This window comes from Malania oleifera, chromosome 3, assembly GCF_029873635.1.
Source record: "Malania oleifera isolate guangnan ecotype guangnan chromosome 3, ASM2987363v1, whole genome shotgun sequence".
NCBI lineage: Eukaryota > Viridiplantae > Streptophyta > Magnoliopsida > Santalales > Ximeniaceae > Malania > Malania oleifera.
The window spans coordinates 88,818,552-88,890,640 of record NC_080419.1 but is presented as its reverse complement, the minus strand read 5'-3'; the positions used below and the strand labels follow the sequence as shown (position 1 = coordinate 88,890,640).

Genomic DNA, 72,089 nt, shown 5'->3' with positions numbered 1-72,089 from the left:
CGGTCACACCCCACCGGTCTCTCAAGGTCTCCTGAAAATTTTATTAAATTTGAGGGTGAGACACTTCTCAGTAAGAGAAAATAAACTAAATACAGCTGTATAGCAACATGAATATTTATTGCAGTTGTACATACTACGTACATTTCATATATCTAAAAACATACATCATAACATGGTGGAATAATCATATACTTTCATATTTTCTAATAATTCATACTGATCATGAAATGTCTGTTATAGCTAATAATACTAAAAACACACTCAGGATGAATAGCTAGCTGATGTCATGTATTACCCCCCATGACGGGTTGTGCAGCCTGAAGGCGGGACTCGACAATGGTTGGCCAACCATTGCCGAGTCAAAAATGTCTATAAGTACGATGGGTCCGCCACACCCTAGTCCAGACTGCCAGGTGGACGTCCACACTATACTGAAAGCCACATCGACTATCCATCTCCCACCCCCTCGTGGGGTGGTTTGCACCAATCTGATCATATATATATGATCTATAAGCTATGGTACCGTGCTCCTGAACTAAACTAAACTAACATCTGGGTTCTAATAACATATAATACATGATATTATAGCATTTTTCATCATTTCATAAATACTGTCTCGCGCCAAAAATCATTTCATAAATACGGCCTCGCGCTAAAATCATTCCATATATATGGTCTCGCACCGAATATTTCATAAATACGGCCTCACACCGAAATCATTCCATATATACGGCCTCGTGCCGAACATTTCATAAATACGGCCTCACACCGAAATCATTTCATATATATCATTCTGAAAATAAATCAATTATCATATATTTTCAACATCATTTGTACTGTAACATTTCATATTCCTAAAAATATGCTTCATTCGAAACAAAGTCACATAGTAATACATTTCACATAAAATAATATTCATGTCACACATTTGCTGTATAAAGTCATACATTGTGTTTTAAAAAAAATCATAATTTTTGGCATCTTGTACAAATATACACATTTTAACATAATAGCGGTATTTTTCCAAACGTGCATTTCCTTTGTAATATATAGATATAATACATGCTTTTCTAAAAATAAATGTACTCATACATAATAATAATTTGTATGGAAAATAAATGTTCTAATTTATTCCCTTACCTGACTACTGAGAAAAGCCCCTATAAATTCTAGTCTCACACCCGTAGGATTTTCTAATCAATACCCTGAAAATGAAAACTCTCAGAACTAAACTTCAGTATTTTCATGCGAATATCATTTCCTATAACTACAGTAGGACCAAATTCGGCATAAAAAGTCTTACCTCAACTCAGGGATGATTTTCAACAGAGTTCCATTGACAATCCGCTCTGATAGATATATAGAGAACTTCTCCAAACGCATCGTGGTGGCTCCAAATCATCGATCCAGCGAGCGATGGAGCTGGAATTGGAGAGAGAAGGGAGAGAAACCGAATGGAGAGAGAGAGAGAGAGAGAGAGAGAGAGAGAGAGAGAGAGAGTGTGTGAGATTTTTCTAAATTTTGAGGTTTAAATATGGGTTTTTGATATTTATAGGACTAGATTCGTCGACGAGACACGTCACCTTGTTGATGAGTCCTGTAGAAAGTTCATTGGCAAACTTGCACCTTCATCGACGAATTTCAGACTTCCCCAAAACCCTCTTTCGGTATATTCTTGTCGACGAATCTTGTCTTCGGCGACGAGATCCTCTTATACCCTCGTCGATGAATCCCCTGTGTTCATCGACGAGGCTCTGATAATTTCCCTCTTTTATTCCTTCTAAAGTGCAATGTCATCGACGAAGTAAACTTTCTCCTTCTGTTACTATTTCCATTTCCCTTCCTCTTTATTATTTAAATCCTCTTATTATTCGGGTTGTCACAGTAACTGCTTACTGCCATGTTGTTTTTTAAATTTTTTAAATAAACAGATCTCTAAAACCTGACATGACATCTGCCTCAATTAGACTATTTTATGACTGGTTCTGCTTATATTGCACCTTCTCAATGGGGACCTTCTTTAAAGGAAACATACTGTGCGATACCCCATGAAAGAAAGGCTTAAAAAGGATTAGATATTACTAACCATATCAACAAAGTGCAGCTTTATTTTCGAGAACCTTTCCATAAAAACTCCATGGTTAAGCGTGCTTAACTTGGAGTAATCTTGGGATGGGTGACCTTCTGGTCAGTTTTCTCAGGAAGTGTGTGAGTGAGGACAAAACACACTAAAAAGGACACGTGTTGGTCTGTGGGGCCTTTCATTTAGTCTGATAAGGCCTACCCCCTATTATCTAGTCCAAGTGGAGAAGGAGAGATGCGGTGCTCCTTGACAGACCTAGGTTGGGGCGTGACAAAGTGGTATCAGAGTAATTACCCAGTCAGAAGTGTGATGAGATTCATATCGCCTGAGTTTGAAAATGTGGGTTCGCAACGAGGACGTTGCATTCCATAAGTGGGGGAGAATGCGATACTCCATGGAAGAAAGGCTTAAAAAGGATTAAATATTACTAATCATATTAACAAGGTGCACCTTTCTTTTTGGGAACCTTCCCATAAGAACTCCATGGTTAAGCATGCTTGGCTTGGAATAATCTTGGGATGGGTGACCTTCTGGGAAGTTTTTCTCAAGAAGTGTGTGAGTGAGGACAAAACATACTGAAAAGAACATATGTTGGTCTATGGGGCCAGTCATTTAGTCTAATAAGGTCTGCCCCCTATTGTTTGATCCAGGTGGAGAAGGAGAGATGCAATGCTCCCTGGCAGACCCAGGTTGAGGTGTTACATACTGGTGACTCTGAATCCCTTTGACTATCCATCCTCCTTTAAAGCTTTGAAAGGCAAGGAGTTTTTTTAAAAAAAAATGATGAATGATTATGCAATTATGACATCAACTTGCTAAATCAAAAGGTCACCTGCACAAAATAAATGTTTTACCATGTTCTAGTGCTATTACAAGGAAAATTCATACTAGTATTCAAAAGTCATATGACGTTGATGTTACTATATCAAACTAAATGACTAATTCTTTCCTTTTACCAACTGCCCCAGTTTTATCAAGGTTCATATCTCCTCTTTTGTTTAATTTTGTTGTAAAACCACTGGAAATCTCTTTAGTTTAGTTAAGTTCAGTCCATGTTTTGATCTCAAAATGGTCTTTAAGACTCGGGACGAAACATAGTTTTAGGGATATAGGTTTTCAGAATAAAAGGTAAACTAAGGCTAAAAAATCTCATCCCATAAGGACGTTTTATGCCCCTAGTTGGAGTTGAGGCGCTTTGTAAGATATTGACCGAACTTGTCATTTAAACAAGCTGCCTACGTACCTTTTCAAGATCTGGTCATTACATAGTTCAGACTCAACATTGAAACATTGAGTCTAAAAATTCATTTAAAGACAACAATATATACCAATCTGGCCAGGACTTTCATTTGGACCGTAATGTAGGTTGGAAGGTATAGGTTAAAGAAGAAAAGGGTTAGATAAGGCTCAAAATTATCAATCTTGTCAAGAGTAAATTGGCCAAAGATCACATATGAAGTATGTCCCTTGTTTCTTTCTTTCTTCTTTTTTCCTTCTTTTTTTTTTTTATATATATATCTTATGCCTTTACTGCTTCCTTTGCTTTTCCTTTCATGAAGGAATCTTAACTCCATTTTCATTTGAACTTCATTTGGGACTAATCTTTCTAAAACTGTCCCAGTGTGGAGTATGATCCTTTGACGAGTTAATCAAGAATGGAATTTTTCAAGCTCAAAAGGGCTAGCAAGGGACTTATTTTTCTTTTGAACTTCTTATGGTAACGAAAAAATGGTGTGCCATCCCTTTGGTAATGATCATTGTCTCAAATGACTTGTCAAACGCTAGGAGACCCAAACCCAGCTTAAATTTTGATGAACTAACTTTTAAGAAAAGAAATGGTTTTAACATTCAAGCTTAACTTGATTAACAAATGGTAAATCATTTTTTGGTTCCTTTTATGGGAAAATTAATCGACCAAAGATGGTCATCTATCATTCGATCAAAACTTGAGGAATGAACTGACATGAAATTGTCGGAACAGCACAACCACTTCATTGAATTCCTTCAAGAGTAAAATATTTCTTCATGACAATTTGAATTCATAGGGCAATGACAATTATTTCATCTTCCTCCACTTCTGCCTCCTGACTTAAATTTTCAAGATTAACATCAGTTTTAGGCTTATGAGTACTGGTATTGTTGTTTTCCCTATTCTTACATAAAACACAAGCAAACAAATTTTGGCAATTGGCCTCATGATGCAAGTGAAATTCAGAAATGCATAATTCATTTATTGATGAAAGAAAAACTTTCGAGACAAAGGCGTCAACGGATTACAAAAGGAAAATAAAAACATCATATGAAGGGAATTGGATAATCAAAAGTTTGCTAATTCAGTATTTTAGCCTCTACGGTCGACAAGTAAAACCATTGATTCAGGAATCTTCCAAATATGTTAACCACTTCCAAAAACCATTGATTCAAGAATCTTCCAAATATGTTAACCACTTCCTTCCCCGTGATTGGTAGAGGATTCCCCTACACTCCCGGTTGCTTGTCCTCAAAGGCTAACCATCCAGAATCTCTCAATGATTGCACTTTATGCTTAAAGGCCCAGCATTAGTCAATGGTATGGTCGGGAGAGTTAGCATGGTACTCACAACGGGCCTCAGGATCATGCCATTGTAGAGTAGGGTACGTAATGGGCGTCCCGAGGATTACAAATACCATTCCTCTTTTTTGCAGCTGAGGAAACAATTCGGCATATGTCATGGGAATGGGATCCACCTTTCGAAAGTTTCTAGGTACGTTCTTGTCTCGTGCTTGCTGATTCGGAGGGGTCGGCATGGACCCAGGAGTCATAAACTGGGGCCTCATGCCAGTATGCACTGTTTGATTAACCATAGGTTCAAAAACAAAGTTTCTCTTTGGCCATTGGTTTTCACCTCTTGTGTACTGATTCCTCCAATTAAACTGCCCTTGGATCATCTATGCCTTTTCCTCTTTCATGCTGTTGGTCCACATTTTGCCCGGACCAGTTTTTGCGCCACTACTTTTGGTTTTCCTAGCTTTGATTGTCTTTTCAATTCTTTTTCCTGTGGAAACAAAGGCTTGCTTTCAGTGGCATATTTTGGCGATTGCGCCGTTTTGCCCAAATAGGTGGCTATCCCTATTAATTTGACCATTTGATCCTTAATCTCTTGAATTTCTTGATGGATCTTCTCCTGACTTTACTCAAAAGCCCTTACACAACTTTCCAACTATTCGGCCATAACTTTGGCCTTTTTTCTCGTATTGTACTGATGTGTAGTGGTCTCAATGTTGCTTTTTTTGTTACTCAGACCGCTTCTTTCCTCAGGAGCTGTAGACCAAAACCTCCTTTTTTTAGAACCATGAATGCATGATTATGTAACTTATGAATGCATGAATGTTTAATATGATCATGGGATGTGATAGGTGTTTATGCATGGATGTAACTAGTGCAATCATACATACAAACAGAGATGTGAACTTGCATGCAACCTATCATGCACGACTATGAGTGAAATCTTGCATGAAGTATATGAATGTAATGGAACCTAAATAACCACTTTGTCATAATTCTGGAAAAAAAAAAAAAAAAACCTTTTCCACTAATGAAAGACTTAAAAATTAAGCCTACCATTGATAGACCATCATTTCAATTCAATTCATTTCCCTGGTAATGGTCCATGTACCCTAGATTCTGCGAAGAATCAAGTTATGATCTAGGTTTGGGGTTGACCCAGGCGAGCTAACCCATTGGATTTGTTCAACGTAGGCTTGTGGACTTCAATGTGCACTTGGACCTCGGGTGTTTCAAAATATGGGCTTCAAGCTATTTTCTAATGGGTTGAGACCTGAGTTTAAAGAGAGTTGGACTTGGATTGCTTAAAACATGTTGGCTTGGATTTTTAAGTAAGGGAGTCGGAGCCCACTTTTGAAAACTGGGTTTGGCCCTTTTTGAAAATCAGGCTTGAGCCGGATTGTTTGCTTAGAAAAAAATTGGGCCCAAGTTTGTTTTAAAAAGAGGAGGGCCTGAATTATTTGAAAAGGATTGGACCGACGCATCTTTTAAAATGCTTAGGCCAAGTGTTTTATTTTTTAGAAGAATGGATCGGGGTCTCACTGTCGAGTTTTTTCAAAATATTGGCTAAGTGGTATGCATGTTTAAAATGGATGCAAAATGCGTGACACATACAACACAAAAACACATATATACACAAGACTTGATTTCATAATGTGAAGAAGGACATAGCTTCTGTCCCAACCCCAGGTAGGTGACTTGCTAGGGTTTATCAAGGCTCTATCCTATGAAGGGAATCTTAGTGGTGATCACGTGTGGTTAGGCTTTATTCCCTATAGACAACAGGTCCCCAGTTTGAAATTTCATCCTCCCCTATAGGAGTTCGGACAAAACTCGCACTGAGCGGGGTGGTTTGCGGGTCCCATCAAGCTTAAGTTACGAAGGGACAAATGCTATTACACCCCTATCTAACCCTAACAGGTAAAGCCCGGGTACAGAGCACGTGGGAGTGTGTGATTTCACAAGCTTAACATAATCCCTCTACCCCACATTCATCCATATGTTTATTCAAAATATTTACAATTGATCACATGCTTATTCAATTAACAATGGAAACAACGTGTTTACAATTAACCACATGCTCATTCACATTATGGTAACAGGATATTTACAATTAACATGCTTACTTAAAAAATTTGGAAATAAAATATTTACAATTAATGTGCTTATCTAAAAAATTTGGAAATAAAATATTTGCAATTAATATGCTTATCTAAAAAATTTGGAAATAAAATATTTGCAATTACAATGCTTATTTAAAATTTTGGAAACAAAATATTTACAATTAATATGCTTATTTTAAACAAAATTGGAACCAAAATATCTACAATTAATGTCTATTCAAAAAATTTGGAAACAAAATATTCGCAATTAATATACCTATTCAAAAAATTTGGAAACAAAATATTTCGCAATTAATATGCTTATTTTAAAAACAAAATATTTGCAACTAACTATTCATAAAAAAAAAGTAATTAAAAGACTTGTTAAATTTGAATTCGAGATAATTCCTAATTAATTACTGGCTCGACTCTCAAAGGTCCCCAGCAGAGTCGCCAAACTATCATGACGTCCCGAACAAAATGAGGCGAATAAAAATTTATAACTTGAATTTTTAGGAAAAAATAAGAATGGAGTCGCCACTAACCTTTTAGTGTGGTTAGAAGACTAGATTACTACCCAATTAAGGGTAGAATCGTTCTGCATTACCAAAACCAGGATCGGGAGTTCGGTTACGTGAGGGGAAGGTATCAGCACCCCCTACACCCCTGTTCTTTACGAACGGTACCTAATTAATCAGAAAAATTATCCCAAATTTAATTCAAAAAGTTTTTTATTTCACTCTTCTATGAGTTTACAAAATGCGCATGCATGTGAATGCCTTACACAAATATTTACATAATAAATATATATACTCCCTCAAAAAAGGGGTACGTGAAGCTCAAAGAGCTCATACCATTTTGCTAAAATCATAGGGATATACACACACTAAAATAAATAATACAAAATACAAAATATAAATATACCAAAAACAATACCAAACATATTTAATATTAGTAATAATAAAACATAAATAATAGTAACAACAATAAAAACATATTAATACAATAACAACCTTGTACTAATAATATTATGTTAATAACACAACGCAATACTATAATAGTAGTATATAATATCATAATAACACCATACAAATATACATAGTACAATATCATAATAGTAAACTACTTACATAACAATACCATAATAATACATAATAAAATATCATGATAATAAACTACATAATAAACCATAATAGAAATAAACTAATACAATAATGAGTAATACTAAACTTACCATAACAAGAACACCATACTGTACCAATATACTAAAAATAATATAATATGTAATACTAAATATAAACATAATAACAATACTGAAATGCCATAATATCATATATACTACCATAATAAGGATTATACCATAATAATAATCTACTACAATACTTAATAAAATACCATAATAGTAAACTACCTTTCTTCATAATAATGATACCCTAATAATAAACTACCATAATAAATCATAATAATACATTAATAATAACCTACCATATTAATAATGAGAAACCTACGTAATGATAAGGTAAAATCCTGAATATTACACATACAACTTGAATATTGCGCACTTAAAAAAAATACGAAAACAAAAATTATTACATTTAAATATTAAACAATAGAAATCTTACCTCCGTAGTAAAAAGAAAAATCCTAGTGGCCGGACGTGGGCGACTGTGATGGTTGTGTGGTAGCCCGGAAAAGGTGACCGGAGAGGGACGGTTGGCTGCTGTGTTATCCGTTGCCCGTGGGTGACGCTGTTGTTGCTACTGCTGCTGTGGGAGTTGAAAGTGATGACCGGAGTTAACACGAGAGGGTGGTCATGGCTTAGACGACTTTGGTGAACGGAGATGGAGACAAAGACACCATCGATGTTGATGACGATAACGATGAACGTTGGTGGGCTGGGCTATTTATGGTTGTGATGAGGGGGTGCTCGGTTGTTGCCGGAGATGGTTGTAGGTGGAATGGTGTGTTGGCTTAATGCCCTGCCACAATATTGCAGGGATGTAGGGAGGTTGGCTGTGAATATGGTGCATATGGAGGGGAGATGGGAGAATGAGGGAGATGGCTGGGCGTGGAGAACCGTGAGCGGGAAAGAGAGCTGGAGAGTTAAGTTTTTTTCTTTTTTTTTTTCTTGTGTGTCTCTGCCCCCGGCTGTCCCCGTGTGCGTGCCCCCCTAAGAGCCTTTTCATAAGCTTTCAATAATAATAATAATAATAATAATAATAATAATAATAATAATAATAATGATGATGATGATGATGATGATGATGATCATAATAATAATAATAATAATAATAATAATAATAACCCCCTTGTTATATTTGGTTCGGGCAAAAATAGGGTGTCTACATAGGTGGAGTGAAAATCATGTACCTCTTTGTCTGTTAATACTACTTGCCCTTAATTTGTCACCACTTGATCATTTGAGCTTGGAGCTTCTAGAGTGGCCGTCTCTTTCTCCTGGGTCTCTCCATCTTTTCTATCTAGCTCATCCCAAATTTTCCTCGCACATTTACATGCCTTGATATTATGAAAAACATTAGAATTTAAAGTGCAATATAACATATCCATGGCATTAGAATTTGCATGCACTAAACAAATATCATTTTCATTCAAAGGCATACAAATTCCTTTAACAATAACTTGTCAGACCCTCCAATCCATAGATTTTATAAATATGCTCATCCTTAACTTCCAGGCGGTGTAATCGACACCATAAAATAATGGAGGCCTAGTAAGAGATTGTCCCTCACTGAATGGGGACACACCAATATGAGCCATTGCGATTTTAACACAAGTGGTTAATCTTTTTGCAACCTAACTCTGATACCAATTTGTGTGAATGGTGTAATCCCAAGATAGGGGGTCAATTCGATATTTTAAAAATTCTTCTTAGGTTAGGTGTGTTCAATTTCAAACAACAGTCAGTATTACACAACATAGGGTCTTTCTATGCAAACTCAAATCCCCAAATAATTAAAGCATGTACGTAAAATAGTTCATCACAATAAATAATCAAACATGCATGTGTGAGAATTAAATAACATAGGGAAAGAGAAAGACACAATATTTGTTATCGAGGTTTGCCTAATCCTACCTATGTCCCCGCCTCAAGCCGCAGCTCAAGGATTCCACTATTTGCTCACTTAACCAAGTGGAGCAACGCTGTTTACAATACTCCTTACGAGGCAGAGTCTCCTCAGCTCAATTATGGGGTTGAGCCACAACCAGTTCTCCTTACGAGGCAGAGTCACCTCAGCTCAATTCACTAGTTTGAGCCAAACTGATTTCTCCTTACGAGGCGGAGTCTCCTCAAGTCACCTAACTAGGTTAGAGCCAAACCGGTACACTTTACAAGACAGTGTATTCCTTTTTAGGCCACGCTTGGAATACAAAGATAATAATTTTTTGTAAAAATAAAAATGCCTCTGCAAAAGCAAATATGTACAATATGAAGCTCAATGCACTCTCGTGTGATATGAAATATGCTCAGTAGAGTAAGAGTATTTTTCTCAATAATATATTGCACTCTTTGAAAAAGATGTGTATGATAAAAGCTTCAAAGATTTAACCCCAATAAATATTTCTCCAAAAAAATTTTCAATAAAAGTGTAGAAGACCTAAGGTTTTGCTCTCAAACAATTTTTTCAAGATTAAGAGACCTTTCAAGCAAAAATAATATCGGTGAATATATGTTCAAGGTACTCTTGACTTCCCCAAAGATTTTCCCAAAGATGATATTCAAAAATATAGCTTAAGGAAAAGCTAGGGTTTTTCCTCAAAAATATTTTTGCAATAAAAACACAATAAGCTTCTGAATCTTGCAATAGAATGCTTAAAGATTCACAAGCTAGAAAAGATTTCTCCAAAAATATTATCAAGAAAAATATGTGGAGAACCTTTAAGTTTACTCTCAAATATGATTTTCAAAATATAAGATTAAGAGAGAGTAAATGCTTGGGATGATCAAAATAAATGCTCTCTTAAAGAAAATATTTCAAAGGAATAAGTATAAGAGAGAATGAGAGTTAAAGCACAAAAATATTTTGGGAGGATTTACAATCTAAGCATTAGTTAAGAAATGAGTTATAAAGGGGTATTTATAGACTTCTCTTGAAATATGATCTTGAAATATGACTGTTAGCGATACGGAGGGTATTTTTAAAATTGTTTAAACAAAAATTAATTATGTTTAAATGCTGAAAAATAGCCAAACTCGAGAGGGTTGATCGACTAACGACTTCGTCGATCAGCTGACTTTTGTTAAAAATTCAAATTTTTGAACAGGGTTGGTCGACCGTTGAAGGCACTAGTTGGTTGGCCAAAGGTGATTTTCCACCCTGCGTAGGTTTGGTCAGCTGTCCACAAGAGTCGATCGGCCGAGTGAACAGTGACGGTCAGTTAGGGCTTTCTATTTTAAAATGGTCGGTCGATCGAGGCTTTGAGAATAGACCACATACGAAGATTAGTTGGTCGGGCTATTAAAGTATAAGAAAGCTGGTCGGCCAAGCTATAAAATTGGCCGAGAGTTAGGGTCGATCGACTAGGCATTGTAGTTCATTTTTGGGCCGATCGACTGAGCTTGGATAAATTACAACTTTGGCCCTCAAGGCATGGTTGGTCGACTGAGCTTTTAAAATGTGAGGTGGTCAGCCGATGAGGCTCTGTGTAAAAATCATTTTTAGCCCTGATTTATTTTAAAAAACATTTAAAAACCTTTGTATAAGTTTAGTCTTTTATGTAAAAGGTTTTCCATGAGAGTGTTGGTCCTAAGGTCAGTCTATGGTCATTTTGAGCATTTTATCACATCATGCAGAGCATGCATTATTACAGACCAAAAACCTAAATGCATTTACAAATTAAAATATATGTTTTCTTCTTCTTCTTTTTCTTCTTCTTCTTCTTTTGCTTTTACTTTTCTGATTTTTTATGAAATACCCTAAGTGAATAAGCTTTAAGTTCCTCTTGGCTTCCATTTCCCTTACCTTATGTGTGTGTTGAAATATAAACCTACTCAAGCACTTAAAAACACACATAAGATACTTGTACTTTGCCAGCATCAAAACAGAAAACAAACTCAAAAAGTCAACATATGACAGGTATGCGACCAATGACATTTTCCTCTGCATCTATAACATTTAGTTTCATGCTATTTAGGTCGCTGATTTTGATCATTTACCCACTTCTGGGGGTCATACCTCTTCTGGGGGTTATCCCTCTTCTAGAGGATTGCAGCCTCACATTGATGCTAGCGATTATTTCGACCACGACCACGACTATGCTCATGACCATGCCTATGGCCTCATCCTCGACCACGAGATGTATTCATATTTACTTCAGGGAATGGGGTCGAACCAGTTGGACGAGTTTGGTGATTTTTCATCAAAAGCTCATTATTTTTCTTAGCGACAAGAAGAGATGATATAAGTTCAGAAAATTTAGTAAATTTCCTCTCCCTATATTGTTGCTATAGGAGCACATTAGTGGGATGGAAAGTAATAAAAGTTTTTCTAACGTGTCTTCATCAGTCTTATTTTCACTACATAATTTTAGCTTCAAGTTAATCTTATGCAGAGTTGAGTTATATTCACTGACTATTTTAAAGTCTTGCAACCTCAAGTACAACCATTCATATCGAGCGTTTCGTAAAATCACAGTTTCCTAGTGGTCAAATCTATCATTTAAATTTTTCCATAGGATAAGTGAGTCTTTAACAATGAGATATTTAGTCTTTAATTATTCATCTAAATGATGACGAAGGAAGATCATAGCTTTTGTGTGATTCTGCAGGGATATGATTTTTTCATCTAAAATAATGTTTCCCAAGTTTATTGCGATGCCCCAATTTTTCATACCATTTTTTTTTAAATTATCAAGAATGATTAGATCATACACATCGACCTTGTCAATAACTCTGATACCATTTCCATATAACCCGCCCAAAGAGGGTACCAGGTAAACAGTCATACATACAACCGTAATAGCGGAAGTTATAATGTTTACATATCACAGCAAATACACACACCAGAGTGCTATCCCAACCAGATCAATATACATATCTCAATACATCCCCAAAAATAAACAAAATACACTAGGGGAATTACACCTTCCTAGTTCATACACTCACCCCGTATATCAGGGTACCAGCTCCCCACTATCTCGGAGCTCTATCACCTGGTTTATCTCAATTTTCTGAAATATTTAGATATTTTGGTGAGACACATCTCAGGAAGATGAAATAAATTATTTACAGTGTGTGGCAGTATGAGTTTCATTATATCATAATATACTCTTTTAAATCATCATATCATCTGAGAAAATAAATTGATATATGCTCATAATCATGTAAATATAAAACACAAGTTTTCATAAGCTTTTAATTCCATTTTCAAAACCATTCACATGTAACCCATGTTTACCAGTGAAGTTACTGAGAATAGGGAAGATTACACCCCTATACATGCAGCTTTCCTCTGCTCTAACATCGTTTGTAACCTTACCCGATTAACTCGGGTTCGGCTACAATTGATACTTATCAGGGCACTCACCTTACTCGGTAAACCTTCAAGTGGAGAGTTTTACTTCGCCTCAATTATTTATGTTATTAACTCACACATATCCATTTTACTATCTAGCATATGAGTATTCTTAGTTCTCAGTACCAATATCGCGTCTATAACTCATGGCTGCCCTGAGGATCTCTTTTCAAGCCATGTTTCCCCCCATGGTTAGGGTTGTGCAGGCTGAAGGCTGGATCTAACCACGGTTGGCCGACCCATGTAGATCAAAATATCATATCACATATCCTGCGTCTATAGTATGACTAGACAGTCTATAGCCCTGATCCGGACTCAGGGAGCACAAAAACTCTACTAAATGGCTACGTTGACTGTCACGGTACCGTGCTCAATATCATAACCCATCATTAGGGTTTCCATAAACATCCGTTAAGTTTATCATTACTGTATACCTGCAATCATTATGCGGCATTGGCATTTCGTCATTTACATTTCAATGATCCCATTGCAGCTTTTGCACTTTTCAATATTCACATTTCCCAGAATTTACAATCAGTATTCTCAATTTAATATTCACATTTCAATTTCCACATTTCAATATTCATATTGTAGAATTTACTTTGCAATATTCCAATTTTTAATATTCACATTTCATCTTATACTAATGCATATATATCATTTCACACATTTCAGCATTTCTTAATAAAGCATTTCATTATTTTTCCAATATACATATCCATGTTTCTCTTTTCGTCATTTCTCAGAAAACTCTTCAATATACATATACATATATTATTTTCATTGTTTCTATATAAAAAAAATTCTCATTTCATTTCAGGTCAGTGTATACATAGCACTGGGTTTCTTTTAAATCATTTCTACACAAAACCTTTCAGTATATATATTATATTAAATTCTCATTTCCTTCATGCAAATCAAACATATTCTCTGTATAACTCATATGCCACACAATTTTTATCTGATAATCATATCATAATAATTTCAAGCAAAATATCATATTTCGTTTTCACATAATTTCTAGTCAATAATTCTCAACAAATACTGTTATAATTTATTCCCCTTACCTGGTTTCCTGAACTATGCTTGTAAGGATCCCGAAATCATACCCGTGATGCTCATCCAAACCCTCAATTCAATAATTCTCGTTCAACCAATTTAATCTCAAATAAAATACTATTTTAAAATTTCCTAGGTCCATAAACTCCAAATAAACAATTAAACTCCAAAAATAACCAATTTTCTTAATTCCCTAAATCTCACTCTCGCTTTGAAGTGGTGCTTAGGACCCCCAAATCAAAAATTTGCTCCGACCGAAATTTCGACGATCAAGACTAGGAACCGTGGTGGTGCCCGATCGTTGATTTAACTGAAGATTTAAAGAAAAATTGAGGAGAGAGGGAGAAGTTACCTTACCCCCAGAGTAGTGCCTACGTCACTCCTACGACAAATCCACTCCGGCTAAATTGATGGTGGCAGAGAATGAAACCCAAGAGTATCTTCTGTTTTCTGATCGGCCAAGTATTGGAGAAGAAATTAAGAAGAGAGGGAAGGAGGTATAAAGGAGTGAGAGCTGAGCTATCTATAATCCTTTTTTGAGATCCTTTAGGATATATATAATATATATTATTATAATATAAAATTATATTATATTACATTATATTATAATATTAAATTAATAATAATAAATATTTAATTTAATTAATTATAATTATTTATTATTATTATTATTATTATTATTATGATTATTTTACCTTCCTAAGTACATCATTTTCTAGAGTATTACATTCTCCCCTTCTTATAAAAATTTCGTCCTCGAAATTTGTTGAATACAACTCCAAGTAAATTCCATCGTTAACCTAACAAGTTTTGAGTTAATCTTTTAAATCACTTTATTAAAATTGGTAACTAACATAAATCGATGGATTATACATCATGTCCTCATACACCTTACTTCAGCACCATCACTCAACAACTTCAATTTTTATCTCGAGTCTTCCAAAGATCTAACACTAACATAACCTTAGAAAAATCAATGGATGACTATTCTTTGATTATGACATGACCCAAAAATTTCATACTAGTTTTCGAGAACCCACATTTCCTACTAGTCATATAATTGATGCTCTCATAATGTTTGTAAATTAAGCACTGATGTTGTTCATGCTCTTCTTGAGTTTTTAAATACCAAAAAGCATCCATAAAAATTATAATAAATTGATCCAAATATAGTTGAATAACTTGATTCATTATAACCATGAAAATGCAAGGTGCCTTCGTAACTTAATTGACAACACCATAAACTTATAGTGATCCCACTGTGTACTCAATTCTATCTTTGAGATGTGAAATTTTCAAATCTTAATTAGTGATAATTTAATTGCAAATCAATCTTCAAAAATTTTGGGATTTTACCAATTAATCAATTAATCCACCAATCCCTAGAAGTCGATACCAATTCTTAATGTAATGTCATTCAACTTCCAATGATTAATGTATAACCTCAAAGTCCCATTATGTTTCTTAGTGAATAATACAGGTGCAACCTATGATGATATACTAAGTCAAACAAATTCTTTGTTGAGAAAATCTTCTAGTTGCACCCTAGGTTGCCTTAGTCTAGTTAATGTCATTCTATATGAAGCAGTCGACATAAGCTCCGTTCCTATCTCCAAATCAATATTAAATTCAATCTCCTCTTGGAGGTAGCCCCGATAAATCATCCGGGAAGAATATCTAAAAATTCATCACCTATGAGTAAGGAAGTTTGGAATTCGTTAACTCGTATATTTCTTTCATTGCTGTTACAACCCCAAACATGTTCCCAAATTCTATCCTTTCACAAGCTCTCAAGATGTTAAGTATAAGAGCTTGTTAGTTGGAAGGAAATCATCACTCCATTTGGATCTCTAAGTACTACTTTCTTTTGAAAACAATCAACTAGGTGTATGATGACTAGATAACCACCAATGGTTAGTCTCACCTTTAAACAGAGAACTTGCAATGATGACTCATACTCATCAAAGATCTTACTTGCTAGGACATCTCAGGCCAAGATGTGTAATCATTTGCCTGTCAGATCAAATGTATAAGAGGCACTTCAAAACTCTCATCATAACTTTGTAATTCATTTGAGTAAAAGTTATACGAACTTCCAAACATTCCCTGGAATTGTAATCACCCAATTCCTTTTCAATACCAAACTAATACACAGACTTACATTTTTAAATTAGGGTAAAGTATCATTTTCCTACCAAATTGGTTTCTAGATTTTAAACAGTTTTTAAGACTTAACTTATAATCTATGTTAGCAAACGCTGAATATCAAAATACAGTTGGAAAATATTCTCAATGAAAAACAAGGATTGCAATTATGGCAAGTCTAAGTCTTAGTATACTGACTTCAAGTCAATCATGATCTTATTCTAGTGATTGAACAAATATGTAATAAACATGTGTCTTGGTTTTCGGTATTAAATACAATACATATGAAGTTGTTTAGTCAGCTATTATCAGTGATTGGACAATGTCTAGCAGCATAGATCTTGTGTGAGAAGGACCAGGAAGGAAAGGGTGATACCCATTCGTATTAGAGAGTCGCTAATGATAGAAGGATTAGATTTTGAAGATGGATTCAAAGGACACAATCAACTGTAGACAACCACAGAAGATTTCAATTTAGGTTGTATACAATCAAATCCTAATCGAGCCAATGCCTAAGCGATTAAATTGGAGTTCCATTGCCAAGTAGGATTTGCACAGGATAGAGTGAAAAGATGAAGCTCCAGGTCCTAGCATGTATGGTTTTCCTTCTAGTTAGTAGATGGTTAAAGGTCTGAGCATCATTATAATTTTCCTTCTGAGTAAGTTACTAATAATGATTTTGTGAGGTGTTATTTGATTCACAAGATCCTTCGGAATACTTGACAATATGATGTCTATGACATCTTATTCTCATGTTTGTTTTTAGGTTATGGTAATAACATCACTTCCTAGGGAATAAAGAATTTCCACCAACATAGAAGTCTAATTGTTACCCACTTAGTATCTTACATTTTTATGGGCATCTTAATTTTAGGATTAAATTGTCTCCACAATTTTGGCTAACTTATGGAAATATGAAAATATGTAGCCGATGCACATTCCCATCGACCCATCTTTCTTTTTCACAGTCAATATTGGCACTCCCCAGGGTGACACGTTGGGCCTGATAAACCCCTTGTCCAATAATTCTTGTAACTATTCCTTTAACTCTTATAGTTCTGTCGGTGTCATTCTATACGACGCTTTAGAATTCGACGATGTTTCCGGAATTAGATCAATAGCAAATTCTATCTTACATTCAGGAGGTAGTCCCAACATATCCTCGGGGAATACATCAGGAAAATTCCTCACTACTGGGATATCCTCGACCCTCAACTCCCCTTCTGATACTTCCTTCACATAAGCCACAAATCCCTAACAACCCTCTAGTAACAACCTCCTCGCCTAAATAACGGATAACAACTGTGGTGGGCCGTGACCCCACAAATCTATACTCCTGTCCTCTCAGAGGCCTGAACACTACCTCTTTCTGATAACAGTCTATACTGGGATTACTAATAGCTAGCCAGTCCATTACCAAGATCAGAATAAACCAATGCCTTTAAAGCATTATAAGACTAGCAGATAATATCCTTCCCTGAATATCCACTAGACAATCCTTAAACACCTTTCTACATTTTACCATTATTCCTATTAGTGTGGCTACAAATAATTTGGTGTTTAACAATTAAGTTTCCATCTTACACAATCTGATATATTCCCAAGAAATAAACGAACATATTGCTTTTAAATCACATAAAACAATAATTTCAACTGAAATTATAACTATTATACATGTCACCATGTCACCCACAGTCTCTGCCTCTTCTGGTGTAAGCGTATACACTCGCGCCTGAGCGGTGTTCCTCTGCTAGCAACCTCAGGGTGCTTGATGACCTCCTCGGTATGGTTTAAGAGCAGGCACAACAACTGGTAGTGCACAATAATCTCTCGTTATGTGGCCTAGCTGGTGGCATCGGTAGCATGTCACCTCCTTGACCCGACACTCTCTTGGGTGTCTCTTATAGCATCTGGAACTGAGAGGGGGCATCATCCTGCCTTGTACTACTCGATCTCCCATTCTCTACCTCTGACCTACACTGCCACCATGTCTTCTCCAAGTCCCCTGATTGGTAAAATTCAGGAGGCATAGATCTCTTCCTCTAGTTCAGGTTCATAAACTCCTTCACCTAGGCATCTCTAGTAAAAGAGTGAATGTATTGATTATAAAAAATTTCCTTAGAACGGTTCCATATCAGGGTTACTAGTTCGAGCCTTTAATCTTCAAGTAGCTTTATCGACATCCACCAACACTTAGCCTCCTTAATCATTTTCAAAAAAGCATATAGAACTTTTTGCTCGCCTACACAGCAGAAACTTGCTAATATATCTTCCATTTCTTGGATCCATTCCTTCGCAATGATTTGATCAGCTATCCCCGTAAAAGTCGAGGTATTCACGTGGATAAATTGCTCGATAGTGCAGCCCGAGTCAACTAGTGGGCAGTTCTGCCCCCCCATAGTTCCACACAATCCCTGCCATAACCTGCTGCCCTACACTACACAACATCTATTCAATGTCACTGCCACCTATGCTGGAAGCCCCCTCATTGCCACTTCTTTTGGTATTTACATTGTTATTCCCAAGGTCTATCCTGGAAAGGGAACAACCAATCTCAGAACTAAATTACTATCATGCAACCAATACACTTATCAAACTATAACTCATGAGATATTCTTCTATAATCATTTATCTTAACATCCTCAATCCTAATTTAAAATTCAGTCCTACCATTCAAAAACAAAATCGGCGATAGTATCCATGGTTTTCATAAAATCGTTACCCTAGGAAAAATACAGAAACAATCACGGAATTTCCTACCTTTAGGCTGCAAAATAGAACCCTAAATTTTAATCTCATCCTCTAACAACAACTTATTCATATCTCACACCACCCATCTTTTATTCTCCTCACAATCCATTCATACGCTATGATATTGTATTATGTTGTTTACTAAAGTCTGCAAAACCTAGCAACCTAGACTCTAATACCAAACTGTGACGCCCTGATTTTTCATACCATTTTTTTAAATCATCAATAATGATTAAATCATACACACCGGCCACGTCATTAAATCTGATACCATTTCCATATAACTCGACTTGAAGAGGGTATCAGGTAAACAATCATACATATAACCCTAACAGTGGAAGTCATAATGTTTGCATATTATAGAAAATACACATACTAGAGTGTTATCCCAACCAGATCAATATACATATCTTAATACATCCCCAAAGATAAACAAAATACACTAAGGGAATTTCACCTTCCTAGTTCATACACTCACCCTGTATATCAAGGTACCAGCTCCCACTATCTCGGAGCTCTATCACTTGGTCTATATCGATTTCCTAAAATATTTAGATATTTGGGTGAGACACGTCTCAATAAGACGGAATAAATTATTTACAAGGTGTGGCAGTATGAGTTTCATTATATCATAATATACTCTTTTAAATCATCATATCATCTGAGAAAATAAATTGATATATGCTTATAATTATGTAAATATAAAACACAAGTTTTCATGAACTTTTAATTCTATTTTCAAAACCATTCACATGCAACCTATGTTTACCAGCGAAGTTCCTGAGAATAGGGAAGATTACATGCCCATACATGCAGCTTCCCTCTGCTCTGACATCATTGTAATCTTACCCGATTAACTTGGGTTCAGCTACAACTGATACTTACCAGGGCACTCACTTTACTCGATAAGCCCTCAGGTGGAGAGTTTTACTTCACCTCAATTATTTATGTTATTAACTCACACATATCTATTTTACTATCCAGCACATGAGTATCCTTAGTTCCTAGTACTAATATCGCGTTTGTAACTCATGACTGTCCTAGGGATCTCTTTTCCACATCATGCTTCCCTCCATGGTCAAGGCTGTGCGGCTTGAAGGCTGGATCTAACCGCACCGACCCGATTAGATCAAAATATCATATCACATATCCTGCGTTTGTAGTACGACTGGCCGGTCTATAGCCCCAATTCGGACTCAGGGGGCACAACAATTCTACTAAATGGCTTAGTCGACTGTCATGCCATATGCTCCAAGAGTCTGTGTGGTTGCACTATCACCACTAGTAATGGTACCGTGCTCAATATCACAACCCATCATTAGGATTCCCATAAACATCCGTCATGGTTATCATTACCACATATCCGCAATCATTATGTGGTATTGGCATTTGTTAGAATTGGTGTATTCCTAAGAGGGGGGTAAATTGGAATTTTAAACTTTTCTCCGAGGTTAAATCAGAAATCAATATGATTTAGCTACCTAGGGTCTTTCGATACAATCCCAAATGAGCAAGTAGATATAATGTATGGAAATTTAAATCATGTGCATCATTCACACCATAACATACACGTATCGTAAATATAGAGTGTGGAAATATAAACAAACACACGATATGTTATCGGGGTTCGGCCAACTGTGTACGTCCCCATCTCTAGCTCACAAGCCCGAGGATTCCACTAAAGGCTCACTTAAAGGGTGAAGCGGCACCGATTACAAGCAAGTCAATTAGCACAGAACTGACCTCAACCTTTACCACCAGGTCAAATAAAGGGGCTAACCTCAACCAAGATGCCTTACCGGGATGGCACACTTAGCTTTCCTAACTAGGTCTAAGCCAATCCATGACTATTTCAAAGGGCTAGTCTCCCTCTTCAGGCCCGTTCTTGGAAATACAATAGATTTGAAATACAATACAATGGTACAGTGATTATGCTTTCATGTAAAGTAGATATGTACCCAGTTACGCGCAATCACATACACCACCAAATGATATAATATGTAAGCTCAATGTGGTTTAATATATCAACTCTCAAATATATTTACTATCAGTGTAATGCATGCGTGAGAGTGTAAACCAGTATAATCTTTGTGTCATAAGGTATTCAATTAATGTCCTTAAACAAAGATATCAACTAAACTATATATATCTATATATATATATATATGTATATTTCAATCAGCAAATTTTCTCAATCATATAATGCTCAAGTAGTGTATTTGTTTGGTTTGCAAAAAGAGATTTAATCTTTGTATATAGCAAAATAGATAACTTAATGAATATTGCCACAAAGATCAATATCACATAAACAAATGTCTCTTCAAATATTTTTTAAGATAAAGTGCAATATATATTTGAAAATGTTTTGAAAGAGTTTTTACAATCCAAAAACAAATACAAACTTCCCAAGATATTGCAATGAATGTGCAATACTTAAAAGTTTAATATAAATCTTATTAGGAGAGACTTATTAACCAAGTCCCCTAAGAACACTTAGGTTTTTCTCTCAAAAAAATCGTATCAACCAAGCAGAACAGGGAGAGCAAACCTTTCCAAACAAACCCTCAATCAACTTACAAAGAGTTTAGGCAATAGTAGAAGGTAAGTATGAGTGAATGGGGTGAGAAAATGAGTCGTATGGATTTTGGGATTTTCAAGGAATTTCTTCTAATTAAGATTGCTAATCTTTGCAAATGATGGGCTATTTATAAATGTTGGAAGAATTATAGTCGTTAGGACATATAGGGTATTATTAATTTTGTTTAAAATCATTTTAACCCTAATTTACCCTATTTAAAAATATTTAACCACGGTAAAAATGCAGGGCAACCCGAGAGCACCGGTCGACCAAAATACTTTTGGTCGACCCAAGCTCATAGGTTCGGTTGACCAGGCCAGAAATGAACTGCCTAGGTTGGTCGACCAGACGAGTATGTCCGAGGCGATTTTTCCAAGTCAATGAGATTCGGTCGACCAGGGTGAAAATGAACAAACTGATCAGTCGACCAGAATGGCATATATGAGGCGATTTTTCAAAATCAACACAGTTCGGTTGACTAAGGCTAGAATGAACAAAGTTGGTTGATAAACCAGACCATTGGGACAACTCCCGAGGACCCTCGATCGACCAGATTAGTGTAATACAAATTTCGCTCGGTCGACTAGGAAGTCAAACTATTGACTTCAAGGGTATTCGGTCAATCGTGGTCAAATGAGCTTTAGAAGCTTGGTCGACCGGACTGCGGTCAACATGTTGACCCATACCTGATTCGGTTGACCAAGGGCAAAATGATTTGTATAAATTGGTCGACCAAAAGTGCATAACTTGTGCAGTTCGGTCCTGTTTTATTCCACAATCACCCTATTCAAGTGTCTAACACATACAAGTGCAATGATGAGTGTCCTAAGGTTCTTTCTAGGTCTTTTTAAGATACCAAAAAAATCCAGTGTTGGTCGACCGAAGGGTATTCCCTAAGGTCTTTCTAAGGTCATTTTTAGTTTGCAGTTGGTTTGAGCTTACCTATTAGATCATGCATGTGATGTGTGTGAGCTTATTACAAACCAATCCTTATTTACTATTATAGACCCTTTGCATATAAATGAAATACAATACAATCGTAAATTGGGTCTTTAGTTTCAGTTCCTCTTTGTGCTATCACTATGATCTGCCAATTAGAATTCCTGCACATCAACTTAGCAGACATTAAATACTTGAGTATTTGTCATAATCAAAACAGGGATATGACCTATAAGGTCAACAATCTCCCCCTTTTTGATGATGACAAATACTTGCCTACTTCTTCCCCTTTTGGCAACAGTAAAAAGGGTCTAGATAAATATTTAAGTATATATAGGCAAATAAGAGGAAAATATCATTCATATACAAGATATGGTTTGGGAGATTTTTAAGAAAAATCGGCAGCACGCCATTTGAAAATAGAACATTTTCCAAAAACATGTCTGTATATAAATGACCTGATTGAGTAATATATTGACAATATATCTATAACTACTTAATTAGTCCAGTTTTCTCAAAAATGTAAAATATAAGTATAAATTTTAGTCATTTAATAAATATAATAGTCACACAATACAAAATAAATGACAAAGATAACTTCAGCAATTTAAGCACACAAATTGTATAACTGGTCATTAAAATATTCAAGTGACATGAAAAACGTAGTTAAACCAAAAATATACACAAACCATTGCAAATAAAATATATCATAAGACCCGTGGAAGATTTGAGTTAAAGGGCACACGACATATGATACCAAAATAGTAGGTTTGAGCATAAGAATGATCTAACAAGTTTGCATGCATTTTCATGTAAGATCCATGAACCAGTTATGCAACATTCTTTGTAAATTTTTTTTAAAAAAATCTTCATAACTTAAAATTTTAAAGCAAAGATAGCACAAGTCATGAAAGCATTTAAGCACATAAGCAAGACATAAAATATATTCTATATAAGTTCAATTCTTGCTTTTATAAATAGATATATATATATATATATATGTATATAATAAATATATATCCCCCTTTAATATTTGCAGAAAGGTACTGGGGGTGCTTGTAGCAATAGAAACTTTAATTTAAAAACTCATGCAAGCAAGAAACAAATTTTCTGGTTTGTCAATAAAGCACATACTAAAAATAACTAGAAAATCAAAACCATAATGATCCTAAAAGTTTAACAATCACATGCAAGATCATATGGCAAGTACAAACAGTTGTGGCAATATAAACATGCTTCAGATTATGATTTTCAATAAAATCTTGTCATTCAAGTACATGCCACAATGAATTCATTCAAGATCTAAGCTAAACATATGGGTAAGCAAAACAGGGTAGTAATTTAATTCTAGATGCTCCCCCTATCCATTTGAATATGTGTTTAGATTCTTTAACTATTTATACTAACCAAAGATTAATTTCATTATGCTTAGTAGTATAAGCCATCAATCCAAATCTTTAAAATCAACTATACTGAGTATTTGTCAATTACATGTTATCATTTGATTAGTATAGTTGTCTCTATAGACCATGGATGCATCAGACGATATATATTAAGGCATGCAATAATGTTCATGACCCAAGAATATTTCATATCAAAACATAAGCCTTTAAGCACTAGATATAATGTTTTGGGTATTCTCAAGAGTCTCGATATTCAATAAATGAAAGTGATGCATATGGATCATTTATGCGCTTCCTATAGGGATGGATCTAAGCCTTTCTAAACAATTGATGATTATGCTAGGATGAAGATTAATTATCCACTTGAGTTTTCACTCATTATTTCAAAAATATTTTAAATTTAATTTCATTATAATCATCTTTAACACTAGAATTTGGTTTGGGAAAAATCCTGTCGAAATTTCGGCAGTATGCCGTCTGTAAATCGAACATTTCCCAAATTTTCATGCACCAAAACCTGATAGATTCAAGCAATCAATTCAAAATAGTAATTTGAGCATACGAGAACCTATAATCCACTACTAGCATGCAATTCTCATCAACTGCATCCGCCATGCAGGAGGCTTTCAACACAGGCATGCAATCTAGTAGTATAATCAATAGATGATACAAAAGATAAACTATCCATTATAAGATATACTCATTTAACGCATAATGAATAGTAGGAATTTAGTGCTTTTCATATGAAGGCATATTGGCACGAAAGACAAAAATTCATGAGAGCATTTAATGTATATATATTCATGAAGAGAAATACTCCCCCTGAGTTATGCACTTATTCAATTTATGTCTTTTTCATTTTCTAGTTCTTTAGCCAAGTGTTTTAAGATTTTTGATGATATATGCTTGGCTTTGGATGAATAGGCTTAGAGGACCAAACAGTCACAATAGATATTTCTTTAAGTGAGCTAAGCTGGTATTGCCTCTATTGATATGAATTTCGATATGTGTGAGAGGCACAAGTTAGAATGACTTTCAATTTAAAACTACACATGCATAGGTCTACTTGAATTTTATGCATTCATCTAGATTGAGACCTAGGCAATCAAGTTAGTCATTCAATTCATCTCTAAGTATATAAAGCTCTAAAGAATATGACTTAATAATTTGAGAGCTTGTGAAGTGAAAATGAGTAAATACTCTTGACAATCAAATTATCATTTAGTTCAAAAGAGTATTTAGAATGAGTGGACATTTTCAAAAATGTTTTCGTGCTATGTAATCATGTCCATGCTTGGGCAAAGAGCATATAGGATATGTGAATGTTGTGAATACTGTTCTTCAAAGAATGGAAAGTATCCTATAAATATAATTACAATCCAAAGTAAGGACACAAGTAGTTAGGTGAAACCTTACCGAATATGATCATGGTTTAGTAAGGATTTCCTATGAAGGGGATAGGTGAATCAAGATTAGAGGATTTAAATATTAAGCTCAAAGGGAATAAATTGATTTAACAATAAAATACGAATTCCCAAGTGGATGCCTCTAATTTTGATTGTGTGAGGGATGTCTTATTTATTAGCACAAGATAGATATGAAATTTATTATCATTGCCTATACCTTGAGTGATGACCAGGTCTTGACTAATGAGATTAGGGTAAAAAGATATAATGCAAGACGAGGTCCCTAAAGCTCAATTATGTGTAATGGACAAAAGTATGCTTAACTTGTGATTTTCATATTAGCATGGGTTAAGCATTTTGAATTAAATACCAGGCATACATGCCATGTCCATATGGAAGTGGATAAAGATTCTTAGTATAACAAGATAGGTGAGTGCGTATACTAAGATTTTCATTATAAGCAACAACCACTTCCCAAACCTGCAGTCATCACAATCCCCTAAACCTAAGCGTAGGAACTAAGGAAACATTAAATAATTAAAACTATTAAGTTAAATCCAATTTTCCTTAGGACCTACGAGGTTTGCTTTCATAATAACCCACATCATTTTTTTGTCCATACTTCTAGCATTTCTAAGTCAGATACGCCCTTTCATTTTACAAGATAAGTAAAATTTATATGCATATGACAGATTATGATTACTTGTTTTATTTTTATTTGACGACGTATGATTGTGGGACTTATAATATGAACCCTTTTTGAAAAATTTATTTCTTTTGGCTCTTAAGGGTTCATTATGATTATTCTTTTTATATTCTACTTTGGGTGCAACTATAGAATAATCATCTATTTCCTTTTCTAAGCAGATAATTTTCAATATCTTCTTAATCTTTCTCTTCTCAAGGATAGCATGATAATCTTTTAATTCTTTTAATTGTATAGCTATCCCCTTATTCTCAATTTTCAAAAATGATTTCTGCTTAGATATCTTAACTAGAAATTTATTCATTTTTAATAAAGTCTTTTCTAGTTTTTCAAATGATAGCATGCTTTTATTATTCAATTCAACACTTGATTCATCATAAGAATTAACACAATAGTTTTCATATGAATCATTGCAGGCATGTTCAACAAGACTATCACAAATATTCTCAAATGATTCATCATACGATATGTTGTAATGCTTTTCACAGGAATCATCATATACATCATTAACAATATTATCAACAGATGATTCAGCATGAGACACAACACAACATTCAGCATAAGAATCATCAATCGAGCTAGGGTGAGAATCATATACCTCATCGCTGATTACTAGCTCATGATTTACCTCATTTTCTTGGGTCTCTGCATATCTCTTATCTAGCTCAACCCAAATCTCTTGTGCACTACTACATGCCACAATTTCATTAAGCATATTAGTATCTACAGTGCAATAAATCCATGGCATGTGAATTTGCATGCATTAAATTTATATCATTTTTACTGGCATACAAATTCTTTTATCAATCACCTGCCAAGCCCTCCAATTCATAGATTTTACAAATATGCTTATTCAAATTTTCCAATTGGTGTAATTTACACCACAAAACAAAGGAGGACTGGAAGGTGACTATCCCTCGCCGAATGGGGATACACCAAATCGAGCCATTGCTATCTTTTTGAAAAAACATTTAAGTCTAGTGCAACGAGGCTCTGATACCAATTGTTAGAATTGGTGTATTCCTAAGAGGGGGGTGAATTGGAATTTTAAACTTTTCTCTTAGGTTAAATCAGAAATCAATATGATTTAGCTACCTAGGGTCTTTCTATACAATCCCAAATGTGCAAGTAAATATAATGTACGGAAATTTAAATCATGCGCATCATTCACACCATAACATACACGTGTGGTAAATATAGAGTGTGGAAATATAAACAAACACACGATATGTTATCGAGGTTCAGCCAACTGTGCCTACGTCCTTGCCTTTAGCTCGCAAGCCCGAGGATTCCACTAAAGGCTCACTTAAAGGGTGGAGCGGCACCAATTACAACCAGGTTAATTAGCACAGGGCTAACCTCAACCTTTAAAACCAGATCAATTAAAGGGGCTGAACTCAACCAATGTGCCTTACCAAGATGGCTCACCTAGCTTTCCTAACCGGGTCTAAGCCAATCCGGGACTATTTCAAAGGGGTAGTCTCCCTCTTCAGGCACGTGCCTAGAAATACAACAGATTTGAAATACAATACAATGGTACAGTGATCATATTTCAATGTAAAGTAGGTATATACCTAGTTACGCACAATCACATACACCACCAAATGATATAATATGTAAGCTTAATATGGTTTAATATATCAACTCTCAAATATATTTACTATCAATGTAATGCGTGCGTGAGAGTGTAAACCAGTATAATCTTTGTATCACAAGGTATTCAATCAACGTGCTCAAACAAATATATCAGCCAAACTATATATATATATATATATATATATATATATCGTATGATGCTCAAGTAGTGTATATGTTTGGTTTGCAAAAAGAGATTTAATCTTTGTATACAGCAAAATAGATAAGTCAATGAATATTGCCACAAAGATCAATATCACATAAACAAATGTCTTTTCAAATATTTTTCAAGATAAAGTGCAATAAATATTTGAAAATGTTTTGAAAGAGTTTTTGCAATCCAAAAACAAATACAGGCTTCCCAAGATTTTGCAATGAATGTGCAATACTTGGAAGTTTAATATAAGTCTTCTTAGGAGAGACTTATTAACAAAAACTCCTAAGAACACTTAGGTTTGTCTCTCAAGAAAATCGTATCAACCAAGCAGAACAGGGAGAGCAAACCTTTCCAAACAAACACTTAATCAACTTACAGAGAGTTTAGGCAATAATAGAAGGTAAGTATGAGTGAATGAGGTAAGAAACTGAGTAGTATGAATTTTGAGATTTTCAAGGAATTTCTCCTAATGAAGATTGCTAATCCTCTGCTAATCTTTGCAAATGATGGGCTATTTATAAATGTTGGAAGCATTATAGCCGTTAGGACATGTAGGGTATTATTAATATTGTTTAAAATCATTTTAACCCTAATTAACCCTATTTAAAAATATTTAACAACTGTAAAAATGCAGGGCAATCCGAGAGCATCGGTTGACCAAAATACTTTTAGTCGACCCAAGCTTATATGCTTCGGTCGACCAGGCTAGAAATGAACTGCCTAGGTCGGCCGATCGGACGAGTATGTCCGAGGTGATTTTTCCAAATCAGCGAGATTCGATTAACCAAGGTAAAAATGAACTAACTGGTCGGTCGACCAAAATGGCATATCTGAAGCGATTTTTCAAAATCAGCGCGGATCAGTCGACCGGGGCTAAAATGAACTAAGTTGGTCGGTCGACCAGACCTTTAGGACAACTCCCGAGGACCCTCGTTCAACTACGTTGGTGTAATATAAATTTCGCTCAGTTGACTAGGAAGTCAAACTATTGACTTCAAGGGTATTCGGTCGACTAGGGTCAAATGAGCTTTAAAAGTTCGGTCGACCGGACTGCGGTCAACATGTTGACCCATACCTGATTCGGTCGACCAAGGGCAAAATGATTTGTATAAGTCGGTCGACTGAAAGTGCATAACTTGTGCAGTTCTATCCTATTTTATTCAACAATCACCCTATTCAAGTATCTAACACATACAAGTGCAATGGTGAGTGTCTTAAGGTCCTTTCTAGGTCTTTTGAAGACACCGAAAAAATATCGTGTCGATCGACCGAAGGGTATTTCCTAAGGTTTTTCTAAGGCCATTTTTAGTTTACAGTTGGTTTGAGCTTACCTATTTGATCATGCATATGATGTGTGTGAGCTTATTACAAACTAATCCTTATTTACTATTACAGACCCTTTGCATAGAAATGAAATACAATACAATCGTAAATTGGGTCTTTAACATCAGTTCCTCTTTGAGTTATACTATGATCTGCCAAGTAGAATACATGCACATCAAATCGGCAGTTATTAAATACTTGAGTATTTTTCATAATCAAAACAGGGATATGACTTATAAGGTCAACAACATTTCATCATTTACATTTCAATGATCCCATTGCATCTTTTGCACTTTACAATGTTCACATTTCCCAGAATTTACAATCAGTATTCTCAATTTAATATTCACATTTCAGAAACCACATTTCAATTTTCGCATTTCAATATTCATATTGTAGAATTTACATTGCAATATTCCCATTTTTAATATTCAGATTTCATCTCATACTAATACTATATGTACCATTTCACACATTTCAGCATCTCTCAATAAAGCATTTCATTATTTTTTCAATATACATATCCATGTTTCTCTTTTCGTCATTTCTCATAGAATCTTCAATATACCAACACACACACACACACACACACACACACACACACACACACATATATATATATATATATATATATATATATTATTTTCATTATTTCTCAAAAAAACAGTTCTCATTTCGTTTCAGCTCAGTGTATACATAGCACTGGGTTTCTTTTAAATCATCTCTACACAAAACCTTTCAGTATATATATTTACATTGAATTCTCATTTCCTTCATGCAAATCACACAACCAAATTTAAACATGTTTTCAGTATAACTCATATGCCACACAATTTTTATCTGATAATCATATCATAATAATTTCAGGCAAAATATCATATTTCTTTTTCACATAATTTCTTAGCCAATAATTCTCAACAAATTGATTACGCGTCAAAACTGCGTAATTAGGCATCTTAACCCGGGCTTTACGGTTTATATTTTTAATTAAATGTCCAAAATTATCCAATATTTTAATAAAGTGCCAAAATCATCATTCTTGAACTTTATTGCACTATTTATGAAATTTTGATAATTTTTTGTCGTAGGAAAATTCCCGGGAACCAAAATCGACACCTGTTCGTATTTCGTACATAACTTTTCTGTCCGAACTCCGATCGAGACGATTCAAATTTCTGGAGAAAGAGGAAGAAAGGATTATCTACAACTTTCATGTTTTGAGTTTTGTGAGATACGGGCTCTAGAAGAGTCAGATTTGCGATGAACAGAGAATGAAAAAAATGAAAAAAATATAGCAATTCGGGTCGGGTCTCCTATCCGGGTCTAGGGCTTTCCCCCTATCCTATTTAACCCTTCTCTTCCTCTTCCTGCATAGGCAGCCCCTGGGGCTCCCCATTCATTCCTCTTCTCTTCTCCTTCTTCTTCTTCTCTTTCCCTTTGATCCTTTTTCTTTTCTCTCTGGCTCTCTTCTTCTCCTCTCTTTGTTTTTCTTGTCTCTGTTTTTCTCTCCTTCCCCAAACTCCTCTCTTCTCTATCCCCTGTTCTTTCCTGCATATAGCAGTCTCCAAACACCATTACAGCAGCAGCAGCTTCACGGCACAGTAGCAATACCAGCCGAGCACTCTGTTGCTGCCATAGCAGCAGCCCGTGTACCAGCTTCCCCTGCTCCAGCTCTCCTCCAATAGAGTAGCAACACAGCAGCTCCAAACTCTCACACAGCAGTTGCATCTGCTGCCATGGCTGCCCCTCTCTCTCTCTCTCTCTCTCTCTCTCTCTCTCTCTCTTTCTTCTTTATTCTTTTCTTTTCTTTCTTTTATTTTCAATTGCAACAATATATTTCTTCTCTCCTTTAGTTGTTTGTTAGAATTTTGAAAGATTGTTTGAATGCGTGTTAAGTTATTTTAATTTGTTTAGTGGAGTTTAATATTTATTTATTTATGTTTCTTTTAATTAATGTTATTATTAGATTGGATGGATTTAATTTAACTCCTTTTATTTATTTATCATTCGTTTAGTTCCTTTTATTTATGTTTTTATTGTGTTTTATTTTCATTTAAGTCAATTGGTAGTTAAACTTTGTTTCGAGTTCTTGGTTCGTAATAAAAGTTCAGTTTTTAGTTTGCATTTAAATTGTGATTTTGGTTCGTAATTTTTAGTTCATGTTAAAGATTTGATTTTTATTCCGCGCGTGTGTGTGTTTGATTGAGTTTCCATTCCTGGGTGTTATAATTCCTTATTCAAAGTTGTCATCTTTAATTAAGCGTGTTTCAGTGTTTCCTTAAGTAGACTAGGATTTCCGTTATTGTTATTTAATTCCGTGCGTGCTAATTTTAGGACTTTAATTTGCGTGTGTATGTAATTTGAGTCTTCAAAATTCTAAAAATCCCGAATCTGAACTGAGTTTAGTACCTTTTTAATTTTGATTGGAAGAACATTAAATCTGAGATTAAAACGCATTCCCTGAGGAGTCGATCTAGCCTTTGGGCTTAATATTACACGACAGATGTCCTATACTTGGAATAGCTTTTGAGCTGCTCATTTTTCGAGTGAGTCACAAATACTATTATAATTTATTCCCCTTACCTGATTTCTTGAACTACGCCTGTAGGGATTCTAAAATCATACCCGCGGCGCTAACCTGAACCCTGAATTCAATAACACTAGTTCAACCAATTTAACTTCAACTAAAATACTATTTTAAAATTTTTTAGATTTATAAATTTCAAATAAACAATTAAACTCCCAAAAATAATCAATTTGCTTAGTTTCATAAATCTCACCCTCGCTTTGGAGTGGTGCCTAGGACCCTTAAATTGAAAATTTGTTTCGGTCAAAATGTCAACGATCGAGATTAGGACCTTGTGGTGGGGCCCGATCATTGATTTAACTGAAGATTTAAGGAGAAAGTGAGGAACGAGGGAGAAGTTACCTTACCCTACGAGTGGTGCCTACGTCACTTATACGACAAATGCACTCCAGTTAAATTGACGGTGGTGGAGAATGGAACCCCGGGGCATCTTCTCTTTTTTGATCGATCGAGTACTAGAGAAGAAATTGAGGAGAGAGGGAAGGAAGTACGGAGAAGTGAGAGAGTGAGAGACGAAGAGAGAGCTAAGCTCTCAGTAATCCCTTTCTTGAAGGATCTATATATAATATATTATATTATATTATTAAATTAATAATAATAAATATTTCATTTAATTAATTTTAATTATAATTATTTTTATTTTATATTATTTTTTTAATTATTATTATTATTATTTTTTACCTTCCCAAGTATATTATTTTCTAGAGCGTTATATTCATTGCATTTAGATAGATATCAATATCAAGAATTCATGATAAATAATTGTTACCATTGATATCAAGGGGAACAAATTCAATTTTGTTTTGGTTCGACATCTAAATGAATTAACAAATGTAAAAACTTAAACAAAACTAAGACAGTAATATAATATTATTTCCACCCTTTTGAGGTAGTCAAATATATTTTTTCATAAACATTATTTTATTTTTCTCAATTTGTACTATTTAGAAGTATAATTCCAATTTATAATATTAAATTGGGTAATAATTACCACCTCTTTTGGAGGTTAAATATACTAACTCATCAGTAGAATAAATGTTTCACCTCTTTAGGAGGTCGAATTTAACATCTCTTTGGAAGTTTAAAAATATATTCTCTTCAGGAGATAAATATTTATCATCCTTTCTGGAGATTAGATACATAACTTCTTCATGAGGTCTATCTTTTCGGGAGATTAAATATATAGACGAAAAATTTAAATATATTGTTTCTTCAGGATGATTATTTTACCATATTTTCTAGAGATTGATACTTTTTAAACTTTAAAAGACATATTCTTTTTTAGAAAATATTATATTCTTGTGGAGTAAAACTTATAAGAAATAAATAAATTAAATAAGAATTAAAAAAATAATTCAGTTGGTTAGAGTCTCATGCCGATAACGTGTTATAAAAGATGTAGGAAATAAATAAAAAAATAAATAGAGATGAGACAGAAATTTTACGTGGTTTGGATATATTTACTTCACGGGCAGATGAAATAAAAAATTTCACTATTTCGAGCGGAATTACAAGATAATTTGGGACCGAATTTGTACAAAATATCATTTCTCTCTGTATCTCTTGTACAAAATGTCTCTCTTCACTTTATCTCTCTTCTTATCTCATCCTTACTATACTTACATAAAAATATCAAATGTGTGTGTCCCAAATGAGAAGGGGAGGGTGCCCTTTTATAGGATAATATGGATAGTTAAGCAATACTGGGGTGGAAAAACAAAAGTGGTGGAAGATAGGATGACATACATATTTTTAATAAGACCATATATATATTTTAAACATATTTCTATAACTATTCATAAATATTCCAAAAATATCCCTAATCATCCATAATTTTTCTAAAATAATATTTTGAAGAATTATTTATATTTAAAGTGCATTGACATAAGAATTATTATTTTAGATGCAGAATCTGCCCGACCCGAACCCTGAGGCATGGTCGCCGACTCGCTCACCGAGTCCACCCCTGTGAATGGCGATCCAACCCGCCTTGTACCCTCGCCAACGGAACGTTGAACCGTCCGAGGCCTAAACCTCGGAAAGAGGAGAAGTTTGATTGAAAGACCAGATAGAGACTCCATAGAGAGAGAGAGAGAGAGAGAGAGACTGAGAAAGAGAGATCTTATGGCGACGAACTCGACGAAGAATGCGATCCTCCCAGTATCGGACGCTCCCAGGGGCGAGGAGAAGCTGTTCAAAGGATCCGCCATGACCAAGAGAGGAGCCTACGCTGCTATCTCTTACATGTCTTGTGCAGGTATCTTATTGTTCATTTCTTCTGTTTTGATCTCACTTTATTCTTTTGATGACTGCATGACGTTTTGATTTTGTAGTTGCGGCTTTGTATTTCAATTTTGTCTCTTTGAATTTCCAAGTTTCTTAGTCTGATAAATTTACATGCTTTAATTCTTATCTACTAGTTATCCAATATTTGTCCTGATAACTTAATGAAATTCCGATTAAGTAATGAAATTCCGTTTTGGGTCGTCTCGCCTAATATATGCAGTCCTCACAAACTTTGGATGATCGAATGATCTTGTTTTCTGTTGTTTATGCTATATGTTTCAAATTATCTGATTTTGAACACGTCAACTGTTGATTATCCCTTGATGAATTGAACTAAGCGCGTGAAAGCACGCTTGGCATTCCTAACTTTTGATTTTCTATCTCTCAAAATGTTTTACTATTTGCCCCCAAGGGTGGCTCACGTGCTAAATTCAAGGCTCTCCTAATTAAAATGCGAGTTTGGAGGCTACTGCATTAGTCGAGTGTTCAAAAGGTTTCAGACACTATTATTTTAAAAAATATTTCTATTTGAATGTTTTTTCCCTCTTCAAGCTCACCCCAAGTTTCTTTTCTAGCATCTGTCATGGCTGGGTTGTCTTATTTTTATCCATCATAATTCATAAGCATTACTTGCGGTTTGTTTTGCAGTGCTTCTGGTACTGTTCAACAAAGCAGCTCTTTCTTCTTATAGCTTTCCAAGTGCAAATGTTATCACGCTTTGTCAGGTAGGTTCTACCAAGTTAATTTTCTCATGTTTTATAGCCTATTCCTAACCTTAATTTCCTAATGAAGTTGAGCTCATTCTGTGGCTAATTTTCCTGTAAAATTTTTAGAACAATTCGTAACCAGCTAACCCTCTTGTGTGAAAGACTTTTGAAATTATTTTGTGGGACCCAGTTCTAGATGCTGCTTTGGAAGCTTGAAAACTTTATATTTTCACCTCTGAAAATTGGAACAAATTATTAATAGAGTTTTCTGGCGTTAAAAATATACAGGGTATGTAATTTTAGATGATTTGCTGGAGATTAGAGAATATTAAACTTTTTATAGGTAAAATAAAATGCATATAGATCCACAAGGAGGAGGAAGACTGAGTGCAAATTTGGTGCCAACTGAATTTTTTGGAATCTACCAGTAGTTTTATTTTTATTTATTCTAGAAGTCCTCAAATGCTTGCAGGATTGCTAATAACTATTGTTAACTATTTTTTTTTTTTGTGTTGTAAAAGAGTTAATGATATATAATAGAATTTTATTTTATGTTGTGTGTTTGCAGTAATTGCTAGCCTGAAAAAAAAACACAAGTTATGCCATCGAATACTTCATAAATAAATCTTATATGTTAATATTTGAAAACTAAGGTATAGTCCCAAGAGGGGGGCTAAATTGGGTTATTTAAATTTTTTTTTTTAGTTATTTTTAATATTCTTAACATCTTTTAATTCTTTCAATGAATTCTTGACCTTTTTGTTAATTTAACAATCACACAGCAAAGTGTTTACTTATTTATTCAATCCTCAAATCAAAACACAATTTATTAAAACTTAATCACCCAATCAAACAATTGATTTACCAAACATAAGTCAATATATGCACTGCAGTACTATCAAGATTAATTTAACCTTTAATACTTAGTTAGCTTAACCACAACTTTGGAATATCAACACACCCTAATCAATATCAAACTTTAAACCATTCAAGCACAATATATTCAATCAATATATGAGCTTCAGCTTTTAGATAAGTTTCAGCCTTTGTAGCCCTATGTATATGAAATTTGATTCAAGCCCTGCAGAGAATAAATTTGATCTTTCTTTATGATAATTAATATAACATCCACACCCTTCCCAAAATTCAGATTTCAAATAAACCTTCCGTTAATAGGTTTTGGGTTATTAACGCACTCCTTTAAGGTTTCCGCAAATTATTGATCAACCAACGTACTCCCTTTTGATTTCCGTAATCCCAAAAACAAATTAAACTTCAGCTTATTTAAAATCCAATCCACGTAGTTTTTATGATTAAGAAATATTAATCATCCACGCAGTTAATCTATGCTGAAAATAAAGAGAGTAAGGGAAAGAGAGTGACACCGAGTTTTTTACGAGATTCGGCTTATCCCTAGCCTACGTCCTTGCCTTTGGCCAGTACCACCAAAGGATTCCACTATACCAGTTCCTTTCCGGGCGGAACAAAACCTTACAAGCGATACCTCATGCTCAAACACTCCTTTATTAGACTAGAGTAATGCCTCTCCAAGCGATACCCCATGCTTGGGCAACGATCCAAACAATTCTTGAATCGTCAAATCTATAAGAATAGGGTCAATAATCTGTATATAAAGAATTACCCTCAGATAGGGTGGATTAGTACAATTTCAAATACTATATACTTCAATCAAAATATCAATATGAAATACAATTGAAGCTCAAAAGAGATTTCACCAAGTTTTCCTTCTAAATGAGAATCGAAAATTCAAAAACACAAAGAAGGATTGATCAGTTGCTTCTAGAAAATCTTAGCAATTCAGATGTGCAAAAATGAGAGCATGAGAGCTTTAAGAGTATGAGAGTTTCAGCTTTGAGAATTGACTTTCAATTGCTTGGTATAATTTGATTTGCAAAACCATGTATTTATAGAGTTTTTAGGGTGAGTTTTCTTGTTTCCCAAGTTGCTTGGAGTGTCCCTCAAGTTTTTATAACATTTAGATTTGAAAAACTAATTTTTAGAATTTTCTAGTTAAAGTTCAAAATTTAAATTCTCGTAGGGTCGATTGGCTGGACAGGCGACTGGGTAAGTGTTTATACAGGGTTAGGCGGCTGGACAGGCGGCTGAGTCCATTTTATCTATCCAGGATTTTCAAAAAATATTTGTCAGTCAGCTGACTGAACATAGTTCAAATTGGTCAATCGGCTGATAGTCAATTGTCTGACAAAACCTAGTTCATCTTGGTCAGTTGGTTGAGGTGCTGTCAGTTTCGACCACCCTTCAGCATTTTGGTTATAACTTTTTCTATATAACTCCAAATTGGACGTTCTTAGTATCAACAGAAAGCTAAGAGAAAATTCCATAACTTTCATGTTGAACACTTTTTAAGATAAAAAATGTTTGATAGAGAAAAATGCTCATCAATACAGATATAGAAAAAAATAACAGAATTTGGAAAATCCTATTTTGGTGTTTTTCATTCCAAAAATAATTTTAACCTTTTTGAAATAATTTTTGAGATTATAAAAATATTTTTCATGTATTTTAAAAGGTATCTAGGTCCAAGTAATTACCCTAAGAGCTTCATGTATACATATTGAAATCGAATGAAGTACTTATATAAAGACTTCTTAAGACTTTGACATTCTAAGCACTTAAGTCTTTATGCTTGTCTTTCTTTGACTCCATCTTGTCTTCGAGTTTCAATGTATTTTAAGCTTTTAGCAAGTTCTCTGTAATATTCATGCTCTAATGATCTTCAAGCTTTATTTGACCATCTTTGAACCCATGCCTCTTAAGCTTCATTTAATCATCTTTATTTGGAGTATAAGCTTTCAATGATCCTTGTGAGCACTTGACCTTGTATTCTCATACTTGAGTCCTGAAATATCATCACTTAACCAAATATGTTAAGTTCCTCTGATTTGTTATCATCAAAACAAGATTTTAAGCCTTGTAAGGTCAACAATCTCTTATTTTTTGATGATGACAAACAAGGAGCAAAAAAATGAGTAAGCCTTAAAAAGGCTCCCCCTTACAATAATTATCATCTTAACAAACTTAGTAATATCAATATCAATTTCAAAAACTCTTTTACTATCATGCTCATTACATCATTCAAGTTCAAGATCATTCAATATCAAATACTTTTTTCCCTTTTGATACATATATCATGTTCAAATTTTTCAATACCATGCTTAGTTTTTGTTTAAAACTTCTCTCTCTTTTGACATCAATAAAAAAGAGTAAGATGTCAAAAATGATTGAGTTCAAAAAAAATCATATTTTGAGCATATGAACATCAAGCAAGTATATCACATGAATACACACTTCCCAATATATTGCAATATAGCCTATGTAGTGTGCTTCAATAGTCAAATAGTCATGCATATTTCATCATTGTAATTCATATTTCATATGTTTTGTAACATCTTTAAATTCACAATAAAGCATATGTTGCACAACATTCATATTAGCTAAAAATACTTCAAAAGTCATATTTGTCATTCATAATTCATCATTCTATCAACATTCTTTCCCCCTTTGACATTAATTCATGATACCAATTTGATAATTTCATATGATACCAATTGAAAATTAGGTAAAAATCATAATACAAACAATGAGTCATAATACTCCCCCTTAATTTAATACATTTAGATTTGATACCAATTATGCTTTTAAGTTTATCATCCCGTGCTTCAAATATTGATTCATATCATGTATGTGCTCATGGATACTAATATCAAATACCAATATCATGTCAATATCATCAATATCATAACATGCTCATGGATATAATTATGCTGTCTTGCTCAAATACCAATTGATATATTCATGGATACCAATATACTTCATAGATATCAATGCTAATGTCACATCATGCACTGCTCATGGATACCAAATTATTTAGATGCCAATTTTTTAATTCAACTTTCTCTCCTTTTTGACATTAGTAACATGAAGAAGATTATCAATAAGCATATGTAGTCTAGTACAAGAAAAATAAGTTTATCCATGCGATCCATCATTAGCATGTATGGTCAAGAATTAATTTCATATTCATATATCAATATCATATCAAAATTCATGCTTCAAAATCATGCTCTATAACTTCATGCTCAAATTTTCAATATATAGTGAGCTATAAATCATTAATATAAGTCAAATCATTTTCATATTTTTGGAACTATCAAGATATCAGCATGTAAGCATGTAGCATAGAAGTATATAGCATATCATCATTTCATATAAGCATGGAGTATATCATTAACATGTGCATTGTACTACACTTTTGCTTAAATTATTCTTATGTTGCTCAAGTATCTCTTATTCTCAAATATCTGTTCTTAATAAAAAACTCATGCAATAAGCTCAGATTTTCTTACTTTTGATTTCATATAAATTCCTAAAATTCATATTGCTTTCCACATCTTTAATACTTTCTAAGTTAAGCCTTGTATGATTCATTCATTGATTGAGGCCAAGAATTTTCATTAGTCAAAAACTCATCTTTGAGATTTTTTTTCTTATTTCATCTTGGGACCCATATTTTCTTGTGTCCGGATGGTTTAACAAGGGATGTTTCTTTTACTTTCCATACTTATTTAGTTTTCACACCCTTTCTTTTTAATGGACTTTCAAACTTTATATGTCCCTTCTTCTTACATAGAAAGCAAGTGGTGTGAGTGTAAGCATTTGAAGAGGTGTTAGCATAATTTTTAGAGGTTTTTGTAAAGTATCCCATGTAGAGATTTTTTTTCTTTGTATTCTCAACCCCATTAAATCCTATGCCTTCTTTATTTAAGGACATTCTTTGTGCCCCAATCATTTTGTCAAAATTTTCTTTTCTTTTTGTGAAGTTATAGATGATTTAGGCTTGATCCTCAATTTCTCTCTTAAGATCATAAATTTCTAAATCTTGTATATTTTTGCTCTTTTCTTGATTTTGAGATATTTTTCTGATTTTATTCTCTAATTCAGAAATATATTGATCTTTCTCATTTTCCATAGAGAATTGGGATCTTAAGTCTTCTAATTCCTTCATCAACTTTTCATTCTTACTTTCTAATCTCTTGATTTACAAATCTTTTTCTTTTTCAGTAAGATTTTTAGATTCTAGCTCTTTTATTACAGCTTCATTCTTATTTTCTATTTTCTTGATTTTTAAATTTTTTCTCTTTCAGCAAGTTTAAGGGATTCCAATTCCTTTATTGTACCTTCATTCTTATTTTTCAATGAAGTATATTGTTTAATTACTTTGACTAGGATCTTATGAACTTTGAATAATTTATTTAGTAAATCTTCATAAGATGGCATGCTCTTATAATTGGATTTATTAGATGAATCACTAGTATACTCATTAACCAATTTGGATGAGGAACTTTGATCTTCATCATCGTCCCATGCCATGTAGCAAGTATAAGCAACTTCTTGGTCACTTGATTCACTTTCTGAACTATTTGTACTCATGATGTCCCAAGTAGTGGCTTTCATTGCCTTTTCTTTTTCTTTTTGGAGTCCTTCTTAAGTTGTGGACACTCCGATTTTATGTGTCCAACTTTCTTACAATTATAACATTTTGGGGGATCAGCCTTTGATTTTTTCTTACTAGTTTCCTCTTCATTTGATTCGGATTTTGAGTTTCGGATTTTTCTTGTGAATTTGTTCTTCCTTCTAAGAATTCTTGCTAGCTTTTATGCTAATTCATTTTCATTCATCTCATCTTCATCTTCATCACAATAGCTTTTGTTTGATATTTTAAAAGCAATAGATTCTCGAGCTTTAGATTTTCCACTTTTTTCATTCATTGTCATTTCATATGTGAGGAGAGAACCTATTAATTCATCTGGGGAAGTGTTTTTCAAATTTCTTCCTTTAGTTATTGCTGCGGCTTTTGGTTCCCATATGGGTGGCTGTAGGTTTTTCATAATGCGTCGAGGCAGTTTATTTTGTGGGTGAACCTAGTGTACACGCTAGTTATTGTTTCATCCTGGTTCATCCTAAAGGCTTCGTATTCACTAGTTAACATATCGATCTTATTATCCCTTACATCAATAGTACCTTCATAGGTTACTTCTAATTTATCCCATATTTCTTTGGCTGATTTGCAAGCCATGATCCTATTGAATTCATTTATATTGAGAGCATAATATAAAGCATTCATAGCACTTGAATTTACTTGCAACATCTTATGGTCATTGTCATTCATGCCTTTTTCTTTTTTGGGTACTTCTTTTCCATCTACCAGTTTAGTAGGAATTAAGTCACCATGTGTGACTACCTTCCATGCCTTCCAATCCATTGTTTGAAGGTAGATTCTCATACTTTGTTTCCAAATTGTATAGTTTAAACCACAAAAGATGGGAGACCTAGTTGAGGATTGACCCTCTCCAAAGGAAGCTATGCCTAAGTGTGCCATATAGATCTTTATGTAGCTTCTAGTTAGGATTTGCTACAATCCCTCTTTAATACCAATTGAAAACTAAGGTGCAGTCCCAAGAGGGGGGGTGAATTGGGTTATTAAAAATTTTCTTTTAATTCTTTTTAAGATTCTTAACATCTTTTAATTCTTTCAATGAATTCTTTACCTTTTTGTTGATTTAACAATCGCACAGCAAAGTGTTTACTTATTTATTCAATCCTCAAACCAAAACACAATTTATTAAAACTTAATCACCCAATCAAACAATTGATTTACCAAGCATAAGTCAATATATGCACTGCAGTACTATCAAGATTAATTTAACCTTTAATACTTAGTTAGCTTAACCACAACTTTGGAATATCAACACACCCTAATCAATATCAAACTTTAAACCATTCAAGCACAATATATTCAATCAATATATGAGCTTCAGCTCTTAGATAAGTTTTAGCCTTTGTAGCCCTATGTATATGAAATTTGATTCAAGCCCTGCAGAGAATAAATGTGATCTTTCTTTATAATAATCAATATAACATCCATACCCTTCCCAAAATTCAGATTTCAAATAAACCTTCCGTTAATAGGTTTTGGGTTGTTAACCAATCAACGTACTCCTTTAAGGTTTCCGCAAATTATTGATCAACCAACGTACTCCCTTTCGATTTCCGCAATCCCAAAAACAAATTAAACTTTAGCTCATTTAAAATCCAATCCACTTAGTTTTTATGATTAAGATATATAAATCATCCACGCAATTAATCTATGCTGAAAATAAAGAGAGTAAGGGAAAGAGAGTGACACCGAGTTTTTTACAAGGTTCGGCTTATCCCCAGCCTACGTCCTCGCCTTTGGCCAATACCACCAAAGGATTCCACCATACCAGTTCCTTTTTGGGCGGAACAAAACCTTACCAGTGATACCCCATGCTCAAACACTCCTTCACTAGGCTAGAGCAATGCCTCTCCAAGCGATACCCCACGCTTGGGCAACGATCCAAACAATCCTTGAATCGTCAAATCTAAAAGAACAAGATCAATAATCTGTGTACAAAGAATTACCCTCAGATAAGGTGGATTAGTACAATTTCAAATACTATATACTTAAATCAAAATATCAATATGAAATACAATTGAAGCTCAAAAGAGATTTCACCAAGTTTTCCTTCTAGATGAGAATCGACAATTCAGAAACACAGAGAATGATTGATTAGTTGCTTCCAGAAAATCTCAGCAATTCAGATGTGCAAAGATGAGAGCATGAGAGCTTTAAGAGTATGAGAGTTTCAACTTTGAGAATTGATTATCAATTGCTTGATATAATTTGATTTGCAAAACCATGTATTTATAGAGTTTTTAGGGTGAGTTTCCTTGTTTCCTAAGTTGCTTGGAGTGTTCCACAAATTTTTATAACGTTTAGATTTGAAAAACTAATTTTTAGAATTTTCTAGTTAAAGTTCAAATTTAAATTCCCGTAGGGTCAGTTGGCTAGATAGGCGACTGGGTAAGGGTTTATACAGGGTCAGGCGGCTGGACAGGCGGCTGAGTCCATTCTATCTGTCCAGGATTTTCAAAAAATAATTGTCAGTCGGCTGACTGAACATAGTTCAAATTGGTCAGTCGGCTGACCAGTCAGTTGGCTGACAAAACCCAGTTCATCTTAGTCAGTTGGCTGACCAGTCAATTGGTTGAGGTGCTGTCAGCTTCAACCACCCTTCAGTATTTTGGTTATAACTTTTTCTATATAACTCCAAATTGGACGTTCTTAGTATCAACAGAAAGCTAAGGGAAAATCCCATAACTTTCATGTTGAACACTTTTTAAGATAAGAAGTGTTTGATAGGGAAAAATGCTCATCAATGCAGATATAGAAAAAAATAACAGAATTTGGATTCATTCCAAAAATAATTTTAACCTTTTTGAAATAATTTTTGACCTTATAAAAATATTTTTCAAGTATTTTAAAAGGTATTTAGGTCCAAGTAATTACCCTAAGAGTTTCATGTATCCATATTGAAATCGAATGAAGTACTTACATGAAGACTTCTTAAGACTTTGACATTCTAAGCACTTAGTCTTCATGCTTGTCCTTCTTTGACTCCATCTTGTCTTCGAGTTTCAATATATTTTAAGTTTTTAGCAAGTTCTCTTTAATATTCATGCCCTCATGATCTTCAAGCTTTGTTAGACCATCTTTGAATTCATGCCTTTTAAGCTTCATTTGATCATCTTTCTTTGGAGTATAAGCTTTCAATGATCCTTGTGAGCACTTGACCTTGTATTCTCATACTTGAGTGCTGAAATATCATCACTTAACCAAATATGTTAAGTTCCGCTGATTTGTTATTATCAAAACAAGATTTTAAGCCTTGTAAGACCAACAATATCTTTTGTGTATTCAAGTTATTTAGTGAGCCATTTTTTTTTTTTTCGTATCTTGATGGCCTTAGTTTGAGTACTATACTCTGTACTATTTTGGAAGTTGGTTTTTAGCAAAGAGGGGCGACCTACCATTATCCTTGTGGACTTTCTTTTCTTAAGATGTGCTAGGGTGTTGCTGCAATTTGCAGTGGGAATTAGGGCCCAAAAGGATTTTAAGATCCTTCATGCAATTTGTTCTTTTTAATATGCTAAAGAAAGGGATCTCAAAAATCCTAGGGGGATTCAAAGAGGGGATTTTAATGGAGTGTATAATATATTTTGTTCTATTAATTAATTTAGCACACATAAGAATTTATCACAGATAAGAACAATGAGAAGTATAAATGCACACACGCGTAATTTTTCTATCAATGGTGGTTTAAAACAAATGTAAACTTGTTGCCCTTAACAAAGAACTTAGTTACTCGAACTAAATGATCCAAAATACGCTAAAACTTTTTCTAAGAAGGGCTAAAAGCTTAAAACATATAAGTACGCTAATATGCACAAGGTTGTGCGTGCTTCAAAAAAATTCATGGCCGTTATACCCGCTTCCCGTTATGTAACATCCGCTACTCCCGCTTCCCGTTGCACGCGTGCCCGTTACATTACGCTACCCGCAACCACGATTTAAGACCATGCCTAGCTCCGCCAAGCTGTCATTACCACTGCCTTGCCACCATCTCCCCTCATTCTTGGTATTACCGCCACTATTGTGCCACTGCAATCACTTAACCACATTGTCCCACCAACTACAACATTCACTTGGCCACCAGTGCTCTACACCACCTCAATTGCTTTAAGATGTGATCTATGATAAATTTTATTTGACTTTGGATTTATTGGATGAAAATTTGACCTCCTTATACTTCTATTAAAATCAATAATATGAATGGTTTGCCCCTGAAACATTTTTCTCTTGCTGACCTCTGACTAGGTAATTTTTTTTTTACGTCTCATGTTTCACAGTCATGCTCACTCGTAGAGTCCTACTAGCTTAAATTAGTTGAGCTTCTCCTCGAGCTCCATGATTTGTTGTATACGAGTGAAGATCATAAATGCTAGTCAGATTGAGTTAAAACTGTAACAAATACATAGAAAATGCATGTTTATATTTGCTTTGATAGAGGCTTTAAGGGTGTAATAATCAGCTACAGTTAAAAGCCTGTAAGTAGGTGTCAAGAAACCAAATCAAAGGGCATTAAACATTCCATTACTTTTTCCCTTAAAAACATGTAAGCTTCATTCTGCATTTTTTTCTTGGTTTTTCAATTTTGACTTTTTCACCCCCTTGATTCATCTGATTTGACAAATTTTAGCATGCAGTTAGCCGTCTTGAAGTTTAAAAGCTCCTGTTCATCCAAAGAAAAACTGTTTCTATTTTAATTCGTAATTTAAGCTGAACAAACTATATAGGCTTGGGCCTTTTCTCAACACTTTGGCAGCTATGAAGTGCTTGATGTTTTTACATTATTGTTCCTGTTTGATTCTTGTTTTCTTTTTGATTCTGTAGTATTTTCTATTTAATGCTCAGGCTTGCCTAATTACTTGAATGCATTTAATGTTTATTTTTAAGATCAACATTGATTCTTTGGATAATTTTATTCACACATTTTCATGATATGTCTGTGGCAGATGATATGTTCATGTGTTTTCCTTTACACAATGAAACGGTGGAAGCTTATTTCTTTTTCAGTTGGTGAATCCTTGACCCATTCTGATAACTCCAGACTGCTTGTACCATTGACAACGTTGGGACACACTCTTCCTCTTGCATTAGCCTACTTGCTTTACATGGTAGTTGTTTCGCTTTATGACATAAAACACATTCTTTCCAGAGAATAATGAGTTTCATGTCTTTAAGTCGTTATTTATGTCTGCTTATGCGTTCATTTTCTCCTTGAAAGCTAGCTACCATGGAGTCTGTCCGTGGAGTTAATGTTCCCATGTACACAACCCTTAGGAGAACTACAGTGGTGTTCACAATGATTATGGAATACATTCTTGTGGGCCAGAAGTATTCATCTTCAGTTGTTAGCAGGTGAACAGCTTTTTCTCATTGCAGATATGTTCTTTTGGTTTTTAATATTGATAAAATACATCTGGTGGTTTGAATTTATAGATTTCAACTGATGCCTTCATTAAAGTATAGAGATATTTGTCTGATATTATAAACTCAACCTGAGGTTTGAATGGCCTATTACATACTGCTGAAGATTTATGAGGTTTAACTTCATACTGGCACGCTGGTTGATGGTTAAAAAAACTGGCTGATCCACTTTGCTTTTTCTGAATGCACGGCAATTGTAGAATAATAAAAACATGGGTGTTTAGAACATATTAAATTCTTCTACAGTTCTTTATGGAAAATAACTCTGAGATATTTACTTTAATTGTCTTGTTTCTTATTCCTCAATTTAACGGAAAAATTTAAGGATTTTATCAGTGTAGGATTGATTGTTATTGGTGCATTTACCGCGGGATCTCGAGACTTGTCATTTGACTCCTATGGCTATGCCATTGTTTTCCTATCCAACATCACTACAGCAATATATCTTGCAACTATAGCCCGTATTGGTAGTGCAACTATAATCTCTTCCATAGCAATTCCTTTTCAGCTCCCTAGAGCCTCTCTCTTATACTTTCTCACAATTTATTGCTTCTCAGGGAAATCTAGTGGACTCAATAGCTTTGGTCTTATGTGGTGCAATGGTAAAAAAAAAAATGTTGCCTTGCTGAATTATGCCTCAGTTTTTATTGTTCTTCGCTGAAAACTGTGTAATTGAGTTCATTTGAAATATAGAACTGTGACCCTAAATTTTTGTACTTCTGTTGTAGGAATTATGTGTGGACCGTTTTTGCTGTTTTGGACGTTTATTTGGGGTGACTTAAAGGCAACAATGAATTTTCCTTATTTGCTCTCACCTGGGTTTCTGGTACTTTCAGGATCTCCTTTAATGTTGTTTTATGGGAACAACGAGGCTGGAATGTCACATTTGTCCAATTTCATACACATTATAAACCATTATATATAAATGATCATGCATGTCCCTCAGTTTGATAAATATAAGCCACTGTGCTCTTTGCATTCGTTGGTTTGCTAGGTTATATGATTCTTGTATTCTCTGAATCTTCACTGCCTTCCCATCACCTCATCTTGTTTAAATAAGTTCTAAAATGCATATCGATGTTGCAGGCTTGCATCTGCTGGTATGTTACTGCATTGGCATTTCAATAATTTTGAATAAAATATCGCTTATTGCTTTTTTCATATTTGAGATTTATTTTGGATACCATGTGTGCGCAAAGCATTTCATTTTTTTTTTCCTTTTTTCTGCTGCGTTTGAAATGAATAGCATGTAAATTACCAATTCTTTCTTCCTTGAATGGTTAATAGGACACAAGATATCGTAGTAGTCTAATTCATGTGATGCACTGATGGTACAAAAAAGGAATAGTTTCTTGTTGATCTAGTTTCCTAGAAATCATAGGATACATGAATGGTATAAAAAAGAGTAATTGTTTGTTGATGTAGCTACCTAGAAATCAACCAATTCCGCTATCTCTCTCTCTGGTTTGGCCAATTTTAATGATAACTTTCAGCACTGTATTTGTGCAGGTTAACTTCGTACCTTTTTGTCAAAATTGCCAATTTTAGCCCTATCAAATTTTCTCTCTCTTCTCCCTGATTTTCTAGTTTCTTTTTCTCCTTATTTACCTTGGCCAGGGCAGTCCACAGATATGAGAATTTTCCTATTTTATTACGATTTTTCTTCCTGAATTTTCGTAGCCTCCCTAGAATTTATTTTCACTTTCTAATTATTTTTTCTCACATAAGTTAGAAGTGTTCCTTCAAATAAAAAATTAAAAAATTCGAATACGAAAAAAATGAAATAAAAATTTGGTGCATGGCACAGTCCCTGCATGTGCCACCCTTGCTTTGTAATGGTCTTGGGTCCAACTCTAGTGAGGTATTGTCCAGTTTGGCCTACTGGTCTCATGGGTTTGTCACTTTGTCCTATAAAAGGTGCCTCACATAGTTGGAGCTCAAACCATCCCTATAAGCCCAAAATCTCCTTAGTACACATCCAATGTGGGACCGTGACGTGCATATGGTTTTTATTTGACCTAGAGAAACTTATGAAAGAGTACCTAGGGAAGTTCTTTGGTGGGTCTTAGAAAAGAAGAGAGTTTGTAGTAGATATATAGAGGTAATTAAGAATACGTATGATAGTAGTAACTATCATTAAGACTGTAGGAGGTGAATCTAGAGATTTTCTAATCATAGTAGGTGTACATCAAGGTTCTACTTTGAGTCTTTATCTTTTTAATTTGGTGATTGATGAACCAACTAAGAATATCCAAAATAAGATCCCTTGGTGTATGTTGTTTGCAGATGATATCGTGTTGATTGATGATAGTGGGAGCAGAGTGGAATCTAAGTTAGAACTTTGGAGAACAACATTGGAGTCTAAAAGGTTTAGGATAAGTGGGAATAAGACGTAATATATGAAATGTAATCTCAGTAATGTAAGGAATAGCTATAGAGAGAAGATTAAACTTGATAATCAAGAGATTAATAACAGTGATAGATTTAGACATCTTGGATCTATTATTCAAGTTGAAGGGAAAATTGAAAAAGATGTAGTACATAGAATTAAAATAGGTTTGGTAAAATGGAGGAGTGCATCAGGTGTGTTGTGTGATCGTAGAATACCCTTAAAATTGAAAGGAAAATTTTTTAAGATGGCTAATGGCTCAAAATCTTGGGCAACGAAGAAACAACATGCACAAAAAATGAAAGTTGCTGAGATGCAAATGTTAAGGTGGATAAGTGGTTTAACATTAAAAGATAAAGTAAGAATGAACATATACGTAATAATTTAGTCAGAACACGAATTGAAAACAAGATAAGGAAGGGGCAACTTAGATGGTTTGGGCATTTAAGATGTAGGCCTTGTAAAGCACCTGTAAGGAGAAGTGAGTTAGTTATTGTGTATGACATGAAAAAGGGTAAGGGTAGCCCTAAAATAACTTGGAACGAGGTTGTGAGGAAGGATTTAATAGCCCTTAATCTAATAGTGGAAAATACCCTTGATCGGATGAATTGAGGGAAAGGGATTCGTGTAGCACAGTAGCCAATCCCACCTAGTGGGACTTAAGGCTTCTTCTTCTTGTTGTTTGTATATATTTATGTATGTGTGTATATATGTGTGGGGCACACCAAACAATGCCTGCCTGTGTCATGCTTCCCGCCCATCTTCTAGCCTTAATTCATGCCCCTTTTCTCACTCTTTTATTGGCTTACTTGTGGCCCAAATCTCCTCTAAAAATTTATAAGCACCTTTGTATCCTCCAATATCACCACGTGTATTCTTGGACGAATCATCACCCAAGAAAACTAAGATCCTAAGCTTCCTCTCATATTTTCCAGTAATCCTTCCTCTCTTCCTCTCTTTCTGGCTTTTGGTGACTTCTCCTCCCTGCTGTAACCATAGCAGCAGCAGCACAAGGCTGGAACTATCACCCTCACAGTTGCAGCAGCAGCATAGGGCTGTTGCCACCGTTGCCAATGCAGGCTCCTCTCTCTCTTTCAGCTGTGTGTATTGTGTGTGATTTGCTGTCTGAATACGTTAATATGCGTGTGCTTGGAGGAAGAAGAAGATGAAGAGTGATCCCCCACCCTTTTATTTGCTTCATGTTAAGTTGTTCTTCTTGTTATTATTGTTATTATCATAATGTTGTGTAATTGTTTTAGCATAAGTATTGTTATTATTATTGTTGATGTTATTATTATTTCTACTAGTTTTATTATAATTATTATTACTACTACCATTATTATCATTATCATTATTTCCACCATTTGTTTAATTATGACTATTATACTATTATTATTATTATTATTGAACTAAATTAAAATATAAAAGGGGGAAGTTTTTTTTAATGTGGGCACATTTTATAAGTTTTTTTTTATGTTTATTATTATATATTTGTCACAAAAATCAGGAAAATAAGTTGAAAATTACAGAAAATTTTATAAAGTAAATAGGTGCTAATTGCATGTCATTCTAATCCAATTTAAGACAACTCTTTGTTGATTAGTTATCGTTCATGGAGCAAGTGTGTAGGAGCTAGTACTTCCCCCTAGCATGATTGTACTCTTGAACTTGATTCTAGTGATACTGAGTGAGACTATTGATTCCTTCGTCTAGTGGGTCTAATATTCCTCAAGCTAATAGATCATTTATGCAGTGTGCTCGCTGCCACTTTAGAAGTCAAATAACTGCTCATTGTCCACAATGAGGTTAAACTTTGGAGCATATAACTGATGATGAGGATGTTGTTGAGTATTTAGGAGATGAAGGTGAGCTTGTAGATGATTATGAGGAGGGTGATAACCATGTTAGTGTGGTGAGGTGTGTCATATCCTTCTACTATGGATAGTGAGAATTGGAAGTGGACCACAATTTTCCACATTTTAATCCAATATGGGGATAGGACATGCAAGCTAGTTATTGATGGGGTTTGTCATATAAATATGATCTCCAAAGATGCTATAGGTAGATTGAACCTCAAGGGAGAGCCACACCTCCACCCTTTTAGAGTGACTTAGGTAAACAATACAAATCTACCTATTACTGAAAAGTGCCTTGTACCCATCAAAATGGGAGATGATAAAGATAGGCTTTATTGTGATGTACTTGCTATAGATGTGGCCGATGTCCCCTTAAGGCGTTCGTGTTGGGGTGCTCATGGTTATATGATCTTGATGTGACCAAGCATGGCAAGGAAAAAAAAAAACACTTAAATACATCCCAATGCTGTCGACCCGGATTCGAAAAGAACTTTCTCACCACACTGACAACTTGTGCCAGGTCCGGTCTTGTACATACCATAACATACGTCAGACACCCCACTGCATTAACATAGAGGACCTTTGACATGTCATGAATGTCATCATCCGTCTTTAGGCACTGGGCGGTAGACAACCTAAAATGATTCGCTAACGGTGTACTCACCAGTTTAGCATTAATCATGGTAAACCTCTCTAACACCTTCTCCACATAGCTGCCCTAAGATAACCACAATCTTCCTGCAGTTCTGTCCCTGCGAATCTCCATCTCAAGAATCTTCTTGGCCGCACCCAAGTCTCTCATGTCAAACTCTCTACTCAACAAAGTCTTCAACTGATTTACCTCAGTCATATCATTTGCAGCAATTAGCATGTCATCAACATAAAGCAACAGAAATATGAGTGAACTGTCCTCAAGACTCCTCATATAGACGCAACAATCATACTCACACGTCTTGTATCCAATCTGGATCATGTAGGAGTCAAACCATTTGTACCACTACCTCGGAGACTGCTTCAGATGGTAAAGTGATTTTTTGAGTTTACAAACTAAGTGTTCCTATCTAGGTTGGCAAAATCCTTTTAGCTGTGACATGTAAATCAGCTCTTCAAAATCACCATGGAGAAACACTGTCTTTACGTCCATCTGCTCCAAATGCATGTCATAATGCGTCACCAATCCCAACACTACCCTGATGGAAGTGTGTCTGACCACAGGGGAGAAGATTTCATTATAATCAACTCCTTTCCTATGCGAGTAACCCTTTGCTACTAACCGAGCCTTGAACTTCTCTCTTTCTTTTTCTGAAACCGCTTCTTTCTTCCTTTACACTCACTTGCATCCTATCGCTCTCTTCCCTTCTAGAAGCTCCACCAACTCCCACATCTGGTTCTTATACAAAGACTCCATCTCCTCCACCATAGCGCCCATCTATCTACTTTCTCCTGGCTGTGCATTGCCTCTTGAAAATTAGTAGGATTCCCGCTACTAGTGATAAGTGCATGAGACACCAATCATCAAAACCGTACCTAGGCGATGACCTGATAGTGCACATGGGTTTTTCTATAGCTATTTTGCGTTACTGCTGGTCTCCTGAGCTAGAACTTCCTGCACTCTGAACACCGTCATCTTTACCTTGAGTCTCTAACTCCACTTGCACCGCATGCTCATTGCTGCTACAATTTTTTGGCACCTGTTTCTCTTCTTCTTCCTGAGTACACTGATCACCACCTTGTTTGCCTTCGGATCCCACAACTTGAATCCTTTCATCCCTTTCTGATACCCCAAAAAGACGCACCGTTTAGATTTTGCGTCAAGCTTTGATGTCTCCTCACTAGGAACGTGCACATGGGCTGGACACCTAAATACTTTCAAAACAAAGTAGTCTACCTTGTTACTTGTCCACACCTCCTCTGCAACTTTCCCATCTTGTGATGCCCTTGGTGATCGATTAACCAAAGAACACGCCATACTCACCGCCTTGGCCTAGAAATTCTTAGTAAGCCCTGCATTCAACCTAAGACATTGAGCCTTTTCAGCTAGAGTTTGGTTCATCCTTTCCACTACACCATTTTGTTGTGGTGTCTTGCGTAATGTAAGATGTCTCCTTATACCATGCTGCTCACGCAACTCTCTGAAGCTCAAATTGGTGTACTCATTGTCTGACCTGAGACACTTAATCTTTCTCCCGGTCTGGTTTTCCACCTCAGCTTTCCACAATTTAAACTTGACAAACGTCTTTGACTTGTGCCGCATGAAGTAAACCGAGACCTTTCGTAAGTAATCATCGATAAAACTCACAAAGTACATATGCCCTCCTCTTGATGCTACTCTCACCAACCCCTAAACATCTGAATGAATGTAGTCAAGGATTCCCTTCGTCTTGTGCGTGGCTGCCATGAACTGCACCCTATTCTATTTCCCAAGTTCACAGTACCTCCAGAAATCCAGTTTGCATGATTTGACCCCTTTCAAAAGATTTCTCTTATAAACCTTCTTCATTCCATGCTCACCCGTATGCCCTAACCGCATATGCCACAAGACAGTGCTATCTGACTCAGACTCTGCAGCTGTAGCTCCACCTACAACTGTGGTACCTGGTAGTGTATAGATATTCTCCAGTACTTTCTGTCTCTTTATCACAATCAGAACACCCTTACTATACTTCATTACCCCACTTTCAGACTTTTAATTAAACTTGTTACAATCTAAAGTGCTTAATGAAATCAAATTCTTCCTTAACTATGGTATATGCCTAACATCACATAACGTCCTCACCACAACATCATACATTTTAATTCTAATGTTCCCTATTCAGACAATTTTGCATGAAGCATCATTCCCCATTAGAACAGAACCAGAATTCACCAATATGTAAGTGGTGAATCAGTCTTTGTTGGGCGTCATGTGATAAGAGCACGCTGAATCTAAGATCCAAGAATCCGTGAGACCATCTAAACCGGATGAGACCGAAAGCATAACACCATCATTGCTCCTAGAGTTATGTAAGTGGTGAATCAGTCTTGGTTGGGCGTCATGTGATAAGAGCACGCTGAATCTAAGATCCAAGAATCCATGAGACCATCTAAACCGGATGAGACCGAAAGCATAACACCATCATCGCTCCTAGAGTCTCCCTCTTCTAGTACATTTGCCGAGTTTGATGAACCTTCTTTATTTTCAGCATTCCCTTTTTCCTCTTTGGACAATCCGGTTTTATGTGCTCCTTTTTCCCGCACTTAAAACACCGTACCTCCTTCCTTTTCTTGGAATTGGACTGAGCCTCATTGTTACTTGGTCCGCTCCGAAACTTGCTTCTCCCACGATCCTGATTACCTTTCACCACAAGCTCTTCACCTTGAGAATTCTCATCCCTGACCTTCTTCCTCTGATGGAAACTCAATAGGACACTTGTGATATCCTCCAACTTTAGAGTTTCTTTTCCCTATGTTAGAGTCGTAACCAGATTTTCATACGTAGGAGACGTAGGTAGGGAATTCAGTAGCATCAACACCTTGTCTTCTTTCTCGAACTTCACATCAACCCGCTTCAGATCACTATTGATCTGATTGAATACGTTGATGTGTTGATTCAGATCCAAACTCTCTATCATCTTAAGTCAATATAGTTTTTGCTTAAGATACAACTTATTCGTCAATGACTTGGACATATACTGGCTCTTCAGTTTCACCCAAACTGTCGCCGGAGATTCCTTATCCATGACGTGATACATCACGTCATGGGCTAGATAAGCCTGATAGTAACCACAACCTTGGCTTCCAATTCCTTCCCATGCCTTTCAGCTGTTTTCTGTATAGTGCATTCACCATACCTTGTTGCACTAACAAGTCCTTAACCCTCCTCTACCAAAGTCCGAAATTTCCCGTTCCATCGAACTTAATAACATCGAACTTCGCAAAAGAAATCCTAGTCATTGCAACCAATAGCTTTGATACCAATTTGTTGTGCAAAGTATACACCAATGCGCAATGAAAACAAAAATTGAATGGGATCGTGCAGTGTAGCAATCAATGATGAACAATATGAAACAATCAATCACAAAGATAATAAAGGAAAGCAATAAAACACACGACACAAGAATTTACGTGGTTTGGCAATGTACTTACATCCATGGGAGCAAGCAGCTAATTTCACTATCATGTTAAACCAGGGTTAGAATATTGTTTATATGCTAACCCTATGCGTACAGAAGGCTTATAAAGTTCCTATCATACCCCTGTAGCAATCCCCGAAGGAAAATCCTCCAAAATCCTCAATCTACTGATCTTCCCGATTCAAAATCTGTAATTAGTGCCAAACAATACTGTCGACAGTTTCAGCAAATCGTCGATGGTTTGATATCGAGCCTGAACTGTGAAGGCTAAAACCGTTGACGGTTTTAGGCAAACCGTTGACGGTTATCTCCCAAGGGTAAACCTGTCGACTAAACAGTGGATGGTTTCTTCCTTTCAGCCCGATTCCTTGTTCTTGCTTCACCATGCTTTCTTCGAGCATGAATATGAGCCACATACTCCAAGATTCTAATACTCCTAGCATTTTATGTGTTGTGACGTATGTTTTGCAGCCATTCTTAGGAAAATTCTTGGTGGTCTACTTCAATGATATGTTGGTTTATAGTAAAACTGGGGAGGAGCACTTGATACATTTTTCTGAGGTCTTTGTCACTTTTAGGGAAGCTAAATTATATGCTTACCTCAAGAACTTTTCATAGTCTAATGTGCTTTTTCTTGGTTTTGTCGTCCCTGTGTGAGGAATAGCCACTGATCTTGATAAGATTAAAGCCATTAGGGAGTGGTATGATCCTAGGACTATTTATGTGGTTGGTAGCTTTCATGGATTAGCTACTTTCTATAGGCAATTCGTAAGGCATTTTGCCACCTTTATGGTTCCCATCGTCGGTTGCCTGTGGAAAGGGTAGTTTCATTAGACTTCTTCAACCACTAGAACTTTTAAAGAGAGCAAGCAGATAATGACTCAAGCACTTGTTGCTTTAGTAGCGTCTTTAAGGTTGCTTGTGATGCCCTCTAGGGTACGTATAGGTGGAGTTTTTAGCCAAAATGGACACCTTTTTTCATTGAAAAGACTCTTAGATGTTAAGCCAAGATATATCATGTATAATAGAGTTTTATGTTGTGGTGAGATCCCTCCAACATTGGAGATACTATTTGTTACCCTAGGAGATTGTATTCTTTTCCCACCACCTTGCTTTGCAATATTTGAGTTCACAAAAGAAGTTGAGTGCTTAGCATGTCAGTTGGGCTGAGTTCCTTAATGGGTATAAATTTGTTCTAAAATCATCATTCCATTGTTGTTGAGAATAAGGTTGCTGATGGCCTTAGTAGTTCTTGTCCATATCATGAGAGCTGAGTTTGTGTCTACTTGCCCTGATTTGGGCTCATTTTAAAGAGGCTCATGAGGGAGGGTCATCGTGGATATTTTGTGGACCTTGTCATCCATAAGTGTTACGTAGTCAGGTGTACTAGGTTAAGAATTCCTTGTACTTCTTTTAGAGATATCTTAGTATCCAATTGCATGCTGTTGGGTTAGCTGGCCACATAGGAAGGGATAAAAACCATTGCCTTAGTCGAGGATCGGTTTTATTGGCCTATGAAGAGGGATGTTACCAGGATAGTGTCTTAGTGTTGTACACGTCAATTAGCCAAATACAGAAGAGACAATACTAATCTTTATAGCCCTCTTCCATTGCTACACATACCTTGGAGAGTCCTAAGTATGGATTTTGTTCTTATACTCCCTAAAACAGCCCAGGACATGATTCCATATTGGTTGGTGTTGATGTGTTTTTCAAGATGGAACATTTTATCCCATGTAATAAGACTAATTGTTCTTTAAAGAGGTAAACAAATTGCATGGCATGCCAAGTTCCATAATGTCTGAAGGGATATCAAGTCTTATAGTTACTTTTGGAAGACAATTTGGAAAATGTGCAAGAATCCTTTGATGTTTTCTTCTTTGATTGTTAGATTGTGAATCATGTTCTTGGTGACCTACTTAGGTGTGTAGTGGGAGAAACAAGGCGATTGGGACTTGGTGGTACTGACTGTTGAGTTTTCTCATGATAATTCTGTTAATAGATCTAGGGATAAGAGTCAGCGTGTATTCGGTTACATACTCTGTACACCCATTGATTTTGTTCATTTGCCACCAAATTCTAGTTTCTTAGAATCTGGTGTCGTGTTCATCGCATCCCTGATTTGCATGGCAATGTTACGAAAACTCATTAGTAATATGGATTGCAGACTAAGGGGATCATGCAGATCTTATAGCTAGAGAATTTAATGCAAGTCAAAATGTCATGGTTCACATTAGACCTGAACACTACTTTCGAAACTGATTTCAAAAGCTTTATGCCATGCCATTGGCCCTTTCTCCATCTTTAAGAAACTTGGACCTAATACATATTTACCTGATTTTCCTACTCATATGACCAGTATTCATGTTATTGATGTGGAGGATTTGACACCTTGTCAAGGCACCTTTAAGCTCCTTGTGTTGTCATCTAGTGCTTGTATAGGGTTAGCAATTCCTCAAGCTCCTTTCATTTCTCAACCATAGGAGTATAGGACACATTGGTGTCTATTCAAAATGATGAGTTCAAGTCACCGTAGGGTGGTTTTTGCAGTATTTGGTTCAATGGAGAGGTCGTTCCACTTCAGATGTTACATGACTTGCTAAGGATGTTGTTCGTGAGAGTGCTGTGGAGCTATTATGACGAAAGTTCCTTTCAACCAAGGGAATATGACAGAGGACCATCTACAACCTTTGGGTGATCTTTTTCGGCTATTTGGGATACCTACTTTTGGCATAGAATTAGAAAATAATGATTGTATTAGATTTTTTTTCTCCTGCTGTGTAATTTCTTTTTTTTTTTTTTGGTAAATTTGTGTTTTAGTTAGTTGTTGATATTAATACTTGGTTTGTGAATTGAATGAGATAGTTATCAGATTTGAATCAGATTTCCAGATTGTTTTCCCTCTCTCTCTCTCTCTCTCTCTCTCTCTCTCTCTCTCTCTCGCAGCTTTTCCTCTCCTCTATTCTTTCCTTCTTCTTCCCCTTCCTTCCATCTTGTTAAAATGTCAACCCTGAATATCTTTGTAAATAAAATACAAATTAGGAAAGTGGGTAATTATGGGAGATTTGATTTCATTCAATAGGAAATTGTTTCCTTGTTTAAAATAAGTAATTGTATTATATATTGGATTGTACATAAGAACAAAATAATGAAGAAATATTTTTTCCAATTGTTTCTTCTTTCATGGTATCAGAGCTAGGGTTTCTTAAACTCAGCTAAACAATGGTTGACAGCAGAGACTCTTACCTCCTTTGCAAACATCACCGGCGATTCAAAGGTTACGTCCGGTGGGAGTACGAATGATAACACAGCCTTTCCACTCTCATTGGAAAAACTAAACAGAAAAAATTTCCGTGAATGGGCTCAGTCCATGAAACTGGTGATTGAGGGAAAAGGAAAGCTTGGTTACCTTACCGGTGAGCGAAGGAAACCAGATCCTTCCGACGCTGTAGCCCTGCAAAGATGGAGGTCCGAAAATTCCATGGTCACAGCTTGGCTCGTCAATTCGATGCAACCATCAATCAGAAAAATTTATTTGTTTTTGCCGACGGCGAAGGAGGTCTGGGAAGCCGTACGTGAGACGTACTCCAATGTCGAAAGTTAATCCCAAATCTTCGACATCAAGACCCGATTGTGGAAGATGAGGCAAGGCGAGAGAGGGGTTACCGAGTATTTCATGGAGATGAGTCATCTCTGGCAAGAGCTTGATCTGAGCATCGACGAAGAGTGGGAGTGCTCCGGCAATAGCACGCGATACCGAAGGAGACTCCAAAACGAGAGGGTTTTCGAGTTTCTTGCCGGTCTGAATCGAGAGCTCGACGACGTGAGGGAACGGATCCTTGGCTGGCGACCTCTCCTTTCAACCCGAGAAGTCTTCGTAGAGGTCAGGAGGGAGGAGAACAAGAGGCGGGTGATGTTGCGACCCCAAAATGAATCCGTTGGGCTGGACCCAGCTGTACATGGATCCGCCCAAAAATTAGATGGGCTATATGTTGGGCCGGATGCCTCAGCTCTTGCATTAAAAGGCCTAGGAGGACCTAGTCAAGGACCACAAAAAGGAAAAATATGGTGCGAACATTGTCGAAAAACAGGTCATTCAAAAAATACCTGTTGGGAGATTCATGGAAAACCGGCAGACTGGAAACCGAGACAATACCACAAAAATCGTGGGTACCAGGCCAGCACTAGCGGATCAACTGAAAGATCACAAGGAGAGAACAATGATACCACGTCCGGCAGTGTCTTCAGTCCTGAACAGTTGGATCAGTTATATAAGATGTTTTCATCAATGCAAACATTGGGTCAGTCTTCCTCTGGTTCTCTGGCTCATCGAGGTAATCATTTGTCAGCTTTAAAAACCACATCTTGTTACAAATGCCCTTGGATAATTGATTCGGGTGCATCCGATCATATGACTGGGTCGTATCAATATTTTTCATCCTACTCCCCATATGCCGGGAATTTGAAGGTGAAAATTGCAGATGGATCTCTCTCACCATTTGCTGGAAAAGGAAGTATCCGCATATCTGATTCCTTAACTTTACAATCAGTCTTACATGTCCCCAAGTTATCGTGCAATCTGTTATCTATCAGTTAGTTAACAAAAGACTCGAACTGTTTCGCTAAATTTGTTTCCTCCCATTGTGTTTTTCAGGACCTATCATCGGGGAAGACGATCATTGGGGAGGCAAGTTTGAGTAAACTATGTAATACTGCAATTTGTGATTCTGCATCTACTTCTAGAAATAGTGAACTTTTATTATGGCATTCACGGATGGGTCATCCCAATTTTCAATATTTAAAACGTTTGTTTCCTTCTCTTTGTTCAAATAAAATGGCTTCTGAGTTTCAATGTGAAGTATGTGAGCTTGCTAAACATCGTCGTACTTCTTTTCCATCATCCATATACAAACCATCTCGCCCATTTGCTATGTTTCACAGTGATGTATGGGGTCCCTCACGTTCCCTAAATTGCACCAATACAAAATGGTTTGTGACCGTTATCGATGACCATACTCGTCTTTGTTGGGTCTACTTAATGAAAGACAAAACTGAAGTCCGCTCCATTTTTATCAATTTTCATACCATGATTCATACACAGTTCCGGACTCATATTCAGATCCTACGTACTGATAATGGTACGGAATATTTCAATACCATCTTGGGAACTTATCTTCAAGATCATGGGATTGTTCATCAAAGTTCTTGTGTGGATACCCCTCAACAAAATGGGGTTGCTGAACGCAAAAATAGACATATACTTGAAGTAGCCCGTGCTTTAATGTTTACTACCCACATGAAACATTATTTTTGGGGCGATGCCATCTTAACAACCACACATCTCATTAATCGAATGCCAAGTCGAGCACTCTCATTTGTCACTCCTCTTCAGAAATTTCAGGAAAACTTTCCTACCTCTCGACTCCCTTCTAGTCTCCCACTAAAAATTTTTGGCTGTACTGCTTTTGTTCATGTCCATGCACACCATCGCGATAAATTGGATCCTCGTGCCATTAAATGTGTCTTCATTGGTTATTCACCTACCCAAAAAGTCCACGAATGCTATGATCCGGTCTCAAAATGACTGTTCGTTAGTCTTGATGTCACCTTTTTTGAAACCACTCCTTATTTCTCAAAGCCCTCTCTTGAGGGGGAGAAATGGAGGAGTGAAGATCGGTTCTTTGATCTTTTTACTACTGAATCTGCGGTTACTCCAGTTACTTCATTCCCTGACCCATCTATTGAGTCTTCCATTACATTACTTCCCGACTTGCCAAACACAACTGAACACTTACCCTCAGGGGGAGATGCAGGAGAACAAAACAACGCAGACATACTAGTTTACTCAAGAAAGCCGAAAACAAAGGAGAGGGAGAATCTCATACCTGAGGCACCAAAAGCGTTGGACCCGATGATGGCTCCGAATAATCATGAGCCCTTGACTTATCCTGATCTGGTAATTGAGTCTTCCTCTGATAATTCTGCACCTGATGATATCAATCTACCTAGTGCAATCAGAAAACAAACCAGGTCATGTACTCAATATCCTTGGTCGAAATACATGTCTTATAAAAGCTTGTGTACAGGATATCGTGCGTTTGTCTCTAATCTTGATAGGATGAAAGTACCAAAAAACATTCAAGAAGCTTTAGAAATACCAGAATGGAGAGAGCCAGTCTTGGAAGAAATGCGAGCCCTAGAAAAAAATGGAACTTGGAAGTTGACAGATCTACCGAAAAGGAAGAAGCCAGTAGGTTGTAAATGGGTTTTCACAGTGAAATGTAAATCTGATGGAACAGTTGAAAGATATAAAGCCAGACTTGTTGCAAAAGGCTTTACACAGACCTACGGCATTGACTATACTGAGACATTTGCACCAGTGGCAAACTTAAATACAGTTCGGGTTCTTTTATCCCTGGTAGCCAATTTAGATTGGCCACTACAACAACTTGAAATTAAAAATGATTTCTTAAATGGAGAATTAGAAGAGGAAGTTTACATGACTATACCACTAGGATTCAGTAGAACAGGTGAAGAAAACAGAGTGTGTAAACTAAGGAAATCGTTATATGGCCTCAAACAATCTCCGAGAGCGTGGTTTGACAGATTTGCAAAGGTACTAAAGAATCAAGGGTATCGACAAGGGCAATCAGACCATACACTATTCTTCCAACAGTTTGAAGGAGGTAAGAAAACAATTCTAATAGTGTATGTTGATGATATAATCCTTATTGCTGATGATACTGTAGAAATGGAGAGATTGAAGAAGGTTCTAGCTACTGAATTTGAAGTTAAAAGACTTGGGACAGATGCGGTATTTTCTGGGCATGGAAGTGGCAAGAACGAAAAAGGGGATTAGTGTTTCTCAGCGAAAGTATGTTACCGACCTCCTGGTTGAAACTGGCATGCTAGGGTGCAAACCCAGCGAAACCTCGATAGAAACAGTAAAGAGGGTTGAAGATTATGGAAAACCAGTAGAAAAGGAGAGGTATCAGAGATTGGTTGGCAAACTGATCTACCTACCACATACTAGACCAGATATTGCATTTGCAGTTAGTGTAGTAAGTCAACACATGCATTCACCAAAGGAAGTTCACTTCGATGCTGTATACAAGATCCTTAGATATCTCAAGGGATCCCCAGGAAGAGGACTCTTCTTTAAGAAATGTGAAAGCAAAGAAGTAGAGATCTTTACAGATGCAGATTGGGTAGGATCAGTGGAAAATAGAAGGTCCACCACAGGATATTGTACATTCGTCTGGGGAAATCTCATGACTTGGAGAAGCAAAAAACAGAATGTGGTGGCTCGTAGTAGTGCTGAAGCTGAATTCAGGGCAGTCGCTTAAGGGATTTGTGAAGGATTGTGGTTACGAAAACTATTGGAGGAATTACGGGTACTGGTGAACCTTCCTATCAAACTCTACAGTAACAATAAGGCAGTTATTAGCATCTCTCTTAATCCAATCCAACATGACAGGACTAAACATGTGGAGGTAGACAGAAACTTCATCAAAGAGAAAATTGAAGAAGGAATTATATGTATGACTTATGTACCAACCAAGGAACAAACTGCAGATATCCTTACTAAAGGCTTGGGACGACAGAGTTTTGATGATCTTACTAGCAAGTTGGAGATGATTAATATTTATGATCCAACTTGAGGGGGAGTGCTAAAATGTCAACCCCGAATATCTTTGTAAATAAAATACAAATTAGGAAAGTGGGTAATTATGGGAGATTTGATTTCATTCAATAGGAAATTGTTTCCTTGTTTAGAATAGGTAATTGTATTACATATTGGATTGTACGTAAGAACAAAATAATGAAGAAATATTTTTTCCAATCGTTTCTTCTTTCACATCTTCTTCCTTCTTCTTTGCTTCTCCCTTTGTTCTTTCTCTGTTCTGTTATATGTTCTGCCCTTAATTCTAGCAGCCTTTTTTCTTCTTCTCTTCTTTTTTCCTATTCTTCTCTTCTTCATTCTATACCTCTCCCTTAACTCTTTTTATCTCTAATTCGATTTCTGATTTTCTATTCGTGTTCTACATAACTGTGACTTGACACATCATGTTTGAAATGAGACTTTTTTTTTTAGGTTTTAAAAATTGGTGGCTAGCTTGCTTTCTTAGTCCATTTTTGTCATTCAAGATTGATTTGGGTCTTTGTGAACTGCTCCTTTTTCATTATAATATCATGTCATTATTATTCATCTTACATCATTTTGAGAAATAGACATTATCATGTTCCAAAATAAATTTTCATCTGTTCTCAGGGGCTCTTTGTTTCCTTGTTTCATCATTTAAAACCAGATCTGCATCTTCTCCTCTATAATTAAGATTTGAGTGATTACTCTTGAACCTTGTCACATTTTGTCATCTTCCATTAATATGACCTTATGTCATTCAACATATACATTTCTACATTGTATGAAATTATATTGTCATTTGTTCATGTGAAATTAGGTCATTATCCAACACTTACTTTATATGCCATTATGTTGTCATTTGTTGACATGACATTATGTCATTCAAACAACTATGTTTTTGCATCATACGATATTATGTTGTCATTTTCTGGTGATGTCACTACATCATCCAACGTACTAATTTACATGCAACATTATGTGGTCTTTCATTGGCAATGGCATTACATCATCCAAACATAGTTTCTACATACCACAACATACATTTTACATATCACATCACGTGATCTATTCATTGGCAATGATATTACATCATCCAACCAGTTTTTTTCTAATCCACATAACATGGTCATTCATTGGCAATGACATTATGTCATCCAACCCTTTTTCAAATCACAATTACGCGGTCATTTGGTAATGCTATTATATTATCCAACATTTTTTAAATCCCACATTATGTGTTGATTTGTTGGCAATGGCATTACGTCATCCAATACCCAACTTTATGTTGTTGTTCGTGATCAACCAACATACTTTTTACATACCATATGACATGATTATTCATTGGCAGTGGCATTACATAATTCAACCAATGTTTGAATCCCACATTTTGTGGTCATTCATTAGCGATGAAATTACATCATGCAGCACATTTTTTGATCCCATATTACGTGGTCGTTTGGTAATAGCATATATAACCAAATACCTTTCCAATCTCACATTATGTGGTCATTTGTTGATAATGACATTTTGTCATCTGGCAAGTGACAACCCATCGTACAACATATGTCGTCCCTTGTGTGGATATGACTTAATGCCATTTAGCCTTTGCGTTCCTACCTTACATGTTATTATGTTGTCATCTGAGTTGAATTGGCATTAAGCCATCCAACTTTACTTTGTCATCTTCATCCATTCAAGTGTCCAGGGTTAATTGTTAGCATAATTCCATATTTTTCAGCTTTGTCACATCTTCTAAACCAAGAGATAAACAAGGTGGGGCTACCTTCAGCACTGCACTTTGCCTAGGATAACTTCATACATTTCTGTCAAAAAATTTCTATCTAAATTTTTCTCTTCTACTTGATTTTCTAAGTTTTTTTCTTCTTATTTTACACTCCCTTACTGCTTTATAGTGGCCTGGTTTGAGTGGGAGTCCAGGGATCATAGCACAAGTCAAGAATTTTTCCCTCTTATTAGGATTTTTCTTCTTGACTTTTTGTGGTCTCTCTAAAATTTATTTTAAATTCTAATTATTTTTCTCATACATAAGTTAGAGTGTTATTTCAAATAAAAATAAAAAAATTTAAATGAAAATTAAGATAAATTTGGTGCATGGGTGCATGTGCCTGTTTGGGCAAGACGATGACATTTTGCCACTGGTTGAAACACCATTTTTTACTAGTTTTATGTGAGTTTTTGTTTGTGTTTGTGTGTGTGGTGTGTGGGAACATGCACTTGCATGTGTTGTGCACACGTGGGCATGTGCACATCATGCACATGTCATCTCTCATTTTCTCGCCCTTTATTCACACCTCTTTTTTTTGGCCCCTCAATTCACGTCTTTTTATTGCCCTAATACATTCCCAAATCTCCTCCAAAACAACCTATAAATACCGACCTTCCATCCTCATGTTGCCATGCTCATTCTTGGATGTATCATCACCTGAGAAAATTAAATATCTGATGCTTCTTCTTGTATTCTTGGGTGATCCTCTCTCCGTCTCTTTCCAGTTTTTGGTGACCCTTTAATGCAGGGGTAGCATCAAGGATCTATAGCCATGGGAGAGCTAGGAAGAAATAGAAGAGAGGAAGGAAGGGGAAAAGTGGAGAGCGGAGAGGAATTCATGTTCACAACTCAATTTAAATTCAACATCAACTATCTACGACATGGCTTTCACTCGCTATTTATAGGGAAGTCTCTAAGATGTGAGATTATACATATACCCCTAACATTATGTGAAACTACAAAAAAAAAAAAAAAACCCTAAATTACACAAATATTACAAACAACCCACAAAATCACATAAATCATATACTAATTAGTACTAAACACATAATAAACTATTAACTAAACTATCCACAATCTGATTCTTCTCAAGTATCCTACAACAAGGATCTTCCCAAGGCCTTGTTTCTTGTCCTACATCAACTCTCCCCCAGTTAGAAAAAAATCTTGGATTTTGAAATGTTGGAGGATTAGGAGCAAGAAGCAAAACTTGGACTATTAGAAAGCCAACATTTGAGTGATACAAGAAACCAAAATCCTTTGGTAGCATCAGACTTGAATTGATAGCTGGCATCAATAAATACATCAGGAATGACAAACTCTATAAGAAGAATGTTTGAAAGACTTTGGATGCCTTCAAACAATTGCATTTCCTTGCTCATAGTGTCTTCAAGTTAAGTAACTATGTCTGATTCTTTGTCTTGGTTGATTGTTGGAGCAGCCTGCAAGATAATCTTCTTACCATTATAGTGGAGATGTATGTGTTCTCATGTCCTTGAATCACACACAAATCATCCAACCAAGGAGAACCAAGGAGTACAAGGCTAATCTACATAGGTGTGATATCACATCAAGCATCATTGAAATAGTCACCCATTTAGATAGGAACCAAACATCTTTCATAAACATGTGAAGTAGTGTTATACAACTCGAAGTGAGATTTTGGATGAAGTTGCATACGAGTGACCCCATTTTCGGAAACCACATTCATTGGGCATCTAACATCAATGATGATTTTGCAAAACTTTTTTCAAGATATATCTTCAATTCACCTAGTCATGTTAGATGAAGTTGCATACGAGTGACCCCATTTCGTAATACACTTGCCCACATTGCTCAATCTAGTCATGCAGAACTACAAACTTGATTCCAATTTTCAAGATATATCTTCAATTCACCTTAGATCTTGAGTGTCATGCTGAAATGAAACAAATTCACTTACAAAACTCTCAAATTGCAGTAATAAAACCTAATTCCCAATGCCGGAGGTGGCAATTTCTTGCTTCTCATAGCAATTTATCGTGCTTACTTGCACAATATCAAGTATGGAACCAAAATATCATGCTGCAAATCAAAATCTTAGGAGAAGACACCAACTTTTCGCGATTTGGCAACTACAGGATACTCTGGAAAGTTATCTCATGCGCATAACCGGCGGCGAGTCTCCAGCAATGAAACTCTAGGTGAAGCTATATTTGTGGCTGGTGAGTCTGGTGATGGTTGCAGCGTGTTGAGAAAAATCACTAGAAGTTATCCCTCATTTGGTTTGCGGAATGAAATTAAAGCAGGAAAGGAATCGGGGGAGGAATGGAATCAAGCTAAGAGTGGAATTGTTTTTGGAATGTAATTACTATGTTTTGGTAATAACATGGAATGACTAAAGAAATTTAGTTTCAATTTGTGTCCAACATTTGGAATTGGCTTCTATAATGGAACAAAAAATAAGATTTTTTTTTTTTTAATAAAAACTCCTCATGCATATTTATTTAATATTTTATTATTTTTTATTTTATAAGAGTGATTTTTATTAGCTTTAATATTATATTTTATAGTTGTTATTATTATTTTTATTTTTATACTAATTATTATCCTTAAAATAATAATGATATATTTTCCTTTTTATTATTATTGTTCTTTTTTATTATTATTTTTATAGTGATAAATATTATTGCCTTTGTAAGCATTATTAGTTGTTGTTATTATTTTTTTTATTATTTTTAAAATAAAGATTGTCCTTAAAATGATAATAATAATTTTTTTCATTTTTATTATTATTTTAAATCTAATAAATATTAGTATTATTATTTGTTATTATTGTTATTATAATTATTAGCAGTTATTGTTTTATAATAATAATAATAACAATTAATATTGTTATTATTTCTTGTTTTTGTTTGATTATTATTTTTTACTATTTTCATAATAGTGAATTATTAGTGTAATTATTATTATTTTTATTGTTGTTATTACTATTTTTTATAATTTTCATAATAGTTATTATCCTTAAAATAATAATAATAATTTTTTATTTTTTATTATTATTGTTCTTGTTATTATTATTTTACAATAATAAATATTATTTTTATTATAATTATTGTGAATTTTTATTATTTTTGTTATAATTATTTTCTTTTAATAATATTAATAATTATTTTGGCCTTTTTTATTATTACTCTTTGCCCTTTAAATTATTATTTTTATGATGATAAATATTATTGTTATTGAAATTATTATTAGTTATTATTTTTTTTATAAGAGTAATAATAATTAGTATTAGTATTTGTATTTTTTTTTGTTTTTCAATTTTATTTTATTTTTTAAAATGAGTCTAATTCCATGGAATGAAGATTGATTCCAGCCCATGTAGATTGGAATCGTGATTCCCCTATCTGCAGAAATACGATTCTGCCCTTGATTTTTCAAAGTTAACACAGGAATGATTTCATGCCTAAAATTTGATTCCGCTTCAGGTCTGATTTCACAAACCAAACCAGGGGTCAGGGATTCAAGAGAGCTGAGCTAATGACTGGAATTTCAGAAAAAGTTCATAAATGTTTTCTGTTTTTTCTTTTTTTAATTGAAATTTTAGGGCAGAGAAGAATAAGAGAGAATGAAAGGAGAGAAACAGAGAGAGAAGAAGACAGGAAGGAAGAATAAGGGGGGAAGAATAAGGGGGAAGGATAGGAAGAGACGGAACGGAAGTTATAGAACCATGTGGGGAGAATGAAGAAGAGAAGAAGAGGAGGAGAAAGAGGAAGATGGGGGAATTAAAATGGAAGAATGGGCTTGTGGTTGGGCTCTGATACCAAATGTTGCAGGAGCAGCATCAAGGATCTGCAGCCATGGGAGAGATTAGAAGAAAGGAAGGGGAAGGGAGGATAGAGGAGATACTAGATAAGGGTGAGCATAATTCGGTTAAAACCAAATTAATTGAATTAACCAAGTAAGTTCGGTTGGTTCGATTCAGTTAAAAACTTATTCTGCTCAGTTTGATTTTCATTTTCGTCGAATTTCGATTTTCAGTTTTCGGTTCAATTTGAATTTGGTTAACTCGAATTAACTGAATAGTATGAATTATTGATAAATAATTATGTATTAAAATATTTTATATTTTATATATATACTAAAATTTTATATATTTTATATATATTATATACATTTAAATTTTATATATATTATTATATTTTATATATATATATATATATCTAAAATATATATTTTATATATATTAAAATATTAAATCAGTTAAAATCGGTTAACCGAAATTCGGTTCGATTGGTTTTGAGTTCGATTAATAGGAAATCTCGGTTTAGTTCGGTTAATTAGATTTTTTAGCCAAAATTTTTTAGTTAGTTTGGTTAATTAACCGAATTAACCGAACCGACAGAATACTTACCCCTAATACTAGGCGGAATTCACATTTTCAAATCAATTCAAATTCAACATCAACTGTCTACAGCATGACTTTCACACACTATTTATAAGAAAGTCTTTAATACATGAAATTGTACATATACCCCTAACATTGTGTGAAACTACAAACAAACCCGTAAATTACACAAATATTACAAACGATCCCAAATATACACAATCCTATACTAAATAATATTAAACACATAATAAACTACTAATTAAACTTGACAATCCTCAATCCAATTCTTAAGTATCCTCCAACAAGGATCTTCTCAAGGCCTTGCTTCTTGCCCTACATCACCCTCTCTCCACCATGTAGTAACCATGGCAGTAGCAGCACAAGGTTGTCACTATTACCCTCGCAGAAGCATCAACTTAGAGCTTCTGCCGCCACCGCCTCAGCATCCATCAATGCGGGTTTCTCTGTGCGTGTGTATGTGTGTGTTTAATGTGAAGCTGTATTTAATGTGTTTTTCTGTGTGTATAAATATGTGTTTGGAGGAAGGAGAACAAGATGAATAATCCCCAACCTTTTTATTTTCTTTACGCTATTATTATAATTATTATGTTAGCATTAGTATTAGTATTAGTAGTATTGGAATTACTATTGTTGTTATCATTATTATTGTTATTAAATCGAAAAATCAAAAAAAGAAAATTTTTTTATTCCAAGTACATTTTATTAGAGTTTTTGTTTATTATTATTTGTAGAAAATTACAACAAATTCTAAAAAATAAACATGAGCTAATTGTATTCATTCTAATCCTATTTGAGATAATCCTTCATTAATTGGGTGCTATTTGTGGAATGGGTATGTAGGGGCAGTACCCTCCCCTTGCATAATCATAGTCTCAATCTCAACCTTGGTAAAGACTAAGATTATTGATGCCTTGACTTTGTTACTCATTTCTTAATCGATTGCAATTTCCTGAGTCAAGGCACTAGACCCATGAATCGGCATGTAGCAACAACAACTTATAATATGGATTTAGACTTTTGAAATGATGCCCTTTTGCTTGTTTTAAAGTCACTTATGCTGTTGGCTTTTATTTTTTTATTTTTTTTGGCTGCTGTTGTTGGCTTTATTTTCCTGCATTGATTCCATTCTGGTGGATGATTTTACATTCAAAATGCTATGTGAAACACAATTAACCAGTTCATTTCTTGAGTGACATCCAAATGCTCCCCATGCCCATTGATATTTTTAATTATCATTGCAAGTTGGTGACAACATTGGTGGCAGCTTCATACTGCTTCAGTGGCTAGCATGTCAATAAAATTGCCAATTGTAATTAAATCAGTCTGTTGTTATGCAAGTTGGTGCACGTTAAATGACATCCATAAGGTCTGCATGAGCATGGTTCGTTCTTTATTTTATTTTATTCCCTTCTTTTGGGCAGGTTGTGCTTCTTTTCTCGTGTATACTGGCTTTCTTCCTGAATTACAGTATATTCTTGAACACAACTCTCAATTCAGCTCTCACACAAACAATTTGTGGTAATCTGAAGGTTTGTTTACCAACCCTTTTTTTGTATTCAGCACATAAAGCATATACAAAATTGTCTGGGTTATGCTATATAATGGCACAAATGGTTCATCAGTGCCTTGTGGTAATCTGAAGGTTTGTTTACCAACATTTTTTTGTATTCAGCACATAAAGCATATACAAAATTTCCTGGGTTGTGCTATATAATGGCACAAATGGTTCATCACTGCCTTGTGATGTCTATCCAAATTGTAAAGCCCCCTTTTTGATATCCTTGAATTCTTGAACCAGATTTGAGATGCTCAAAAGTTTATGGCTATTTCACAAACTGACTTTGTGTACTAATTCAAAGTATAAAGGAAAAGAAAAATAGACTTGAAATTTTAGATGCAAGGCTAATCGAGTTAAGGCTGAAATCTGGTCTAGGAACATCAATTCCCAGTGATGCTGTATGATTGGATGATGATGATTTGTAAGGACTTAGCCTTTGTGTGCTGGCATGGTCTTTGCAGATTTATTGGCCTAAATTGCCATTAGAGCTTTGAAGATCAAGGCACTGCGTGTTGGCTATATGCCCTTACACTATTGCTGTTGCTGTTGCTGTGATCATGTTGTTCAAGCGTTAAGATATAGCATAGATAAGATTTTAGTCCCAATCTAAAAAATGCTTACCTGTACTTCCTTTTGATTCATTGGTCATTGTGTTGTTCCAGGATCTTTTTACCATTGGACTTGGCTGGATGCTTTTTGGTGGGCTTCCATTTGATATAGTGAGTGACTCTAAACTTGGAGCCTTCTCACCATACAGCAACATTTTATGAGCTAACCCCCCCTACCCCAGCACAGAAAATATATATATACATATACATATACATATACATATAAATATGTACATATATATATACATATAAATATGTACATAGACATATATATATATATATATATATATATATATATATTAATCAAGTAGTCAATCTCAGTCCATGTTGTTACTATGAGGTCTTCAATTTTCTCTATTGTGAGAAATAATGGGATTTATTTTGCCTGCAGTTGAATGTCACCGGGCAATTTCTTGGTTTTCTTGGCTCCGGTTTGTATGCCTATTATAAGCTTATTGGCAAGTAATCGCTGAAGCTGCTGGTTTTGTTTCTTTCAAATTGGACCTAAGCAGTTGCTGACATTGTATGCCCTCCAACTCTGATTTGATGATCATGGGCTATTGAAGAGAAAATGAATGCAAGACATTGAGCAAGGAGATTTCTACTTTGTAAGAAGTAGCCAATTCAATTTTTGGGGGAATCAAGGCCTGCTTCTTATATTGTTTTGTTGTACGAGTATGGATGGTTTGAGAAGCCTGAAAGGCATTTAAGTGTGTTGCAGCGCTCACCTCCTTAAAAGTTAGGTTAATTTAGCTGATTCCATTGTAAATGGTCATATGTTCCTGATTCTCGACTCCCCACAGCATCAAATGGTTAGGAAATCCCACATTTTCTTTGGCATCTGTATTGATTGCTCTATAGTTTTCACAGGAGATCTTGTTAAACACCGAACTCTGTTGTTGACCATTGTTCATTTCTCAGAAGGTAATGATTGGGTTGTTAAACACCGAACACTTTGTCTAATCCAAATTTTATATGACACCAAAAACAAAATGGTTCCTTTTTGTGAACAATTTTTTTTAAAAAAAGTTTATTTATTTGTGAAAAAAAATATAAAAATATATTTTTTATTTCTTGACATTTATATTCAAAATTTAGAAATTTATTTTTAAAATTTTATTTATTAATGTTGGAAAAGTAGAAAGAAAGTGTCATTTTTATGATTTTTCTAAAAATTAAAAATGAAAAATAGAATATTTTGCACAAGTGGATAGACTCCTTAAATTTTATTTCTTCAAATGCCACCTTTTCTAAAAAAACAATAATCATGTAAGTTCTTTATAATAATAAAGACACCAACCACCCCTGATGTTTGGCAAAAAGACAACAACTTTCTTTGAGATTTCAAAAATTCTAGAGACCTTCCTAGAAGTTTCTAAAATCCCAAGATTTATCAAAAAAATACAAAACTTCCTTTGTATTTTTTTAAAGAAGGTATGTGTCTTTTTGGGAAACCTCAAGAGAGGTCTGTGACATTTTAAAACTTCAGGGAAAGTTTGTCATATTTTTGAAACCTCATGGAAGGTTTGTGGTATTTTTGGAATCTCAAGTGAGTTTTCTATCTTTTTGTCAAACCTTATTGAAGGTGAGAGCACCTTTTGCCCTAAGACGCCGTGTTTTGCAAGGTTAGGGGGAAGGTTACAGTGTATGTAAACTTACACCTACTTTTACATAGAGAGATTGTTTTCTTAAACTCAACCTAATGATTAATCAATTACAAAACAATCACTTTTTTGTTTTTAATTAATCAATTACAAAATAATAACTTTACCATTTTTAATTAATCTACCATAAAAAAATATTTTTATCATTTTTAATTATAATAATAGTACTTTTATAATTA

The 72,089-nt window shown here is 35.1% G+C and overlaps 1 protein-coding gene across 2 annotated transcripts; it reads left to right on the top strand.

Moving 5' to 3' along the window:
- Nucleotides 1-33,848: 33,848 nt before the first annotated feature.
- On the top strand, nucleotides 33,849-71,197 carry LOC131152010 (UDP-N-acetylglucosamine transporter UGNT1). Of its 2 annotated transcripts, XM_058103564.1 has the most exons (10): nucleotides 33,849-34,209; nucleotides 34,887-34,963; nucleotides 45,425-45,586; nucleotides 45,697-45,830; nucleotides 46,236-46,366; nucleotides 46,457-46,501; nucleotides 46,628-46,725; nucleotides 69,502-69,609; nucleotides 70,301-70,357; nucleotides 70,638-71,197. In XM_058103564.1, the coding sequence occupies exons 1-10, from the start codon at nucleotides 34,077-34,079 to the stop codon at nucleotides 70,710-70,712; spliced, it is 1,020 nt and encodes a 339-aa protein (XP_057959547.1). In that variant the 5' UTR covers nucleotides 33,849-34,076; the 3' UTR covers nucleotides 70,713-71,197. The 2 variants fall into 2 exon arrangements, with proteins under 2 accessions (XP_057959547.1, XP_057959548.1); XM_058103565.1 differs by lacking the exons at nucleotides 70,301-70,357; nucleotides 70,638-71,197 and adding an exon at nucleotides 70,100-70,266 and having other exon boundaries at nucleotides 33,869-34,209.
- The last annotated feature ends 892 nt before the right edge of the window (nucleotides 71,198-72,089 follow it).

Coding starts and splice junctions, on each gene's coding strand:
- LOC131152010 (XM_058103564.1), top strand. CDS start 34,077: ATGGCGACGAACTCGACGAAGAATGCGATCCTCCCAGTATCGGACGCT. Junction 34,964..45,424: donor ATGTTATCACGCTTTGTCAG/GTAGGTTCTACC, acceptor TGTCTGTGGCAG/ATGATATGTTCATGTGTTTT. Junction 46,502..46,627: donor TGGTCTTATGTGGTGCAATG/GTAAAAAAAAAA, acceptor CTTCTGTTGTAG/GAATTATGTGTGGACCGTTT.